Here is a 72,089-nt window from a genome sequence, read left to right on the forward strand (position 1 = left end):
TCTGTGCAGAATTTCCAGACCCAAAAGATGATCCTATGCTTTTTGAAACTATCAAATGTTGTATGGTACATGGACCATGTGGTGCTCGAAATCCGCAAGCACCATGTATGGAAAATGGTAGATGCACTAAGAGATACCCTCGAGCTTTCACAGAAACAACAACTATGGATCAAGATGGATACCCTATCTATCGTCGTCGCAATAATGGTCAAGTACATACTGTGAGATGGCAAGAAGTTGATAACAGGGATGTCGTACCATACAATGCATATCTTTCAAAACTTTTCAACTGTCATATAAATGTGGAAGTTTGTGCCGGAATGAGATGTGTCAAGTACATACATAAGTACATTTATAAGGGTTATAATCGTACAACGATGGTGTTAGGAATGATAAATGAGATTCAACAATATCTCGATGCAAGGTATATTGGACCTCCAGAAGCTGCTTGGCGAATATTTGGTCATCCTTTGCATGCAGAGATGCCAACAGTTGTACGATTGGCACTTCATTTACCTGGAATGCATCGTGTTGTTTTTAACCCAGAAGAGTCATTACAAACGATTCAATCTAGAGCTGGTCAACAAATGTCAACTCTTACTGGCTTCTTTGCATATTGTGCTGCCAGTGAAGATGAATGTCCATTCACTTATCAAGAATTTCCACAACATTTTGTTTGGCTCAAGTCAGAAAAGAGATGGAAATCAAGGGAAAGGGGATATGCAATTGGTAGAATGTACTTTGCAAGCCCTAATTGTGGCGAAAGATTTTATCTACGTTTGTTACTAACCGTTGTCAAAGGACCAAAGTCGTTTCAGTCTTTACGCACGGTCGATAATGTTGTGCATGATACATTTAAATTAGCATGTGTTGCAAGGGGGCTTTTAGAAGATGATGAAGAATGGATACAATGCTTGAAAGAGGCTGCAGTCATAAAAACTGGATATCAATTGAGGAGATTGTTTAGTATTATTCTCACCCAGTGTTCTCCACTAAATCCATGTGCATTATGGAATCAATTTTCAACGCATATATGTGATGATCTTGCACATAAGATTTGTACATTGTTTGTCATTTCTAAACCAACTGAGGCTCAAATTGAAGATTATGGTCTCCATCTTTTGAATCAAATGCTTCATGAATCAGGCAAAAGTTTAATTGACTTCCCACCCATGCCACAACCTACCGCAAATTGGAGTGCAGTAGTTGGTAATCGATTGATAATTGAACATCAACAACTGCAGAGTAAGGCACAACATGAAGATCCACAAATTATTATTGATTGTCTCAATAATGGACAGCGGAATGCTTATAATACAATCACTTCTTCAGTTTTCCAAAATAAAGGAACTGTTTTCTTTCTGAATGGGGGTGCAGGAACAGGGAAAACATTTCTATACAATACGATTGCATTAAAATGTCGTAGCCTTGGGCATATCGTTGTTACTGTGGCTTCGTCTGGAATTGCATCACTGTTACTGGTAGGAGGTCGCACTGCACATTCAACATTTTCCATTCCGTTAGATGTATTGGAAAATTCACTTTGTGGGTTTAGCAAACAATCATTACAAGCTGAGTTATTTAAAGAAACAAAACTCATAATTTGGGATGAAGTTCCTATGCAACATAGACATTGTGTTGAGGCGGTTGATCGTACATTGAGGGATATTTGTGATAGTGAAAAGCCATTTGGGGGTATTACTGTTGTTCTTGGAGGAGACTTTCGACAAATCTTACCAGTTATACCCAAAGGAGTTCGTGAGCAAATTGTGAATGCATCATTAAGACACTCTGTTCTATGGAAGCATATATATATCTTGACTTTGGATTTGAATATGCGCTTGAATCATGAAGGCCATGAAAATGCTAATTTTGCAAATTTCTTGATGGAGGTAACACTACTTTAACCTGTATTATATAGATTATTTTAAATTAATAAATTGTGTTTACACTTACTTTTTTATTGATTTTATTTTTTTTTAGATTGGGACCAATCCTCAAGAAATCGTTAACCTTCCATCAACAATACACAAATGTCAAGATTTGAATGAATTACTCTCTACAGTTTATCCACAATTGAATATGATAGAGACGTCAACCCCAACATTTTTAACTGAACGCACAATTCTGTCTGCGCGTAACGATGATGTTAGTGACATTAATACTACTGCGTTGAATATCTTTCCAGGGAAATTATATACTTATCTTGCAGCAGATAAAATGTCCGAAGATAATGAAATTGATCCTACCATTACAAATAGATATCCTAATGAATATTTAAATTCATTGGATCCTCCTGGGTTGCCAACTTTTAAGTTAGAGTTGAAAGTGGGCTGTCCTATAATATTGTTGAGAAACATTGCACCGAAAGATGGACTATGTAATGGTACAAGATTGATGGTTACTAGGTGCGGCACTCGCATAATTGAAGCTCAAATTTTAACTGGAGAAAAGTTTGGCAATTTGGCATTTATACCAAGGATATCTTTGATACCATCTTCTTTAGAAATGCCTTTCCAAATGACAAGACGTCAATTTTCAGTCCGATTGGCATATGCCTTGACCATTAATAAATCTCAAGGACAATCTGTGAAATTTGTTGGGGTTGATTTGCGTATACCAGTGTTTAGCCATGGGCAATTATATGTGGCATTGTCTAGATGTACATCCTTTGATCGTATAAGTATTCTCCTCCCTAAAGATAATTTGGATTCTACTACAAATATTGTTTATCCTGAAGTATTGCTGTAGTATTCTATGCAGATTAAATGACGTTTTTTTAGAAGGTAACCACGTAGATTTATTTCTGTTGATTATATAACTTTTTAAAAAATTTCAATTTAATAATAATTTGAAATTTGGACTTTTGTAGGATTGGACCGAAAAATCCATGGAGCTTAAAAGGAGAAATACGACTACCTTGCTTCGATGGGGATGTAATAAGGTAATTTCAATCTGAAAGTATTTTTACATGTATATTTCCAACAAATGTACTAATTTATATTTTTTTTTGTTTCCACAAATTACCAGATTGTTGTGCATATTCCTCATTGGGGATACATAAAAGTTGATACAAAGACTTTTTGGAAAGTAATGTGGAGGAAGTTTGGGCAAATGCATATTTGAAGACATGTTATTGACACATCTTTTGTAAAGCATACATATTTTTGGTGTATGACAATATAATTTTTGGTGTATGACATGTTAGTGACACATCTTTTGTAAAGCATACATCTTTTGTAAAGCTTTAACCCACTTTTTGTAAAGTTTTAACCTACCTTTTTGGTGTATGACAGTATAACTTTATTTCTGTTTTTTATTCAGTGTTTACACTTTTTTTTACTGCCTTTTATATTTTGATATGCAATATAACTTTAAATCTTATATGTGAGTTTCTTAATTTGCATTAAGATTAGGGAGAGTTGTTATTTTATTTGAGTTTTGTAGAGCGTGTAATACAAGCAAAATTGTTATAAGTTCTTTAAGAAGAAAAATATTTCAATATATTTTTTCAGTATCTTTAACAAAAAATGACACAAACTTTATAAATCTCAACATAATACGTATAAATTATAACTACATTTTAATCTTAAAATTATTTACACCGTGCCTTTAGGCACGGGCATACGCTAGTATATAAATATAAAAGTTAATAATTCTTTTCCTTAAATATAAAAGCTCAATCCGACCAACCTATCAACGGACGTCAACCACCTGCAATGAAAGGAGAAAAAAAATAATAATGTGTGTACATTTACTTATTTGAATGGTAAAATTGGGCCTGTGGGGGCCACCATGGGTCTCTTTTTGATAATCTGAATTGTTCAATATATAGAACTTATCTAATACTATATATCTGTAAAAAATCATGTCTATCAAATATAACTAACTACATGATCAAATTAGTTTTGTATAAAAATTGGATGGTAGTATAGTTAACAATTGAAAAAGAAAACTAACACGATCAGATAGCTATTGATATCCAATCAACGTGATTTTTTACAAATATATAGTACTCGACGATTTCTACACATCAAACGGTTCCGATTAGAAAAACAGAACCTGTAGTGGCCCCTACGGGCCGAACAACACCGTCAAATTAAAGCCTAAAAAGTAGGCAATCTTTTCTCATGCACGGCGAATTGTAATGTTCCCATCCGTACGGCACACTACATATCTCCACTTACACAATTTTTTAATATATATTTTTTCATAAAAAGTCAAAAAATTAATCCAAATATCTATATTTTTTTCTCAATTTTTTAGTCTAAAAAGACAAAAAATACACTTATTTAGGACACCCAAACAATCCCTACTAGGTAGCTATTTTTTATCTTTTTTATTTTTTTGGTTTATATATATATTTGTAAAATATCAAAAAAATGTACTTATTTAGATTATTCTAAATCACTCCTAAATACGATCTGACCAAGTGATTATCAATATTCGAGTAAGATATTTTTTTATAGAAATGATAAATTCGATAAGTTATACACATTTAACAATTTAAATTATTGAAATGGGTCTAAATTAGAGCCCCCTATGGCCCAACAAATCTGTCCAATCCGATGACGAATTGGAGTTGAGTCATTCCCTAAAAAAATTAAACATTTCATAATTAAATTTAATCACATTTTATATTTATTAAATAAATCTACTGATATTATTATAAATTAAAAAAAATTATATATAAATTGAAAGTTTCTTAAATAAATTCAATCATACATCACTACAAATGTGAAATTCAATAAAATCAACAAAAATAAAATTTAGATCCCAACAAAAAATATATTTTTTTTAATATATATAATTAATTTATTTATTTATTTAATAACGGGTCGGGTTAGTTTAAAATAGGGGTGGGCACGGGTCGGTTGCGGCCACGGAACCTCCAATCCGCCATCCGTCCGCCAGATTGGCGGATTGAAGAAAATCAATCCGCATCCGTCCGCCAATCCGGCGGATGTGGATTGAGCGGATTGGCGGTTTGGCGGATGGATGCGAATCGGTTTGGCGGTTTAAAATTTTATAAATTTTCAACATAATTCAACTTGTGCACTTCTTCAAACGAAAAAAGAAAAAAAAGAAAAAGAAAGTATTACAGTCAATGACTTAAAAAAATATTACAATCACTGTATACCTTATCCAAAGAAAAAAAGTTTGAAACTTTAGAATATCATGATCACTGCATGCCTCATCCACATATTACAATCACACTATGATTCATCCCCATAAAGTATTACAATCTGTGATTCTTAAAATATAATAACAATTCAAATCACCAAAACCATGAACAGAGCAGTAGTAGAGATTGAATGTCTCTGTATTGTTACATCTACATATGTTTTTGAAAACAAAAACCAACCAGCATATATCATATTTTCTATTTATTATTTTTAGAGTTACATTTAAAAACTAAAAAATATATATGAATAATATGTTTATTTTTTTCAATTCAAAAAATATATTCAAGTTGAAAACTTTTTTTCAACAGAATATTTAAACTCTTTTTCAATTGAAAACACAAATATAATATTTAAACAAATTAAAAATACAAAGTCTTATAAATTACTAGGGGTGCTCGCGATTTGGCGGTTTGGCGGTTCGGTTGCGGCCAAAAAATCTCAAATCCGCCATCCGTCCGCCAAATTGGCGGATTTGAGAAAATCAATCTGCAACCGTTCGCTCGTCATCACGCATCCGTCCAAAATGCGGCGGATCGGTTTGGTTCGGTCGGTTTTGGCGGATCGGCATATCCGCTGCTCACTCCTAGTTTAAAATATAATTCCAAGCACAGCCCATTAATAAGTCAGGTTAAAAATGTTAACTCAACCCAGTCCTATAGGCTAACCTTCTCAAATCCTAAAAAAATAAAATTGGGCTGGGTAAACCAACTAGCTGATGTCCACCCCTATGGTGGACAAAATAATTTGGCATAAGTGTTCATTTAGGAAGTGGGTTGACTTTTTAGTTTTTTAATTTTTTTGGCTATTTTAGCTTAGGACTAAAAAGTCTCGTTTGAGAATGGTTTTTGACTTGTTTGTAAGAGAAATAATGTAATGATTATGGATTGGATGTGATGTTTTGTCTTATTAGATTAAAAAGCCTACTTTATTTTTTATGGCTATTTTAGTCAAAAAAAACTCAAAACTAAACTTCCCAAACGAGCTTAGAGGCTACTTTGGCTATTTTAGCCACTACAAGACAAAATAGGTTAAAAATTCAATAAGATAAAAGGTCACATCCAAACCATAATTATTTCATTTTTTCTCTTACAAAAGTCAAAAAAGTCAAAAAGTTCATCCCAAACGAGATTTTTTTAGCCTCAGGCTAAGATAGTCAAAAAGCAACACACATTTCAAACTAAGGCTAAAAGGTTTGGATGAATTTAGAGTTATTTTTTTGGAGAAATTACATACAAGTGGAAGATAGAAAAAAAAAATACAAACACTTGAGGGTATAAATGTGTCTGTAGTATGATGCAAATGAAAAGCTGTAAAGAAATATTTATTTATAATTTGGAGTACTACAAAGATTGATTAAATAGTTTAATTTATTAAGATTCAATCTACAATTAACATTTAATGACAAAAGTAAAGATATAAATCAAAATTAAATATCATTATATTAAATAATTGACAAGTCATAGCTTGATTTTAAGATCATACTAAGTATAAAATTAAAAATGAAAAATAAATCTAGTAAAAGGATTTTATCTTTGTAATAGAAGAAAATATTGTTTCGACTAAGATACAGTATGACTTAGGTATATACTAGATGCCTCTAGACACACCAAAAATTAAGAAGAAAAATTTGGGTATGTGTTTTGCGTACCACGTATGCAAAAGTACCATACGTAGTACCATACACCGATAATTATCTGATACGAGTATAGTATGTTTGTCGAAGTACCCATGCTTCATAGCCTACACATCACTTGCAGAAATTTATGCTTTGCCTAATTCTTGTCAACTCTAAATTTCAATAGTATTTATATGAAACCAAGTTCTTAGGTTATTAATTAACCGATACTTTTTTACTAAGATAAATAAAAAGACTTCAGAAGATATTTGGAGCAAATCATGGATAGCATATTCTTTCGCCTCATGTTGGAAGTATGTTCGCTCATGGACATATTGTCAAGCATATGGTGTGCAAGTTATATACTAACAAACAAACAACAGGTTAATACATAAGCATAAAAAATCAATACAAATATCTGCAAATAAAGAAAGTTGAAAACCATGAGTAGTGACCACATCATGTGCAAAAAAGAAAAAAAGGAAAAAAAAAAAAAAAAGAAGAAGAAGAAGAAGAACAAGGATTATGACAATAACATACCTGATTATATCGTTTGAGAGTCAATCTCTTGGACACCGTAAATTCCAAATTGTAGGCATATATATGATTTCATAGAATCAATTCACCACCACAAGAATAGTTTGGACAATCTGGTTCACTGTTAGAGGAACACTCACATTACAGCACTGAGATATTAGTGTTGCCCAAGCAATTCTTCTACGAACCAAACAAAAAAACATTGTAGAAGCAAGATGTGGAAGCTTGTGATTGGGTAATCGGCAGAGGCAAAGCAAAGTGTTTCTCCTGAAACATCTAGGGAGGCCACTTTAGAAGAGACAATAGTGACAAACCAGCACAAACACATTGTCATGACTCGAACCCATCCCTACATGTTTGGATCATAACCGGCTAGTAATCATAAGACTACCTGTAGACACCCCATTTTTGACCGACCTTGAGACTCAGACGTCACCAGTTGAGCACTTGGTGATATTGCATAATGTGCTCGTTCAGAAGTTTCAGAGTCTTGGCTGCGAGCCCCGCCTCCGGATTTCCGAACCCTCTTCTGTGCCTTGTCTCGGTTTACGAACCAGACTCGTTTTTCTCTGTTTCTTTTCCTGAGGGAAGGGAGAGGTCCCGTAGACTATCTCTCAATGCCCGTGGGCTACATTTGGTGGCCGTAGGCCATTTTTCCCATTTCGGAGCCCGGTTTCCGGTTTTCGGAGCCGTCAGGCCGTGTGCCTCGGTTCGGGACCGCCTAACCATCTCCGTTTGCTCTGATTTTTGGCATACATCTTATTTTCTCCCTTTTGAGGGACACTGGGGTCTGCAAAACCCACTTCGTGGCCGAACGCCACTTTCGGTGTTTAACGGGCAGTTTCCGGGGCCCCGAACTGCGTGTTTTGGCCCCCGAACATTCGTTTTGCATCGGTTTTCGTTCATTTTTGGCAGGTACCTCTGTTTTATCACCAGGAAGGTCACTGAAGGGTGGGAGGCTAGTAATTGTTGCAGCAACCAGTTATCTCTCCTCCGGAGCCTCCCGGCGCCCGTTTTTCTGACTTTCGGGCCAATGTTGAACACCCTGGGGTTAGTGTTGCCAACTTTCAACCACATATTTGTGATTTACACACCTGGGAGGACCCTAAAAACCCATGGCCGGCCAGTAATTGTAAAATTACTTTTTTACCCCTCTCTTCTGGGCCAATGTTGAACACCCTGGGGTTAGTGTTGCCAACTTTCAACCACATATTTGTGATCTACACACTTGGGAGGATCCTAAAAGTTTATGGCCAGCCATTAATTTTTCTTTCCATTTTTGCCCCTCCTCTTCAAATGCAATGTTGAACACCCTGGAGTCACTGTTGCCAACCCCAAACCACATATATGTGATCTACACACATGGGAGGACACCAAAAGTTGGTGGGAGGCCAGTAATTTTGCCGAAAAGCCAACTTCTTTTTGGTCAAAAGTGGTTCAGCATGAATCCGGGAAGGAGAAAAAGCTGCGCGGCTTCACCGAAACGGGCGTAACTCTTTGCACAAGAGGAATTAAGTTATGAGGCCACCACCATTGGAAAGCTTACTTCCGGGGCTTCATTTTGCACTCAAGAATCTCCCAAGTCCAAGTCCGGGGGGGAGAGATGTGGTTGGTTGAAGTCCGCTTGGACTGAATCTGCGCGGCTTCACGGAAAGGGGCATAACTTTTTCTACAGGAGGAATTTTAATGCAAGGTTTGCGCCACTGGAAAGCTAACTTCTGGGGCTTCATCCTAAGGGGTGGCCGGCCACTTTTTCTGGCCGGCCAGCCGTTTTTTTCTTTGATCTAACCGGCCGGCTATGTTAAGTGGCCGGCCGGCCACCTGGAGCAAAAGTGATTGGCCGGCCTGCTTCTTCAGGTTGAGTGCATTCCAGCTGTGCCTTGGTTTTCTCCCAAAAATATCTACATCCGGGGGGACCCTTTTGGGGGAATTTTGCTCTCCTTTATGCCCCACCTTTACACCCTCCTTTTGGTCCATATAACCAGCTGCCAACATGCATTAGTGAGGTTAGAAAAATTCTCCTTCAAGCCTCCATACACAACTCCATCTCCATCCTTCTCAATTCCTTGAAAAACCCTAAGTCCCTAACCATCATTCCTTCTACACCACCAAGCTCTACCACCACCACCTCATTTCCAGAAACAAGGAAGGTTTTTCAAAGGTCAAAGAAGCTGCAAATTCATCCAAGAAGCAACAAAAGTTTGAGTCTTCAAGGGTAAGTAATGCTTTTACCCTTTTGACCCTTTTTCTTGATCTATTTGTAAGCCTCACTTGCTTTTTGTTTCAAGCTCCGGCCCTAACTGAAAAGGGCCCTCTTTTGAGCTCATCTTCACTTTTCATTAAGGGCTCAACCCTGTTTGAGCCCTCCATGACACACTTGCTTCATTGATCCTCTTGTATGTCATAATTTTGCATGCTATTTTTGACCCATGATAAATTTATTTTCGAGCATGTTGTAAACTGATATTAGGCTTATTTTGAGCCCCTCTTCAACATTGAAGAAGGGCTCAACACCATTTGGGGTTTCCATGTTGTACCTACCTTTATACTCCTCTTTTCTTCCCCATTCTTGCATGTTTAGTTAGCCTACCATGCTTTTGTTTTTGGCCATTTTACAGTTCTGAAAAAGTTCTTATTTTGGTCCATAATTCATGTTTCATTTAGTTCCTTTCATGGTTTGGGGCTTCCATAGGTCACTTCATGTTATATCCCTCTTTTATTCCCCATTCTTGCATGTTTAGTTAGCCTACCATGCTTTTGTTTTTGGCCATTTTACAGTTCTGAAAAAGTTCTTATTTTGGTCCATACTTCATGTTTCATTTAGGTCCTTTCATGGTTTGGGGCTTCCATAGGTCACTTCATGTTATATCCCTCTTTTATTCCCCATTCTTGCATGTTTAGTTAGCCTACCATGCTTTTGTTTTTGGCCATTTTACAGTTCTAGAAAAGTGCTTATTTTTGTCCATTCTACATGTTTTATTAAGGGTCTTTGGCTGTTTGGTGATTATTTTGTATACCTCATGTTATAGCCACTTTTGAGCCTTATTTTGCATCACATTTCTATCATGTTTGTATACTGATTTTGAGGCTGTCATATACTGTAAATATTCATATTTTTGGTCCCTATTCAGTGTTGTAGAAGGAAATTTTTCAGTTTGGGTTTTGCTTATATCACTTGCTTCATTACCCCTCTCTTGGCCTCTATTCTTGCATGCCATTTTTGCCATACCTATGCTTGCGGTTTGGCCATGTTTATAACTGTGAAAGTGCCTTTTTTGGGACTGTCTAGCTTCTGTCTTTGCATTGCATGTCCATATTGTGCATGTTTGGCATAGCTATAGGCCATTTCGGGTGCCTATTGTTGCATTTCGGGACAATTCCATGCATTTGGTATCATTTTGCCTCATTTCGGGGCTGTTTTCCCCCATATTTTACTGCTGAAATTCCATTAGAATGATTGCTATCATTTCCATGCCATTTCATCGCATTCCGTCATTGCCTCGGTTTGCGTGCCCGTGTGCACGCATTTCGAGGCACTTCATTTTTTATCCGCCGGCATCCTATGTGAGTGTGGCTGAGGCTCACTCATGTTGGTATAAGTCCATTTGTCATTTCCATGCCATTTCATCGCATTCCGTCATTGCCTCGGTTTGCGTGCCAATGTGCACGCATTTCGAGGCACTTCATTTTTATCCGCCGGCATCCTATGTGAGTGTGGCTGAGGCTCACTCATGTTGGTATAAGTCCATTTGTCATTTCCAAGCCATTTCATCGCATTCCGTCATTGCCTCGGTTTGCGTGCCCGTGTGCACGCATTTCGAGGCACTTCATTTTTATCCGCCGGCATCCTATGTGAGTGTGGCTGAGGCTCACTCATGTTGGTATAAGTCCATTTGTCATTTCCATCCCATTTCATCGCATTCCGTCATTGCCTCGGTTTGCGTGCCCGTGTGCACGCATTTTAAGGCATTTCATTTTTATCCGCCGGCATCCTATGTGAGTGTGGCTGAGGCTCACTCATGTTGGTATAAGCCCATATCATGTTTCCATGTCATTACATCACATTTTGTCATCGCCTCGGTTTGCGTGCCCGTGTGCACGCATTTCGAGGCACCTCTTTTTTATCCGCCGGCATCCCATGTGAGTGTGGCTGAGACTCACTCATGTTGGTATAAGTCCATATCATGTTTCCGTATCATTTCATCACATATCATCGCCTCGGTTTGCGTGCCCGCGTACACGCATTTCGAGACACATATCATCGTCTCGGTTTGCGTGCCCGCGTGCACGCATTTCGAGACACATATCATTGCCTCGGTTTGCGTGCCCGCGTGCACACATTTCGAGACATGTCATTTTCTCGATTTGTGTGCCCGCGTGCACGCATTTCGAGACATGTCATTTTCTCGATTTGCGTGCCCGTGTGCACGTATTTCGAGGCATCTCTTTTTTTCACAGCATAGTGCATACTAGGCTGTATCTTAGATTGCATTCCATCATTGCCTCGGTTTGCGTGCCCGTGTGCACGCATTTCGAGGCATGTCTTTCCATAGCATTGTGTATGTTAGGATTGTATCTTAGTTGCATATCATGCATATTGCATCGTGTTCGGAATAGGAGTTAGCCCGGGCACGGGAAACGAGGTACATTTCGTACTCCGAGTGACGGAATGTGTCTCAATTCCCCAGTCACCGACACTCCGGATTATCCATGATGGAGTTAGGTTTTAGCTGTAGTTTCATGTGCATTCATCCTATATTGAGTTGTGCATTTCGACTCCTCGGCCATCATGCCTCGGTATGCGTGATTGGTGGCACGAGGATCGAGACATGCATATATCTGTGAAAATACATTGTCATGCCCCTTTCCTGCTCTCTGTTGCGGCAAAACGAAGAATCAGCAACCTTTTGGGACTTGGCACGCATTTCAAGAACAGGTGTAAACAGAGGCTAATTGGGGCATTCCGGTGGATTTCCGCGCAAGACAATCCGAACATGCATCATCCATCAGAAGCAAAGCAGTCCCTGGCTTGCATGCCAGTTTTACAGCTTTCCTAGATTAATTTGTAAATTAATTAGGAATTTGTACATATTCGGACTGTAATATTTGGACTGTAATATTCTTTTATTTGGGATTGTATATTTATTCGGACCCTCTGCGCGAGGGCCACAACTGTAATAAGTGTGCGTGTGTGTGTTGTATGTCTTCCAACCCCACGTCTTTCTCCCTTTTATTTATCCGCTTTTGATGGTTAGATTAGGGCATGTTTAAATTAGCATACAGTATGACAGCATGTTTGCATCATCCATCTGTATTGCATGCACCGGGCTCGGCGCATCATACTAACTGCATTGTATTTTTCAATTCTAAAATTGAATACATGATAGTTGTAGCATCTCATATGCCATGTTTAGAATAGCCGAGCCTGCTATAGTTGCATTTTGCATGTGTTGCATTAGGCATTTCTGTATACTTAGGATCATGCATGATTTCTAATGTAGTTTCTATTTTGGCTTGGAGTACTCGGTGAGTTTTATGCTTTAGCATCCTTACATGTGTGTGAGTGAATGCCATGATAGCATGCTTACTATGAGGCAATATGCTTATGTGATATAACTGCCTGAATGCCTGTGGGTGAAGGTCGGTTTGTTTAAATTGGAACAAATCATTGACTGTGAGTTTTAAGCCCACTAGATAGTGGCAAAATCATATTTTTCTAAGCCCACCTGAGGGTGGCAAATCCACGTCTTAGCCTACTTGCGAGTAGCATCATCAAACCATTTTCAAATAAACAAGCATGAAATGTTTTGTTCCAATTCGGGCGACCCGGTCTATACTTATATGTTGTGTGCATCACATAGTAACCTAGGCTAATAACCGGAATAAGAACACACAAAGTTTTCAAAAATAGATATCATGGTTAGTAGAGGCCGATCTTTGATCGGGCGAGCGGGGGTGCTCACGAAGTAACCTTCCCCAATCGTACCCAAGTTCTCGAGCCGAGGAAACTTTGGTGATGACGGACACGTGGCCTTTGGCACCGAGTCAGGGTTTCCTAAATTTCCCAAAATAAAATATTTAGGTGGCGACTCTGTATCTGGCAAAGCATTCCATGTTTGGCACTTCTTTCAAAAATCTGTTTTTTCTCAAAACGATTTGCCGGATTTGGACTCTTTGGTTCAGACTTAGAACCGTGACAACAAATCGAGTCCGAACTGTAGCGAGGTCCCCCGCGGGCTTGTTACACTACCTTATGGCCTCAAACAGAATTTCAAAGTATAATTAAAGACACAGGGCCTAAAGCGCAAGCAGAATAATATAATGATAATAAATTTTTCCAATAAGTTGTTTATAGATGACATAAATAGAAATCTTGTATGTCAATAACCCACTCCCAAAACATATACATACATACATGATTGTATATACATATACATACATACATGATTGTATATACAAATACTCATATATGGAGTACAAATAATTAATTCACAAAAACTCAAAACTTATATGCATATCAGGGTCATATAAGACCAAACAAATAAAAGCCTCAACATTAAGGCACTCATCGGTTGACTTCACAAAAGCATGGGTGATTTTCCTAACAAACCTTAGGGTTGGACATCCTGTTGCTCACCTACATATATATAGGGAAATGGGTGAGCTAAACCCTAGTAAATAACATCACAGCAAAGGGTTTAATGAATGAGTTTCAATGCTTATCATCATCATTCTTATATCCTATTCATTACATAGCAGAACGACCTCAGGTCCAATACATGACAGAACGATCCCTGATCCAATACATAGCAAAACAACCTTGGGTCTATCATATGATAGATATGGCAGATGTACAAAACAAAACAAAATAGAGTTTAACAGAATAACCTTGGGTCCAATTCATTACAGCTGTCTTAGATCAATATAATGACCATTTGGTCAAACACATTTCAGATATTCAATGGGCTGACTTTTTGGTCTGGCACATAACAAATATTTCAAACCAATAGGATATACAGAACAACCTTGGGTCCACCTTACACATTTATACTTCATCAACTACATAGCATATCGTTCAAACAAATGGAAAACTCATTCAGATTCAAGAAATCACAAGTTTAGAAAAGCTTACCATAATAGAACATTTAGAAAATACATTATACGAAAATATCTTTACTAAGATATTACTTACAACGATTAGATTGGATGTTACTCCTCCGCGGATCAACCTACACATAACACATGAATATATACACATTGAAACACATAGCTAAATCGAATCATTCTTTTCTATTCAATTCCTTTAAGTCCATTTCTAGCTTATTAAGTCTTACATGAGGCTTAATTTATGCCTAAGAATGCTCAGAGAGACATGAGAACAGAAATATAGACAGATGTAACAACCTCGACCTCTAATTAACGTTAATCCATGATTTAATACGCCTAATACGTAATTAAGATGAAATCCTAAGTTAATTATTTGTGAACTGCATTATTTGTGTCTCTATCTGTCTATTATAGGAATATCTGTTTGAAATTTTGTTATATTTTGCGAATTGAAGGCCTTATCGGCATTCGATCATGAAATTGACTTGGTATATGGGTTATTTGGAATTTTTAGAACATTATGGTTGGTTCAATTGAAATTTAATTCGAAATGATTAAATTAGAGTAAATAATATCAATTGATTAGCCATTAATTAAGTCTTCATAATTGAGCCTATAAAAGGCACGAGCGGGCTCTAGAGTGCATTTTTACACTTTCATTTCATCTCCTTGAGAGCAAAAAACGTAGGCGAGTGAGAGGGGAGCCTAGAGAGAGTGTTTGAACTCAATAATTGGAAGATGACTTATGAAGAGTTGAAGGTTTGGATTTGGAAACTCAAGCAATTGAACCTCTAGAGCAACATTAAGTATCTGAGGTAAACAATCAAGCCTCTAGTCTTGTAATTTACTTGGTTAGTACATGCATTCAAGAAATTGGGCCATAGGTTGCATGAATTGCACTAAGGAAGTAGGAAAGAAGAACATCTCATGCATGAATACATAATTTTCATAATTTTGTAAGTTGATTTTCAAGTATTTCCACATACGTATCCATATCTTGGTTTTGTTTAAAGAATTCAACAAGTTTTTTATCTAAACATCTCATTTGCTCATGATTTGGAAGCTTGGAGCTTAAATCACTCCATTCATGTCATATTCGTGTTCTGTTTTTACAATTCAAGCTTGAGTTTGTATAATTGACATACTTATGGGCCTTGATTTCATGAAATGATCTTTAATTCTTTATGTTTTCCAACTTTAGACTTGTTTTCTCATATTTTAGGGCCTAAGAGTTGTGTTTTGAAGGGTTGAATTCGAGTTTTGAGCTAGGGAGTGCAATCTGAAAATTTCAAATTCTGTTTCTCCGCTCGAGCGATGGATTCTCTGCTCGAGCGACCACTTTGTGATCTTGCATTTCTGCTCGAGCGACTAGAAGTTCGCTCGAGCGTGAAATGCAAGCTCCTAGAAGTTTCATGTTTTTGCAGACTGCTCGAGCGACAAGAGTTTCGCTCGAGTGAGGACTCGAGTCTCACGTTTGAGTGAGCATCGAGCGAAAAAATCGAGCAACTAGTACTTTTGCAAAGTTTACAGATCGCTCGAGCGAAGAAGTTGCGCTCGAGCGACCACTCACGTTTTTCATGTCCACTCGAGCGAAAGAAGTTGCTCTCAAACGAGACCCCTGTTTCTAGCATTTTTGACCAAGTGTTTTCAAATGCATTTTTGCATCTCCATTGCATCCTAAATACTCCTAGGCCAAGATTAAAACACAGTAATGAGGATAAAAAGTAGAAACACACCAAGATAAGAAAGAACCAAGTTAATATTTTCGGGTGTGTAATTCAATACGTATTCGTTCTGTATCTGTATAGGTCACGCGCCACAAGATATTTGAATTACCTACTCTGTTCGTTTACTTGGAACCATCTATTATTTGTGAGTAATAACTTAGTAAAGTTATGTTCAACTTTACTGATTTTCTATAAATAGAATAAGATCTGTTCTATAAAATGTTATGTTTGTACTATGAATGATTATCCAATTTTGACAAGTATTTGTGACAACAATTCTGTGGTATAAGTATGTTATCTGTTCCCGGTTCGGAGGCTCCTTCATGGAACTGACAAGTTATCTGTTTCCAGTCCGGAGGTTCCTTTGTGGAACTGAAGAGTTATCTACACCTAGCTGGAGTTTCCTTTATGGAAATGACAAGTTATTTGTTCTTAGTCCAGAGGTTCCTTTATGGAACTAACAAGTTATTCATACCCGGCCGGAGGTTCCTCTATGGAACTGACAAGTATGATCTTTGATACTCTGTATGTGATCTGTCAGCGCTAACAGATGTATCACATATGATTAAACATGAACTCTGATTTATGTATATGATCTAAATATGAATATGAATATAAATTTGTTTCTGATTTGAAATCTGAATATACATAAGAATCTGTTTCTAATATGAACTCTGATTTCTGACTCTGTGATGGACGTCATTTATTGAAACCCTTTACTTTGTTATTATTCATTGGGCTTTTGCTCACTCTATTATTTATGTATGTAGGTGATTAGATGCGTGACCAGGCTTAGAGGCATCTGCTTGGAACCTGTTTTTGTCAGCCAACCTATGTGCCTCCCGTAGAGATTCCAAATATGTTAAGTGGTTATGGCTATGTGCATAAAGGTCAGGTTTTGCTTTCTTGTTTTGGTTTAATAAGTGTTTTTGTTTATTCTGTATTTAGGGCTAAGTCCCTTGTTGTCTAGCCTATGTATATGTGTAAATGTATGTATATAAAGTTTAAAATTTCATGTCTCATATAGGTTTGCACAGCTCAATGGACGTTGTATATTTGTTATTTGCTTCCGCTAGCCCTTAATATTATGTTAATTTGTCTTAGAAGCCTTCAGTAATCCCAAGATTACTGGTCGGTTACGATGCTAAACCTATAAGGGTGGGTTTAGGTCATGACAACAGAATGCAACTTTTCAAAATATGCTGAAACGGGGCTATTCGCTTGAGCTAACCTTTGGTCGCTCGAGCAAACTGCAAAGTTTGCAAAAGTTTTGAATGGTCTCAATGTAGGCTCGAGCTAACACTTAATTACTTAAGTTGTGCGCAATGGAATACTGGGTTCGCTCAAGCGGACTCTTGGTCACTTGAGCGAAGACTTTATTGCTCGAGCGATGAGGTTGAATTCTGGGTTCCAACACTTGAAGAAAAATGCTCCAAACTCAATTTCAAAGGCAAAATTTCAAAAAGCTTGAAAACTCTCCAATAAGCATAAATACATGATCATTAGCAAACCCTTAGATTAAAACTTCATGAATTCTTCAAAATTGAAACTCAAATCTTCATGCATGTATGAATTAGTTTCGAATTCTTTTCCATAACTCCCAAAACATGAAATTTAGCTTAAAAAATTTGTGAATCAAAGATGCATGTGAAATTTAACTCTCGAATTCAATATAAATAGAAAATTCAAGTTCAAAATGATGAAACACTACATAACTATGCATGCATGTATATCTAACTCCAATTTTGTCATCTTTAAGCTAATTTCTGGTGTTTAATCTCAAATTCTCCCCGAATTCATTAACTAGATGAAGTGATTACATGAACTAAGGATCAAAGCTTACCTAGAATCTTGAATTTATTGATTACTTGCAAAATCTTGGTCTTCTTCTTCCAATTCTCTAACTCTCTTTCTTTCTCTCTCTCTCTCTCTCTCTCAAAAGGTTGAACTCTCTTCTCACTCTAAACTCTCTAACAAAATTTTGTAATCAAGAATGAATTAATTTCCTCTTTTAACATATATATATATATTAGGTTAGCTTAGTTACTAACTTGAGACTAATTAAACAAAACTTAATTTTACTAAACTGAATCAAATTTTAATCAAACTTTCCAAAAGGCTCTAAATATTATATCAAATCAATTAAGCTCGTCAATTTCGGTTTCTGAACTCATCTAGGCTTTCAATTTCAATTTCATAACAGAATTCCTAATAGATAATTCACAAATCAGACAGATACTTACAAATTAAACATAAAACACATATTTAAAATTCAAATCTCACACAAATTAAATAAATGTAATTATGTTACATGATGGGGTTATCACAGTCTTCTCCCCTTAAAAAGTTTGGTCCTCTAAACTTGCGTTACCTTGTATCAAAAATAGTTCGGAATACATTTGCTGCATTTCTTCTTCTTTCTCCCATGTTGTGACACCCGAATGTTTTTAAATTTAATATTGCAATAAATAGAACTCAAAATATATATATATAATAAATAAAAATAAAAATAAATTAAAAAAAATAAAATAAAATAAGTCAATAAATAATAATAATTAATAAAATGAATAAATAAATAAATAAATGCATAGTTTAGGAAATTGGGAATTAATCAATTAAATTGTTAAGGAAATAAAATGTGAGGCATCGCATGTTAAACATTTTAGTGAGTGGTAAGTGATGTTTTATAGTTGGGTGGTGAGGCTTTTAGACACAAACCTAACTTATAATCATACGAAATTTTTAGGGATCATTGTGAATTACCAAAAAGGGTGACAACCCTTAGAATTATAAGAAGCCAACCCTAATCTCCTAGAGCCAATGAATTAGATGACCTTTGGACAGTTGGCAAGGTAAGAGTCAAGGGACAGGCCAGGTGGCACCTTCTGAGACCACATAATCAACTTGGACCCCAAGAATTGATGCATATAAATAGGGCGTTATAGTAGAAGGAAGGATGACAATTAATGAAAAGAGTAGAAGAATGAATAGTAAGGGAGGTTCGGTAGCATCAGAAAAATAGGGATAAATTTATATTAGAGGTGAGTTTTATTATACCTTGAGTTACTATAATATGTTTTCTACATGACTTAAGTTACCATAATATATTTTTTTCTTTGAGTTCAATTTATTGTAATATTAAATTTAAAAACATTCGAGTGTCATATTTCCCCTCTCTTTAAAAGAAGTTTGTCCCCAAACTTGACGTACCTTGGTTTTCGAAGAGGTGTGGGTATTTAGCTCGCATTTGGATTTCAGTTCCCCACGTTGCTTCTTCGACGCGATGGTTTCTTCATAAGACTTTTACAAGAGATATATTCTTATTTCGAAGGACCTGATTACGGTGATCAAGAATTTGTACAGGTTGCTCTTCATAAGAGAGGTCTTCTTGAACTTCCAAGTTCTTATGATCGACAACATGCTTTGGATCTCGAAGATATCGACAAAGCATTGAAACGTGAAACATATATATGGACATTGGACAGTTCGGATGGAAGCGTAAGGCGATATGCCACAAAACCAATCCTTTCGAGTATCTCGAATGAGCCGATGTAACGTAGGTTTAACTTTCCTCGCCTTCCAAATCGGATAACCCCTCTTGTTGGTGAGATCTTTAGGAACACATGATCGCCTATTTGAAACTCTCTTGTTTTCGTGTATCTGCATAGCTTTTCTGGCAGTTTTGGGCAGTGCGAATTCACCATTGGATGAGCTGAATCTTATCACTTGTGATTTGTACGACTTCGGGGCCTAATAATTTCCTGTCTCCGACTTTCGCCCAACACAGAGGTGATCGACATCTCCTTTCATATAGTGCCTCATACGGTGCCATTCCAATACTTGCATGATAACTGTTATTACACACGAACTCCACCAACAATAGATGATCATCCCAGTTACCTTTGAGGCCCAGCACACACAAAAGCAACATATCTTCCAAAGTCTGGATCGTCCTTTCAGATTGCCGATCAGTTTATGGGTGATAAGCCGTGCTAAACTTCAGAGTGGTTCCCAAAGCTTCTTGCAATTTGTTCCAGAAGTGAGACACGAAGCGAGGGTCTCTATCGGATACGATTAAAACTGGGGTGCCGTGTAAACGAATGATTTCCTTAATGTATAGAGTGGCAAACTTAGAAAAATGGTACATGTTTCTGATTGGTAGAAAATGCGCCGACTTCGTTAATCTATTTACGATAACCCATATTGCATCATTCTCCAAGACTGATTGCGATAGCCCGACCACAAATTCCATAGTAATGTGTTCCCACTTCCATTCGGGAATAGGGAGTGGTTGCAACATTCCTGCAGGTCTTTAATATTCTGCTTTAACTTGTTGACAATGCAGGCATTTGGAGACATGGCTTGCTATGTCTTTTTTCATTCCTGTCCACCAGAAATGTTCCTTCAGATCGTGATACATCTTCGTATTATCAGGGTGGACCGCAAACCTTGAGCTATGAGCTTCTACCAATATCCTTTTTTTGAGTTCTGGAAGGTCGGGTACACAAATTCGATTCCTAAATTTTAGCATCCCATTGCTTATCATGAAGTCAGGATCGGGCGTGCTTTCTTGTGCCTCGTGCTTTTTCTTCAAAAGTTTATCTTCACATTGGCGGATTCTAATTTCTTCAATCAACTCGGGTTCTACAATTATGTTAGCAAGCAGTCCATTAATCTTGCAGGGAACAAGGGTACATGTCAAACTTCTGGCCGTCTTTCGACATAATGCATCTGCTATTACGTTAGCTTTACCAGGATGGTGATGGATCTCTATATCGTAATCCTTTGTAAATTCTAGCCATCATCGTTGCCTCATGTTTAGCTCATTTTGTGTAAATAGATATTTGAGACTCTTGTGATCTGTGTAAATTTCGCAGACCACTCCGTAGAGATAATGACGCCAGATTTTGAGGGCAAAGATTACCGCGGCTAACTCTAGATCGTGGGTCGGGTAGTTCTTCTCGTGGGGTTTTAGTTGACATGAGACATACGCAATGACTTTCCCATTTTGCATAAGAACGCAACCCAAACCATTGTATGAGACATCGTTATAAGTTACGAACCCTTCTGTTTCCGCGAGGAGTACTAGTATAGGAGCCGTCACGAGTCTGTTCTTCAATTCTTGGAAACAACGTTCCTGCTTGCCGGTCCATTCAAAAAGTGTCTTCTTTTGAGTTAGTTGGGTCAAGGGTGAGGCTATTTTTGAGAAATCTTGCACGAAACGTCGGTAATAGCTGGCTAGGCCCAAAAAGCTTTGAATCTCGAACACGTTAGTAGGTCGTGGCCAATCCACAATTGCTACAACCTTTTGGGGGTCGATTAATATGCCATCTTTGTTAATGACGTGACCGAGGAAGTGTACACTAGTGATCCAGAATTCGCATTTCTTCAACTTGGCATAAAGCTTGTGATCACGTAATATTTGTAGAACTCTTCGCAAGTGGTGCTCATGATCTTCTGGCAATTTGGAGTATATAAGAATGTCATCAATAAAGACAATGATGAACTCGTCAAGATAGGGTTTGAACACTCGATTCATGAGGTCCATGAAGGCTGTTGGAGCATTTGTGATGCCGTATGGCATGGCGAAAAACTCGTAGTGCCCGTAACAAGTTCTGAAGGCAATCTTTTCGATACTTTCTGTTTTGATTTTTAGTTGATGGTAACCAGAACGCAAGTCAATTTTTTAGAATACTTGGGCGCCTTGCAGTTGATCAAACAAGTCGTCAATTCGTGGTAGAGGGTATCGATTCTTGATGGTGACTTTATTCAGCTTCCGGTAATCGATGCATAGCCTCATGGTACCATCTTTTTTCTTTACGAATAGTACCAGAGCTCCCCATGGTGAGGTACTTGGTCGGATGAAGCCTTTGTCCAGTAGTTCTTGGAGTTGGGTTTTTAATTCTTTCAATTCTGTCATGGACATGCGGTAAGGGGCCTTTAAGATTGGTTGTGTACTAGGTTGGGTTTCAATGGTGAATTCAATTTCTCAGTCAACTGGGGTACCAGGCAGGTCTTCAGGAAATACATCCGGGAATTCTCGAACCACATGGATTACATCAAGTGTGAAGGTCTCTTGTTGAGTATCGATCACATAACAGATACAACTACAACAACCCTTTCTTAGTAGCCGTTGGGCTGTCATGAAGGATATAATACACGGAGGGGGAGAGGCTCCAGTTCTTTCGAAGACAAGCTCGAGTTGGTGTGGTGACCGGAGGAAGACTTTTTTGGCTTTACAATCAATAGAGGCATGGTTGGCAACTAACCAATCCATTCCTAAGATCACATCAAAGGTACTAAAGCAGAAGAGAATTAAGTTTACATGTAAGGTTTCACCTTTTAAGGATATAGTACAAGATTTGTACACATTAGTACTAAGGACGGAATTACCAGAAGGAAAACACACAGACAATAAATATCCTAAGGGTTCGGGTGTTAATGCCAACTTGGTATCAAAATGTGGTGTAACAAAAGAATGAGTTGAACCAGAGTCAAATAGGACATGGGCTAAGTGACCACAAACAGAAAGTGTACCTGGCACGACGTTCTCTGTAACTTCTGGGTTTCCAGGCACCAAGGCAAACGCTCATCCTTGGCGTTTTTGGTCCTTTCTCACTCCTCCAGGTACTATGGGTTTTCGGACTAGTTCCGAGGAGTCGGCTGTAGGACTGGCGAGCTTTAGACAATCTCTCAGCAAGTGGCCAACTTGGCCACATCTAAAGCATGCTCCCATATCTCGACGGCATTGTCCCCAATGAGTCCTTCCATAGGTAGAGCAAGCTGGAATGGTGCCACCTTTGGGATTTGTAGAACCTTGATTGCTTGAACTGGTTGAATTGGTTGTGCCCGTATTTACCCTCTTGGGAGGCGCGACACCGGGTCTTCTGTTATCTCTTTTCCAAAATCGCTTTCTCTGACTTGGTTTCCCGGAGCGCAAGGCTTTAATCCCTTTTTCTGCAATGTAAGCTCGATTTACCACCGTTGTATAGGTTGGTGGTTTCAAAACCTCCAGCATGTCCTTGATTTCAGAATCTAATCCTGCTTCAAATTTTCTGGTTTTTCGAGCTTCGGTAGGGATGACATATGTCGCGAATCGGGCCAGTTGTGTGAATTTGCTCTCGTATTCGACCACTGTCATAGTTCTTTGCCTTAGATGTATGAATTCTGACGCCTTTTGTTCCCATAGTGAATCTAGAAAGTATTTTTCATAGAATACCTCCAAAAATCTTGCCCAAGTCATAATATCTTCCTTTTCCAGGGTAAGAAGCCATAATTCTTGTGCATCGTCTTTAAAGGTGAATGTGGCAAAAGTCACCTTCTGTCTTTCTGTGCAAGGTAGGGCGCGAAAGATTTTCTCCATGTCCCTAACCCAAGCCTCTGCCACTAGTGGGTTTGGACCGTCGATAAACGTGGTGGGTTTCAGATCATGTTTTTAATCATAGTCGGTTCTTCTTGTCTCTCTAGCGTTCCATTGGTTATGCTGGTTTGCAAGGCCTGCAAAAAGTTAGTGACTGCTCTCTCCATGATTTACTCCATTGGGATGGTACCGCTGGCTGATGATCCGGTTTCATTTCCTTCATTGGCTATTACTACAAGGTAAAATGATATAAGCGTGACATCACATTGATACAACTTTGATACAACATTATATACAACATATTAGTTTTACTATCACATTAATATTATCACATTAATACCATATAAAAACTTCATATATACATCATTGTTACTATACATAAGGCGTTAGTCCAGTTGTCAAAAATTAATGTCTAATCCTACTAATACAAAAAATATAAGGATTAGATTAATCATGGTCAGGTCACAAAAAGGATCTCCTGGTCGAACATCTAGAAGGGACCGTTAGGCCACCACCATAAGAACTGGCCCCGGAAAAATGGCCCATGAACTAACCCCGCAAACTCACTCTGCATAAGGGACTCAAACTCCCACCCACTGTACTCTATTCCAAAGCAACTCCATACCACTTGGACTATGTAAACAGGAACACCGTGATCATAACCCCAAAACTCCCACTCGGTGATTCGTACCGGTACCTCCAAGTATGATGCATTGTTAGTGAAGTCCACAGTTGGGGTATAGACAATGTGCTGTGGAGGAGGTGTCGTGGTGCGGATATGGCTGCTAGGATATCCATGTCCCCTCCTCTCCGCAACGCCTAGGGGTAGAGATGCGACCAGAAAATGCGATTGCTCTAGGTCCGGGGCAAGACCAACGACGTGGGTCGGCCCTATGTACCTCTCACAAGTGCTGCCTCGGCTAAGTCTCCAGAATAAGAAAATCTCATTGGGATCAGCCTGTAAATACACAGGACGTCCTATGAGTCGATCAAGTGCCGGATGGGCTTGCCTGACAAGACTCTCCGAATCACCCAGCCCTCTAATAAGTTTGGGACAAGATGTGCTGCTAGGGGCTCAAACCAAAATAACTTCATAAGGTTGGTCATTTCCTACAATACAAGAAAACTTAGCCTAGACATTATAACATGGTTTACTTGTTTTAGACATAGCACATAATATCAAATAATAAAAGGTTAATATTTTTTTTTTTTTTTTTTTTTACAATTCAAATAATGTGAATTTCAATGAATGTGAAAATTATACAAAAAAATTCAAAACTTATACATTTTTTTTATTTATTTTTATGGTTAGGTTAATGTTTCAATAAATAGAACTCAAAAAAATATATATATATATAATAAATAAAAAATAAAAAAATAATAAGTCAATAAATAAATCAATAAATAATAATAATTAATAAAATAAATAAATGCATAGTTTAGGAAATTGGGAATTAATAAATTAAATTGTTAAGGAAATAAAATGTGAGGCACCACACGTTAAATATTTTAGTAAGTGGTAATTGATGTTTTATAGTTGGGTGGTGAGGTTTTTAGACACAAACCTAACCTATAATCAGACGAAATTTTTAGGGATCATTGTGAATTACCAAAAAGGGTGACAACCCTTAGAATTATAAGAAGCCAACCCTAATCTCTAAAGCCAATGAATTAGATGACCTTTGGACAGTTGGTGAGGTAAGAGTCAAGGGACAGGTCAGGTGGCGCCTTTTGAGACCACATAATCAACTTGGGCCCCAAGAATTGATGCATATAAATAGGGCGTTATAGTAGAAGCAAGGATGGCAATCAATGAAAAGAGTAGAAGAAGGAATAGCACCGTAGGTTCGGTAGCACGGGAAAAATAGGGATAAATTTATATTAGATGGGAGTTTTATTATACCTTGAGTTACTATAATATGTATTCTACATGTCTTGAGTTATCATAATATATTTTATGAATGTTTTGAATTACTACATTTATTTTATATAATTTATGTTTTATGGTTAGGTTAATGTTTCAATTACAAGGATTATTTTCTGAACTCTAGTTGCGTAAATTAAAACCCATGGATATGTTTGTTTAAATTTTAGAAATTATTTGACAATAATCTTGTAAATAATTATTTTCTATAAGTACCATCACAGGATTCCCATGCCTTGGGGACTTAAATAACCGTTGGCTCCTGTTTGACCACTTTGTGGTCCCCTGTTTGTCATGGATCCATTGACCCCTGTTTTGATTGTCACTCTAGTTACCCCTGTTTTGTTCTATTCTGTATCGTGATTATAGTTATTTATTTCAATTTCTGCCACTTAATTAATTTATGTATTCAACTCAAATTATGTTAATGTTTTAGCTTAAATACTATCCATGGCTATTTTGGTGCCCCTATACTCACAGTATAATATTTCTCACTCTGTTATATGTTTATAGCTGCTACCCCTTTCAGGTGACGAAATTTAGCAGAATCAAGATGGGGAATGAATCGCTGTGTTGTTTTTTTTTATTATTTATTTTTAAGATTTTTATCTGTTTTTTTTTATTGGACTCTTGTAATACAATAAAGCTCAATTGACTATGTTTGTTTCATTTTATTAAATATTTGGTACCCAATTATTTTATTTTAATTTATTTAATTTAACCGTTTGCGTTACGACTACAAAATTATTTGAATTATTTTATGTTTATCTTGTTATGACGCCGAGCCTTTGAGTACCGGTTTGGGTTGTGACACATCTGGGTTTTTTGCCATAATGTTTCTTCCATTCTACCTTAACTATGGAAATTGCTCTATTTCTCAATTGCTTCAGTTGTCGATTGATAATTTGAATCGGTCTTTTCTCATATTCTATATTGTCGTCAAGAGTTATTCAGTGACAATCAATAACATGAAATGAATCCTAAGATAACCCCTTAACATTAACACATGAAACACATTGTCCATTTGTTCCATTCTTGCCAGTAGAGCGATCCGATATCCAACTGGACTAAGCTTTTCCAAAATCTAAAACGCTCCAATATACCAATGTAATAACTTGCCTTTCTTCCCAAATCTTGTTTGACCTTTCATTGGAGCCACCCTAATGAACACATGAACACCAACTTTATACTCTAAAGCCTTTCTTCTTTGATTCGTGTAACTCTTTTTTCGACTTTGTATGGCTTTGAGCCTTTGCTGAATGATCTTAATCTTTTCAGTGGTTGTTCGCACAATTTCAGATCCAAGCAAAACTGTCTCCAACTTCTGCCTAAAAAATCGAAGATCTACATTTCCTACCATATAGCCTATTATTATCCAAGAAAAGAAGTTCTGAATCTAAATACTAAAGAGAAAGACAACTTACCACCAAAAAGAAATGGAAGGCCTGGTTGAAGACGACAAGATCAGATAACTCGGCCAAACACACTAGTTAAACGGAAATAGTATTGCAAACAAAAGTAGCGGCTACTTCAGCATCCCCCATTGCCATATCGGCATTGGTTAACTATCGATCTTTTAAAACCGAAGTCAGGATAATTGGAGAAGAGGTCATCACCACAACAACGGAGGCAATGACAGCAACAGTAGTGGCAAAGTTTGATCGGCCCTTCCTTCGGAGCTCTCCAAACTAGTCGGTATGGCGCTTGCCAACCCTTTGTTGGGAAGGAAGAAAGATTGAAACTAAGTCTCAAGCGGCAACAATGATGGTAGCAGTAGTAGTGGTAACAGCATCGATAGGGGTGTCATATGCCACCATGATTGGCATATTTGAAGCCTGATCAACTACCAGAAGGAGCAGGGCTAGAAGATTCGATCTCATTTTACTGTTGACTCTCTAGTACCAAGTCGTAGAGGTTCTTCGGAGACATGTCTTCGAGGTCCTGATCAGAGATGACAGCTTCAAAATTGGTAGAGGAATGGCATGGAGAGTTGGGTTGTTCTTCTTCTGCTGGTTGCTATTTCTCTTTTTCACTTAGATGGGGAGGGATGTAGAAGCGAAGAAGGCCGTTAGCGTTGAGAGGGATGTCGTCCGTGGCAACTACAGAGTGGTTGTAAGGAATGTAGAAAAGCAAAACGTGGGCATCACGACCTTGACCTCTCTGTTCGGTGGGACCTCAGTATGTCCAACTTGTTGAAGAAGGGGAAGGTTGAATTGGTCTTCCCGCTCACTTAACTTGGCAAAGACACTAGGATCTGCAAAATAAAAAGCAAGAAGTTATGAAACATATAAACAAGAAACTTGGAAAGAAAAGAATCAAATACAGAAGCAAAAAGATCCTAAACTTGGTCAGCCAAGTTGTTTAGGGATAGACCAATTTTTGTCATCGCCAAGAAGGAACTCCTAGTTGCCCTCTACAATAACGATGACGTCGTTGACCCTTTTACTAAAATCAGGAAGCATTTGAACTAGTTGGTGTTTCGCCGATCTGGATTTAAAATAAAATTTTGCCATTGCCTTGGTGGTGGGAACTAGGGTATAGCAATAACAGATCATGAATAACCCTAGATTCACCCCAGGAGTTCTTTCAAAGCTACAACGCCCCATTATTGTTCTGAAAAAACTAGAGGCAAGTTGGGAAGGGGGGAACGCCATAAAAATGCATGACCTCCTTAAGAAAGGGGTGTAAGGGAAAACACACACCCCCCCTCAACTATGTCTAAGAGGGGCCAAGACATTTCCACCTTAGACCCCTTGACTATGTCATCATTGTCTTCAAGAAGACGAACGACAACATCATCAAGAATGCTATACAGAGCCCTAAATTCCTGAATGCCCTTTTCATAATCTAACAAGTTCCTAAGGTGATTCATGGTGAACATGTGGGCAAAAAGCAAAATCGTAGAAGATGGATGAAAATCGAAAAAGAAAATAAGAAAGAACATAAATGAGCAAGAGAGAGAAAAACTTACAAATGAAGTAAAACTACTGGTAGAGTCTTTAAATGAGAGTGATAAGTGAAGAGGCACGTCAAAAATTTGGGAGAAGTGGAAACAAAGTGATGGAAGAGTAAGAAGTGCATAAAATTAGATGTGTTAGTAAAGAAATGGTGCACGAAGGACAACGTGACGGTTGATGTCATTATTATGCCCACTAAGCGAGAAAAAAAAGCATGTCCGCAAGAAATACCTTTAGGTTGGCAGAGGGATGTCGATTAAGTTCAATTGCTTCGACTTTCGATTGAAGACTTAGATCGACAACTGAAGAGGGGCAATTACGGAGGGTAAGAATACATGGTTAGGTCCAACCAATAATATATAGCTAAGCCCGATATAAGCCCAAAACTAATTAGGCCCACGGAAGAATATAACTCAGATAAGATAATAGGTCAGACCCATATTGCTTCAGAAGCAAATATATTCTTCTAGAAGAATATCGTTTGGAATAGCAAGGACCGACATATCCATATTTATCCAACGAACAAGGGACACAGTAAGTGGGCTATGGCCTAGACTGACACTGACAAGGGAAAGTACCATCCGATTAGTTTCCATCCAACGATCAGTGTTCAATAGAACTTGGTCACTATGGCCTGACACCATCTTAGTCGTCCAATGGACAAAGATCCAACCCAACGGTCTATGATAACGACAACTTGCCCACAAGCACAAGTGACCTATGATGAAAGAAAGACCATCCGATCAGAAAGGGAATGGACAATCATGATAAGAACCAATCAACTATAAAAGGAGAGCTAGGTAAAGCAAAAGGGACAGACCAAAGTAACCCAAAAATCCACTTAAATATAGTCATTTCCTATTTTCATATGCCGATCAATGTACTCACTTGATTGTCGAAAGGTCCTCCTGACATATCTAGATTGGGGGTGATCACCAACTTTGGCTTCTCTTGCAGATGAGAGGATTGGGCACATCATCTTACTATTTTCCTGTGAAGATAATTTCACAATCCACAATAACATTAGACTTTGTTATGATATAAACAGTATATATATATATTGCTTATTTTTTAAAGAAGAAATAATAATAATTTAATGTAACACCCAACTTTTTAATAATTTAATAAACTGAGATGTTTGTGTCGTAATTAGATTTTGTTTTGTTAAGATAAATAGAATATTTTTTAAAATATTTTATTTATTTTTTAAAGAAAAATAATAATAATTTAATGTAACATCCAGCCTTTTAATATTTTAATGAACAGACATGTTCTTATATCATACATGGTAGTATATTAGTATCCTACTTACTAATATTATATGAGCGTATCTATAAATTCACTTGGTATTAATTTTTAGCCTATATTTTAAGATCATTTAACTTTTTAAGTAATACTTCAAACAGATTTAAATAATTTTGAGTTAATACATTTAATTGAAAGTGTTCAATTAAATTATAACTCACCACCAGTATCCTACTTATTTAGAATATATTGCTTATTTAGGTTATTGGTATGTTTGGTAGAGCTATGGGAAAGTGCTTATAGCTTATACCTAAACAGCTTATAGCTTATAACTATGAACATAAGCTGATTTCTGACTTATAAATTAAGCATCTCCTGCCCCACTCAAAGAATAAGCTGATTTCTGACTTCCAAAAAGCTATAAAGTATAAACTATAAGCTAAACCAAACACATCAAAATAACTTAAATTAAGCTGAAAGCTGAAATAAATAGCTTTTAAGCTGCACCAAACAGGCACAATAGCATATACCAATTTTAGTATCATACCTGTTTTAGTTTTATTATATTACAATATAAATTAATCACAATTTTTGTTGACAAAGTATGAGTCTTGTATTATTTTAGTCTTAATGTTTGAATTATGTCAATTTAATTTCTAATATATAAAAATATTTCAATTTAATCTCTCAATATACCTCTATTAATAGAGCCAATTCAAACATTAAAGGCCATATCCACAACATCTATATTCCATATCGGAACTTCATAGCTGATCTCTCCCATCGTGGGACTTAATCAGAAACACAAAGGTTGAAGATTGAAGAGCATATAAATAAACTTATGATTCTATAATTGAAGTTATTGGGACGAATATTATGCATTTTACATCAGTGTTAGTAGCTAACAATACACATTGATACATGCATGATTAGAAAGAAAGAAAAAAAAAATACAAAATTATATTAAAAATACAGAATGGATATATATTTTTCTAGGTTTTTTCCACAAAATCTAACTATTTCCTACAACAGGAATTTTGTTGCAAGTATCCTCTAATCCACTAATCTGCAGCGGTGGCAACGAGAACTCACTCACGGTAGAGCTTTTACTCCGAATTTCTTTCAAAACCCGCAATGCAGAGATGGTACTCTTCATGTATAAGCTCTCCATATACTCAATCTCTGCAAGTTCCTTGGGGACTCTGGGGAGATCATCATTCGTCGCATGGGCAGAAGTTGACGGTTCATCCCCATCAGCTGCCTCGGTTGAAGTTGGGGGCTCATTTACAGGGAAGAGGCGATCCAGCAGTGTCTCACACTCCTTTACCAGTTTATATAGCAAATCAGTGGTGAAAAAGGGCTGTTGCAGGACCTTTTGAATGAAAGGCGAGCGAAGAAGGGCACCGGTTCTTTTGTCATACTTCTTGAGTATCTTCACCAATCCTGTTAAGATTAGAAAGGTAAAAAAGTTAATCAATTTGAACCAGTGAAGAACGCAGCTTACATAAGGGAACTCTCAAAATCCAATGGTGGAGCAGTCTGTAAAACAGAGTTGCCTAAACCAAATTCCAAGCCAAATGCAAATTAAGCTGAAAACAGAATGGACCTTGCCAAAACCTATATTAGTCCGATTCCCAATAATTTTGTGTTTGGATCTTAGATTGGTCACTATCTATTGCTTTAATGTTGTGTTTTGATCTTAAATTTGTACAGATAACATTACAGAGAAAAGAGTCAATACAATATCACCTAAATGTTTCTCACAAGCCATGCACATATTCAAGTTCCAATCAAAACCTACATGCTTTTGACTTCTTCAAACCAGTTTCACAGTATACTCATGAGGCACCATCCATCATTTGAAGATCAATTCTAGCACAATCCAAATTGCAAGCAGTCTGTATAACAGAGTTGCCTAAACCAAAATTCCAAGCCAAATGCAAATTAAGCTGAAATTTAGACAGAATGGACCATGCTAAAAGCTATATTAGTCCTATCCCCGTTAATTGTGTTTGGATCTTAAGATTGGTCCCTATCCATTGCTTTAATGTTGTGTTTAGATCTTAAATTTGTACAGATAACATTAGAGAGAAGAGTCAATACAATATCAGCTAAATGTTTCTCACAAACCATGCACAAATTCAAGTTTCAATCAAAACCTACATGCTTGACTTCTTCAAACCAGTTTCACAGTAAATTCATGAGGCACCATTCATCATTTGAAGATCAATTCTTACCTCCACAAGGGCTCATGTAAAAACATGGAAAGAGACGGTAACTACTTATAGTTAAAGGTTTGTTGCTCGTAAATAGATTAGCACACTCTTTAACAAGCTCATTGTAGTACATTCTCCTACTAGTCAAGGAATTACAAACCTTTAACGATTGTTAGCTAACGGGCTTAGAATATTCGTTAATAAAAATCAAAGTTTCATAAAATGGAAAAAATGAAAGTTACCTGTATAGTTAAGGGCACTGTAATTCTCCAACAAGACCATCTCTCCATGGAAGTCCACAATCTCCTTCCTTATCTTTATCATCTCTTCACTCCAATCTTTGGCCTTTGCAACTCTATCTTGCAAGTCCTATACCCCAACCACACCCCAAAAAAAAAAAAAAAAAAACAAGTGTCACCTCATAAGAACAACTTTCAAATCTAAACCCAAAAATCCCACATCATGCAGAGGCACAGAAGACGATTAAATCACAACAATTAATCATAGTTAACCAAAATCAAAGACATTTCCTTTTAAGTTTCATCCACGTCATGAAAAAATGTTAAAATCACAACTACAAGCATGCATAATTGCATGTACAACCCGCACATTGAAAAGAGGGCACAGAACGGTGGTTCCCCAATCTTATGTCCCTCCTTTTTAATGGCTCCACATCGCCACAATTAAGTGAAAAAAAAACTCAAAAAATTTCTTAATCATTTAAAAAATGAATAGTCGTCATTAAATTCAAATTATGACAACGAGACGGGTTTACTAGAACATAGGATTGTAATTTGTAACAGACAATAGGGACAAAAGATTCCAAGCCTAGAATCGTCTAAACTAAAATCTAATGTCCTATTTGACACTTTTCTCAACCGGCACGATGTGCATTCCTGAAAATATGCACATGGCACTTTTAGAATGAGTAATGATACACAAATAGTTTTTTTCAATTGATGTAGTAGTTGAAGTCGCGCGCTAAAACAAACTTCTTAAGTAATGTGTATTGTGCAAGTGCAACAGGATTGTTTGTTCAATCATACCAGAATTCAAAGTCATGGAATTATGCTAGAATTTATAATTATAAAATTATGTGAGAAGATCAAGTTACAAGAATAATCTTAACCGTGCAATACTAAGGAGAGTTTTAAGCTAATTTGATTAATAAAGCATTACACCTATAAATTTCTTTTATTTATTTAATCTTTTTTGATCGGCTAAACCTATAAATTCCTTAGCAATCAACTTTTATTTAGAATTGTACAAACCATTATAAATACTTTAAATTGAATTCATCCAAATCAAATAATGATAAAAAAAAATAATTTGAATTTAAATATAGTTTTTATTTATTTCAACACGCTATTTACATGTATTCCAACGTTAACTATCGCTCATTAAACTCATTAAACTGTGTCTATCAAAACAATTATTTGGTGCTACTGAAGCACCACATAATCACCATAGCCGTATTCCTCAATTACACAACAAAAAATTGTAAATCCCACTTTCTATGCCAACGAAAATACACCGGGGACGCACAAGGCCGTGACCAATAAGGGCTTGTTTGGAATATGCTATATAAAATTATTTGGTGCTACTGAAGCATCACGTAATCACCATAGCCTTATTCCTCAATTACACAACAAAAAATTGTAAATCTCACTTTCTATACCAACGAAAATACACCTGGAACGCACAAGGCCGTGACAAATAAGGGCTTGTTTGGAATGTACTATATAAAATTATTTGGTGCTACTGAAGCATCACGTAATCACCATAGCCTTATTCTCCAATTCCACAACAAAAAATTGTAAATCTCACTTTCTATACCAACAAAAATACACCTGGACGCACAAGGCCGTGACCAATAAGGGCTTGTTTAGAATATACTATATAAAATTATTTGGTGCTACTGAAGCATCACGTAATCACCATAGCCTTATTCCTCAATTACACAAAAAAAAATTGTAAATCCCACTTTCTATACCAACGAAAATACACCTGGGACGCACAAGGCCGTGACCAATAAGGGCTTGTTTGGAATATACTATATAAAATTATTTGGTGCTACTAAAGCATCACGTAATCACCATAGCCTTATTCCTCAATTACACAAAAAAAAAATTGTAAATCCCACTTCCTATACCAACGAAAATACACCTGGGACGCACAAGGCCGTGACCAATAAGGGCTTGTTTGGAATATGCTATATAAAATTATTTGGTGCTACTGAAGCAACCATGTAATCACCATACCCTTATTCCTCAATTACACAACAAAAAAAAATTGTAAATCTCACTTTCTATATCAACGAAAATACACCTGGGACGCACAAGGCCGTGACCAATAAGGGCTTGTTCAAAATATGCTATATAAAATTATTTGGTACTACTGAAGCATCACGTAATCACCATAGTCTTATTCCTCAATTACACACACACACACACACACAAAAAAAAAAAAAAAAAAAAAAAAAAATTGTAAATCCCACTTTCTATACCAAAGAAAATACACCTGGGACGCACAAGGCCATGACCAATAAGGGCTTGCTCGGAATATGTTATATAAAATTATTTGGTACTACTGAAGCATCACGTAATCACCATAGCCTTATTCCTCAATTACACAAAAAAAATAATAATAAAAAAAATAAAAAATAAATTTTTTTTTGTAAATCTCACTTATTATACCGACGAAAATACACCTAGGACGCACGAGGCCATGACTAATAAGGACTTGTTTGGAATATGCTATATAAACGCATCATTTATCTTTTCTAAATCATATCAATTATTTATTTTTTTAGATATTCTTTTAAAAAAATTAAAAAATATATATTTATTTAAACCATTCAAACAATCAACGTCTCGTCTATCAAATACTTGTGGGCCCCACAAGCCACCACTAATTAGATTGTCATTAATAGTTCGAGTCTATCAAACACTTGTAAGCCACACAAGTCTCCCTTATCTCCGTTATTTAAATCGATTGGCGAAAATTTTAATATCAGTTTATAGCACTAGTCTATCATCTTACTGACAACAGCTGACAAAGGAATGCCAAAAATCGAAAAATTACAAATTCATTAAAAAATTTGCAATTTTAATAATTAATATTTATAAATTTTTCCCCTAATTTATAATTATTTTTTACAAAATTACACATATTTCCTCTTTATTAAACACTATAACGACGTCGTTCCCTGAGTTTGTCTTAAAAGATAAAATAAAATAAATTTAGAATTACTTAATAAAAAAAAGAAAGAAAATAACCTTTAATCTGATAATATACTCTTCCTCTTTCTCGACGAAGAAGCTGTTGAATTTCTCGAGCTCCGCCTCCAGCAACTCCATGAAATCATTCTCCTCCTTCGTCATCTCGGTGGCCGGCCCTCCGCCGCCGCAGTCCGTACAATCTCCGGCGGAGGACAACCTAGGGCGCTTGGCAGGCCTATTGTCTCCCCCTTTGGGCTCGATGAGCTTGAGCCGCTTCTTCAGCTCCTTGTAGGACAAAAACTTGTCTCTCCACTCCGGCAAAGTCTCCTCGATCTGGTTGCTCAGACTCTTCCCGAATTTCATCGTTTCAAATTTGGAAAGGAAAAGGAAAAGAAGATTGAGAGAGAAAGTGAAAGGAATTTTGGTGAGTGAGAAAATGGAGAGGGTAGAAGAGGGAAGGTGGGAGGTGAAGTGATATAAACTGTCTGTGGGCGAAGAATATCCAACCGCGAATATTCTTTCTTCTCAAATGGTAAGAGTATATCTCTTGGTTATATTCCACTTGAGACAGACAGAGAGAGACTTTTTTAGTTTTTTTATTTATTTATTTTTTATTTTATACATTATTATTTGATTATTGTTCAGTTTCGAGCAGCCACGTGGCAGTGGAGTGAAGCTGGTCTTGGTGAGGCCAGAGCAAGTGGGCTGTGTGGAGCCACCAAAAAATCATAGGATTATTACATTTGAAAAAAAAAAAAAAAAACAAATTACAAAAGTTTATATGGTTGCTTTTGACTTTAATCTTTAAAGTTTGTTTGTTTGTTTTTTTTTTCTTATTTTGTTTTTTCATATTTTAAGTTTTTTTTAATTTATATTTAGAATTAATTTTTATTTTAAATTAGTTAGAAAATATAATGACATTTGTCACAATTATAAAAAATATATTATATATTGAAATTTGAGCTTGTGTTATATGTGTGAGTCACATATAATATATTTGTATGACGCGTGACTGTCAATATGTTATTTTTGTCGAATTTTTAATAAAAATTAGTTTTAGAAATAAATTGTGAAAATTTTGAAACAAGAAAAGTTAAAGTGAGAAAAAATAAATTTTAAGAAATAAAGTTGAAAAGTGACCAAATATGAAAAGGATAAAATATAATTTATTCTATTAATATTAATAATTTTTTTATTAATTTGTAATAACTTTTTCAACACGTGATATTTTCTTAAAAATTATTGGTGCTTTTTAATATCTTTCAGTGTAGCCATTAGGTTGATTTTATTTATTTATTTATTTATTTTTAAAAATGGTTGAAATTTGTCTTAAAATGGTTATAAAGTAAATATCATGAATAATTAGTGTAATTACCCAAACGAATTGGTCTATAAATTTTTTTTTTTTTACTAATTTTTAAAATATTTTTTGGTTTCGGAATATTCTTTGAAGAATATCGTGCTAATGTTCACTAGTAAAGATTTTCATAACATTGTTAGAACAAAAATGTTAGGAAACAAGGCAATCATGACCTACTTTATGGTGCTATTTATAAAATATATTGAAAAAAATTAGAAACTATGGTATTCTTACTACTATATCTTTCCCATTTCATACATTTTTAAAGCTATTTAAAAAAAAAAACTGTATGAAACTCAATGAAAATTTTTGCGTTAACTCAAAATTTAGATGTCAAGTTCAAATTTAGAATTTAGAATTTTTAATGTTGAATAACTTGTATTTGTTTTATATATTCTGCAACTATCTGTTATATGCACATTCTGCTCACTTTCCTTATATGCATATGCTTGGATCTATTTTTACATTAGATACTTATCTTATTAACCAATACAATCACTCTCTCATTATTTGAGTAGTATTATTTTTATATACTAACACGTCAACTTTTCACTCAGAATATCTTACTTATCAACAGTAAAATCGTCTTTTAAGTATTCTATCTTGCAGATCAAACAAAAACATGTTCCATCAAACTTGACTTTCTACTTACTATTTTAATTGAACCCCAAATCCCTTGTTACGATTAGCTTGTTAATGAGACTTCCAATTGTTAGAAATGTAAGTGGTTGGACTCATTAAATTAATATTGCACAATTGCAACACAAGAAAAGATAAACAAGACATAATAAATAAATATGGTAATTCTATTATTATTGTAAAATACTGGGCAATGATTTTACAACTCCTATCTCTTGAATACGGAATTTACAATTGAAAAAAAATTAAAAACTTCAAAGTATAAAGTTTTAATAAATAAATAGAAATATAGAATTTATTTTTTTTTTTTGGTCGTACGTTGTATTTAAATTGTGACTAGGTAAAATAAAAAAATTGAAAAATAGGCTTTTATTTAAAATTTTGTAAAAAATTTAACTAATTTGATAGAAATACTCTAATACATATGAAACTTCACTTTTATCATTAATCTTCCATGTTAATACCTTATAAATTGTATTATTTACTCAGTTTAATATTAAAATGCAGTAAGGCATTAACATTTATTGAAAACATTCCCACCAATTGAGGCTCAAATTAGCTGCCAAGAAAGCCGAATGATGGGTCGAGCCGAGCCAAATGATTTTGATTGAGTGTTGGTTCATTTATTACAAGAAAGGTATAATTCTGGGGCATGTGGAATATGCGTGACAAGGAGCCGATAAAGTTGAAAAAGAATCAAGTAATATGCTGAGGCGAGGGGGCATTTTCAATGCCAATCTCGTACGGTTAAATGAATTCTATGTTTGAATAAAAAAAAAAATTTAAAAATTTAAAAAATAAAATGAATTCTATACCTTTCTTTCTATCTATCAATTTGATAAAATGATAACCCTCTTTCTCTGCGTAAATTCTCACCTTGCACTTTCTCCTTATTTCTTTATTTGCAACAGTAAAAATATATTTTGAATTGAACTAATGATCCAGATTTGATTATTTAAAAATTAAAAAAAATAATAAAACAAATTCAAATTTGTTTTTTCCCGCCTGAATTTAGACTATTGGATCAACTCAAAATGCATCTCTATCATTACAAGTAGAGAGACAAAGAGAGAGTTCAAGGAGATAATCTCAACTCTCATTCTAGTTGTTCTCTTTTTTTCTACTCGTTAATTTGGTTCTCTCATCTGCTTTTTTCTCTCTTGATTTCTTGTATTTTTTTTATTGTTCATCATTGTGTGAGTGATTTTCCGATTACATTGCCCAACTCAGTATTCAGTTAGAGAGTACTGGCAGAATAGATGACACCTGGCTGACCTGCAACAGAAAGAGAAGATTCCGACGGTGGTTCGTCCACCCGGGGGCACTCCGACGATCAAGTCAGTATATCTCTTAAAGATAATCAATAGTGCTAGACTCACTATTCAGAATATAGATTGCGTACCTTAGACCCATCGGAGGTGCCTTTCTTTTATAGTTAACCCAATCCTTGTCCCACTAGAAGCCTAGCTCTGATGGACTTAGGATTACTGCTAATCTTCGACACTTCAATAGATAGAGATAAACTCCCTAAGAACTTTATCTTTATCCAGGTTGAGTTTCCTCCTTATTTTAGGACTCTTGTCCCTTATCCGCTTATCTCGGATTCCGATATCTTCGAAGATAACCTCGGCCTTGCCGAGATCACCTTGGCATCATATCCTGGACACGTGGCACCTCGGCTGACACGTCGGCGTCACCTTGGCCACGTGTTGGGACTCAGAAAATATATCCCCACAGCTGCCCCCTAGGTTCTATTACTTCGGCATCCTGAGGTGATAGAACCTATATTGGTACTTCCTGCCAGTACATCGGCGTAAGCCGAAATCATCATCATAGGCTGATATGTCTTCTTAAAGATTAAGAATCCCAAGGGCTTCTTCATGCGTATGAGCTGTTATACATAACAACTCAACCGTTTAAGCCACGTGCCTTCCCTCACTGGATCGTACTTGTTACGAGCTTGTAAGTCGTCTCACGCCTGCGTGTGCCGTCTGACAAACCCATTTTTCTAGGCTCATCAATTCTGTGTTGCCACCGTTTTAGGTTTTTAACAAAACTTTTCCCCCTTTCGTCTTTTCACTTTACATCGTCTCTATTCAAACTCTTTCTCTCTCTTGCCTTCTCTAATCTTCCACTGTTCCAAGCTCTAAAGCTCTATGTCACCGCTGTTTCACCTCTTCCGGCGAGGCTCTTTTTCCGCTACCGCCGTTTGTCTGACTTCGGCGATCTCAACATCAACTTTTTCCCTCTGGTAAGTCATCGTTCCTTCTGGTTTTTAGTTTTTGTTACGCTCCAAGAAATTTTACTTTATCATTAGTCGCCATTGGTGTTTTACTCAAACATTTGATTTATGAATCATGCATTTGAATGTGTTTATTTCACGATTTTGCCCTTTGCTCATGTCTTGAATACTCGCACTGCTCACAATTTTTCTGCAATTTTGCAGCTGTTCTTGACCTTGTACCCTTTCACACACTCTGTCACAGTGTTCTTGGTAGTTCACCCTTGTTCTTGATTCTGAAACACGTTCTTGATTTCTATTTTCTGTGTCTTTTCCAGATTTCTGCCTCCAATCTTGCTCCATTTTATTTAGGTTTGGGATTTGTTTGTAGAACCCTTGATTTTTAGGAAAAATTGGAACTATTTCCTCAAATTCTTACCCAGTACACAATTTTGATTTTTGCCGAGATCCCAATAACCCTTTTAAAACACCTTTTTGAAATCCAACCCCTTGAGTTAAGCCGATATCATGGGTATATGGAAGCATAGGGTAGACACCCCGACAAAATTAGAATACTTCAGGTGAGAGTTTTCCATTCCTGCCGACGTCCATCTGAGGTTGGCTGGGGATGACGACTCTATCATGCCCAATGTAAACCTCATGCCTTTCCCAGTAGTAGCGTTTATTGAGTGTGGACTTAGGTTTCTACTTGACCCTTTCTTCTGTGAAATCCTCCACTTCTATAGGTTGAACCCAATGCAACTTGCAATCAATTCGTACTGAGTTATTAATGGTACCATAGCCTTAGCCAAACAAGAGAATGCTAGGATTACTCTTGCCGACTTCCAGTTCTGTTATACCATGTGTCGCCTGAAATCAGAAAAATGCCACATCTATTACCTCAAGCCGAGGTCTACGGAATACAAAATTGTTGCCGACCTCCCTGACTCCAACAAGGGAGAAAGGGATAATTACTTCATCGTTTCAGGTAATTGAGAGTTTCAGCCAAATGATGACTTCCATCTTTATCCCCTACGTCGAACAGTTTTCAGGGAAGGAGCTGGTAAGGGCCACCCTTCACAAATTTTCTTGCTTTCTTACATAAAGTTTTCAACATTCTGCTCTAATGTTTATGTTTTTTTCTTTTTTGCAGTTCTCCCTCAGCCACCAAAGGGCTTCCGTCTGTCTTTCTTTCCCAGTAAAGACTTGAAGAAACTACTGAATTTGCCAGTCCACAAGCGAAAGGCCCCTCTGCTCCTCAACTTCATCCCCACTTATAAGTCGGCTCTTCCCGACGTCCCAAAGAAGAAGAAGAAGAAAAACCTTTCTCCACCTTCTGCCACAACTCCACAAGTCGCGTCCACACCTCGGACAGACCAAGGATCAACCTCTGATCCTGCTGAGCAGCCGTCAACCTCGGCTCCATACCTGATCCCACCATCTCAACGACATCGTCGGCGACAAATTGTGTTTTCTTTTGAGATGGGCCGCCAGAAAACTGTTGCAAAAGACCTCTTAGCCAGCATCCCTTCTGACGTTGACGCTCAGCCAACGCAAACCCAACCTCCACCAAAGCAAAAAAGAATTAAAAAGGCTCAACCAAAGGCCAAGGTGACTCGGGTTAACACTGAGGACACTTTGCCAATCTCCAAACTGGCTGAAAGTGACAAGTCCCAGCCTACCATGGAGAAGAGGCGTGCCGAGGCCCAACCATCCAATTCTCTAAAATCAAAGAGGCTGAGGTCATCATCTGTAACCACCTTGGGGTCCAAAAAACATGATGCCCCCTGGGCTCCCAAAATCACTCTAGAAGATAAGCTAGTTATGGCCAACGATAGTGCCGATGACATTAACATCGGCGTAGCCCTCAGTACCACTCTGCTTCTCCCCGGTGATCTCAACCGAAACGCCGAGTTGAGCGAGTATGAAAACTACGCCCTGATGCTTCAACGCTTCGTTCAAGTAAGTGTCTTTATCTAGCAACTTTTTCTTTCTTTCTTTTCATTCCATACTTGTAATTTTTTCTAACAACTTCTGTTCTATCTTACTTTCAGGCCATCCAGCATGCCCATTCTTTCTTAGTATAATCTTTTGAGAATCGGGAGAAGCTGGCCGAGAAGAAGAGAGAGGTCTCCACTCTTCAAAAGACTAATAAAAACTTGCAGTCAAAGATGAAAACCCTGGAAGATCAGGCTGAGGATGCTATCAAAGCTCAACATGACACCGAAGAGAAAGCAGGTGCTGTTGAGGCGATAAACAAAGTTCTTCAAGCCCAGCTGAAAGAGGCCGAGGACAAGATGGCCGAGGCCCAAAGGGAGCTTCAAGACGCCCTAGCCACCAAAGAGGCCGAGGTTAAGGCTGCCGACGAGAAGAGCTACAACGAAAGGGTGGTCGATGTCACGGCGGATTATGAAAAGCAAGTGAAGCATGCATGCAATAAGGGTTTCACCCTTGGTTGGATGTCTCTTCTAAAAAAGCTTGATGTCCCCGAGGACTTGCCCCTTAGGAACGTCGACGACATTCCTCTTCCATTCCCTCCAACTCCAACTCAAACTCAATCCGATGATGACTCTGAATCTGAGGAGGAGGTTTTGGTGAGAAGGTCAAAAGATGTTGCTGGGGCTAAGTCTCCTCCTCAAAATGAGCAAGTCCTGGACTTGACTCAAGATGAGGAGGATGAGGAAGTCCCCAAGGATGCCACTCCAGAGAAGGCATCATCGAACGTGCCTCCTGCCGACAAGAGCATAGATAAAACCCTTCAAGAAATTGATGCTGAACTTGTGGCCGAGAAGGTTGCCGAGATGTCATCTCAGCAGTCTTCCGAGGTCCAAACCCAGGCTGCTGCTGAAGACTCTTGATTTCATGTTTTTCTCTTTCTTTTGTGCTTTGTACTTTTCTTTTAAAGTAATGTAAACTCTTTAAGTTGCCGATGTGCCTTTTCATGAATACAACTTCTTTCCTGAATGTTTGCATTGTTTGTCTTCCCTTTATTGCTTCTTGTATGTCTTTCATACTTAGATTTAATTTGCATATCTGTAATATATACTTCTATCTTTATGCAACCTTCTCGGGGTGACATACCTCGGTTATGACGATTTACTTCGGCAAGTATCCAAGTACCTTTCTTGGCATAACCTCGGTTTCAACTTGTAAATTTTTCTCAAATTTCAACAAGTGTGTAACATCATCTCGGTTTAACTTTAACTTGTAAACTTTTCTCAAGTTTCAATAAGTTTAAACATCATTTCGGTTTTAACTTGAAAACTTTTCTCAAGTTTCAATAAGTTTAAACATCATTTCGGTTTTAACTTGAAAACTTTTCTCAAGTTTCAACAAGTGTAAAACATCATTTCGGTTTTAACTTATAAACTTTTCTCAAGTTTCAACAAGTGTAAAACATCATTTCGATTTAACTTCAACTTGTAAACTTTTCTCAAGTTTCAACAAGTGTTAAACATCATTTCGGTTTAACTTCAACTTGTAAAATTTTCTCAAGTTTCAACAAGTATAAAACATCATTTCGGTTTTAACTTGTAAACTTTTCTCAAGTTTCAACAAGTGTAAAACATCATTTCTTTTCTCTGCCCCCTAATGTGAACCTAAGTTCCACTTGGGGTCTCATTATGCATGTACTCCAGAAATAGCTTTATGTAGCTTTATTAGTCACAAATGTAGAAAAATTCTACTAAGATTTTATTCATTACGTCGGCAAACAACAAGAAATATTTAATGATAGAAAAACTTCAGATTACAAGTATTCCAGGGTCTTGGTAACTCTTTGCCCTCACTATCTTCTAGCCGATATGCCCCATTGCCTAGTACCGAAGTGATTCTATAGGGTCCTTCCCAGTTTGGGCCAAGCTTGCCCTCCCTGGGATCCTTCTTGTTGCCGACAACTTTTCTCAAGACTAAGTCGCCGACTTGGAACTCCCTTGGGTTGACTATTTTATTATAAGCTCTGGCGAGCTGAATTACAGCCTTCTCCCTTCTTTCTTCTAGTAGGTCCAGATCTCGAGCTAAGAGTACATCATTAGTCCCGTTCTCTACTCCCTGGGTTCTGATCCCAGGTATGCCGACTTCAAGCGGAATGACAACTTCTATGCCATAGGTCATGGCAAAGGGGGATTTCCCCATTGATCTTCTCGGCGTAGTCTGATATGCCCAGAGCACACTTGGTAGTTCATCTATCCATTTTCCTTTTGCTGTCTGCAGCCTCTTCTTTATCCCATCTAGGATAACTTTGTTGGATGCTTCTGCTTGACCATTGCTTTGAGGAAAGCTTGGGGTTGAAAAGTAGTTTTTGATCTTGAACTTTGCACAGAAGTTCTTGATTAGCTTGCTGTCAAATTGTGTTCCATTGTCAGCAACTATTGCTCTCGGAATCCCAAATCTGGTGATGATGTTCTTCCATAAGAAGTTTTTCACATCTACATCTCGGATCTTGGCTAAGGGCTCAGCTTCTATCCACTTGGTGAAGTAATCTGTTGCTACCAGCAGGTATTTTCTTTGTCCAGTTGCTTGGGGCAGTTGCCCAACGAGATCCATGCCCCATTGGGCAAACGGCCAAGGACTGGATACTGGGTTAAGGTCTGCTACTGGTTGGTATATCAGTGATGCAAACCTTTGGCATTTTTCACACTTCTTGACATAGGCTTCTGCGTCCCTTTGCATGTAGGGCCACCAATGCCCCTGAATAATGGCCCTATGGGCTAGTGATCTGCCCCCGGTGTGACTTCCATATATTCCTTCATGTATTTCATATAAAAAATTTTCAACTTGTGACGGGTGTACACACCTTAAAAGGGGTTCAGTGAAAGATCTTCGGTAGAGATGTCCTTCTGCTGTTAGACTGAATCTTGCCGACTTCAATCTGATCTTGTGTGCCTCCTTGTAGTCACCTGACAGCTTTCCTTCTTTTAGGACTGCAACAATTGCATCCATCCAGCTTGGTCCCATGTCCACACACATTGCTTCACGCTCTGTGATCAGTGGTTCGATGCTCGGGCCCGACAAGTATTCGACCATTATCGTCCTTGCTTTTCTAGGTTGTATTGCACTGGCCAGATTGGCTAGTGCATCAGCGTGACTATTATAATCTCGGTTAACCTGATGTAGTCGAAAATTCTGAAATAAAGCTACTAACCTGTTGACTTTCTTTGCGTAGGCTGACATCCTTTCATCTCGGGCTGCAAATTTGCCCGTTGTCTAGTTGACTATAAGCTGGGAGTCACAAAAGACTATTACTTCATCTGCTTCTGCTGCTATCGCCAGCTTTAGTCCTGCAATCAATGCTTCATATTCTACTTCATTGTTTGAGGCCTTGAACCCCAATCAAATGGACTGTTCCAATACTTCTCCATCTGGAGATACCAGTACTACTCCTGCCCCCGCTCCTTGCCGGTTTGAGCTCCTATTGAGAAACAGTCGAAAGGAGTCGCCAATGTAAATACTGCAGGGTCTGAGTTTTTTCTTTTTCCTTTGTTCCATTGCAGTTGGCTGGGCTTCTTCTTGCTTGCTTAGACATCGTTCATCTTGGCTCAATGGAGCCCGATGCGCGATGGATTCTAGCATGAACTCGGCCACGAAGTCGGCCAAAACTTGGCCTTTGATTGTTGTTCTGGGTCTGTACTTCAAGTCATACTGTCCCAAGGCCACTGCCCATTTGGCTATTCTTCCTGTCAGGTCTCCTTGTTGTAGCAAAGACTTCAAGAGGTGTTCTGTTAGCACCACAATTTTATGGGCCTGGAAGTAATGGTTCAGTTTCTTTGAAGCCATTACTAAAGCCAGTGCCATTTTTTCTAAGGGTAGATACCTTATTTCTGCATCGGCCAGGGTTTTGCTTACATAGTAAACAGCCCTTTGCTCCCATTTTTCTTCTCGGATTACCACTGCGCTCACTGTGTGTTCTGAGACTACTAAGTACAAAAACAATTCCTCCTCAGGTTCTGGATTTGAAAGAACTGGAGCTATGGTCAAGTACTTCTTTAGGTCGGCTAGGGCGGCCTCACATTCTTCTGTCCATAAGAAATCTGTGGCTTTCTTTACCAAGTTGAAGAAAGGCTTGCACTTGTCTGAGCTTTTGTTTATGAACCTATTCAGGGTTGCGACCGTTCCAGTCAACATTTGTACCTGTTTTGCCGACGTCGGGCTCTTCAACTCCAAGATGGCCTTAATCTGATCTGGGCTGGCCTCAATGCCCATTCTAGTCACTAGGTATCCTAAAAACTTACCAGATCCCACTCCAAATGCACATTTCGCTGCATTGAGTCGGAGCCGATATGTTTTAAGGATGTCAAAGACTGCTTTTAGGTCGGCCAGATGACCTTTTGATTCTCTGGTCTTCACGACCATGTCATCGATGTAAACTTCCACCATTCTGCCAATCAGGTGTTTGAACATCTTGGTTACCAGTATTTGGTAAGTTGCTCCTGTGTTTTTCAACCCAAAAGGCATCACTCTGTAGCAGTACAGACCTTTTGGGGTGATAAATACAGTCTTCTCTTCATCTGGAGGATACATGGCTATCTGATAGTATCCCCTATAGGCATCCAGGAAGCTCATCATTCCATGCCCCAAAGTGGCGTCTACTAACTGGTCAATCTTGGGTAGAGGAAAACTGTCTTTGGGATAGGCCTTATTCAGGCTGGTAAAGTCTACGCAGACCCTCCATTTACCGTTCTTTTTCTTCACCACCACTGTGTTTGATAGCCATGTCGATAATTTACCTCTCGAATGACCCTGGCCTCCAGAAGTCTGTCTACTTCCTCTTCCACTGCTTCAACGTGTATCAACGTCAGTCTTCTTATTCGTTGGATCACTGGTTTTGCCGACCTATCAACATTCAATTTATGGCAAGTGACCTCGGGGTCAATGTCAGGCATCTCATAAGGTGTCCAAGCAAACACCTTAATATTTGCTCTCAAAAAAGCTTCCAACTCTTTTTCTTCTTCTTCGGCTAAGCCCGAGCCGAGAAGAAAGAAGCGTTCTTCATCCCCCTCCTGGACGAGGATTTTCTTCAGTGCTTCTTCACTCTTCTCGGCTGACTCCTTGCCGACATCCTCTAAGACCTCCACGTCTTCGTCTTCGATCTCTGCCTTCTCTGGTTCTCTTATGCTGCAGGTGGATTTAATTGCTGTCATGAAGCAATTCTTTGCCTGCAGCTGATCTCCTCTGACCTCCTCAATCCTATGCTCTGTTGGGAACCGCAATAGTTGATTCAAAGTTGAGGGAACAACCCTCATTGTATGCAACCATGGTCTTCTCAAAATGATGTTGTAAGGGGAGGGAGTGTGAATTACGGTGAATTCTGTTGTTATCTTCCTAGTGTCTGCCTGCACCTCCAAGCTGGTTGTTCTTAGCGGTCATGTCGGCGTTCCATTGAACCCCACCATTGGAATATTAGATTGCTCCATATCATCTGGGTGAAGGCCAAGCTCCATGTAACATCAGACGTACATGGTGTCACAAGAGCTGCCTTGGTCAATCAGGATGCGCCTTACTTGGCATTCCCCAACCTGAAGGGATACTACCAAGGCATCATTATGCGGGTGTTGTACCATCTCAAGGTCAGCTTCAGAGAAGGACACCACTGGTCCTTGGCACTCCTCTGCCCGATGTCTCTTCTTCCCGACTTGGTAGACATACTGCAAGTGCTTCACCTTCTGGGTCTCCCCTCTGATCTCGTTTTCGTTGACCTTCGAGTGAATTACATTAATTACTCGAGGTCCTCCTGCTTGTGGTTACTGTGCTGGGGGTGGTGGAGCCACTGTCGCTTGAGGCAATCTTGCCTGTTCTTTCCTTGTTTTGGCCTCATCGACAAGGTCTCTCAGATGGACTTGTCTCACCAGGTCTTCTAAGTGCGTTTTCAGGGCTCTGCAGCCCTGAGTCATATGCCCGTTTTCATTGTGGTAAGCACAATGCCTGCCAAGGTTTCTTCCCATGAATTCTCTTGGTGCTTTTGCTGGTGTTCTGAAATAGGGTTGATTTCGAATTTGATCCAGGACTTTGTGAATTGGGATACGGAACACAGTTATCACTGCATGTGCAGCCCTCGGCTTTGTCTCTTGCTTGCTCAATCCATTGTTATCTCGGCCTCGCTTTGGCGAGCCGTTTCCCTTCTCCTGTTTTGTCTCCCTAATCCCCGACATGTCTTCCTCGGCTCTGGCGTACTTCTCGATTCTCGCCATGAGCTCTTCCATACTTTTTGGCAATATCTTTGCCAAAGATTTTCGTAATGGACAGTTGTCTTTTAGGCCGTTCTTAAAAGATACAACCGCCACCTCTTGATTACATTCTGGTATTCGGTTGAACACTTCATAGTATCTTTTTGCATAGGCCCTAAGGCCTTCATCCTTACTGATCTTCAGAGCCATTAATGCGTCCACCCTTAATGGCTGCAGCTTGTTTGTCACGAACCTGGCCACAAACATCTCGGCTAGGCCTTCCCAAGTCTTCACGCTTCCCTTCGGTAATTTGTGGAACCAATCTGATGCAATTTCCCCAAAAGATGAGGGGAACACTTTGCAAAGCAACGGCTCGTTCCCACTATATAATGCCATCGAGTCAAGTATAATCCAACGTGGAAGCTGGGGTCCGACTTACCATCGTAAATTTGGAACCTCGGCATACTGAATCTCTTTGGTGCCTCAAATTTGTCTAGCTCCACCGAGAATGGTGTTCTCTACTTTTCAGGAGAAGTTACCTCGGCATCGGCATTCTGTTACTTCCTCTTGAGGTAATCTCTCAAGTCTTCTTTGCTCCGTCCAGGAGCTCGGTTGTCTCCTGACTTCAGTCTTTTCGGCATACTACTCTCAGCTTCATGGTGGGTCATTTTCAATTTTTCTCCGTGAGTTGTGTCGAAGCAGAGTGCCTGCCCTTGAATACGCCGATGTTCTTTAGGGTCTGCCTCCTTGGCGCGATGTGTCCTCCGCGATTCTTCTCTCTTTGACTCTCCTCCCCTGACCTCCCTGGAAGGCCGGCGAGAGTGTTTTTTGCTTCTAGTGTGCTGAGGGGCTATTAGGATTGTCTTCTGCCCTCCCTTCTGGGCATTGGCCGCTGGAATCGACGTGTCTTGCAACGGGTATGGTGGCTACATGACGTTGTTTTGCATTATGAAATTGATGACCGATTGCAGGTCTGCCAATTTGTTCGCCATCTCTTTTACCTCTTCGCCCCTCCACAGGCATCTATTTTTCCATACCTGGAGGTCATCCTCATTGTAGTACCCGCTTCGATCTGGCTTCTTTGGTACGTCGCCATCCTGGCTGACGTCTTTCTTGCTGTGATTCTGGTCACGAGTTTCTGTGTTGCGGTTGTCTCCTTCGACGTCAAGGTCAATAGGTCTGCCATTCCCAGCAGGAGTGTAGTCCCAAATCTTTTCCTTCTGTCCGTCACTGGCCATCTATTCTCATTTCTTTCCCACAGACGGCGCCAAATTGTGTGAGTGATTTTCCGATCACACTGCCTAACTCAGTATTCGGCTGGAGAGTACTGGCAAAATAGATGACACCTAGCTGACTTGCAACAGAAAGAGAAGATTCCGGCGGTGGTTCGTCCACCCGGGGGCACTCCGACGATCAAGTCAGTATATCTCTCAAAGATAATCAATAGTGTTAGACTCACTATTCAGAATATAGATTGCGTACTTTAGACCCATCGGGGGTGCCTCTCTTTTATAGTTAACACAATCCTTGTTCCACTAGAAGCCTAGCTCTAATGGATTTAGGATTACTGCTAATCTGGGACTCTTCAATAGATAGAGATAAACTCCCTAAGAGCTTTATCCTTATCCAGGTTGAGTTCCCTCCTCATTTTAGGACTCTTGTCCCTTATCCGCTTATCTCGGATTCCGATATCTTCGGAGATAACCTCGGCCTTGCCGAGATCACCTCGGCGTCATGTCTTGGACACATGGCAGCTCGGCTGACACGTCGGCGTCACCTTGGCCACGTGTTGGGACTCAGAAAATATATCCCCACAATCATCATGCTAATTATTATTGCTTCTCCAATCTCTATTATTGACTTGCCACCGAAAAAACTTTCAAATCTAAACTTAAATTTGATTTATGTCCGAGATTTAGAGTTATTAAACTTGCTTTTATACTATGCAATCACCTCAAATTCAAAATATTTTATTTTGTAACGTAGAGCCAAGAATTATATTTGTCCTCTATTTTTTAAAAATAAATTGATTCAAATAAATAATTACCGATATCTAATCATCTTATTTTTTTGCAATAATATTCTATTCAATGAGTCAAAAAAATAAATGGTTCCCATTTTGATAATCTGAATCGTTCAATATGTAGAACTCGTTGAGTACTATATATCTGTAAAAAAATCACGTTGATCGGACATCGATAGCTATCTCATCGGATTAGATTTTTGTCAACCGTTTATTTTTTCATCATACATTTTTTTAATACAAAACTGATTTGATAACATAGCTATTAATATCCAATCAACGTGATTTTTTATAGGTATATAATACCCGACGAGTTATGCATATTGAATGGTTCAGATTATCAAAATGAGACCCATAGTAAGCCTCCACAAATCCAATAATACCCTCCAATCTGATCACATATTGGAGAGAAACCAGCCCCATTTAATTAATCCATCGATAAGGTGACTGACTTCATACGTTACATAGGGAGAAGACTAAATTGGATTGTTTTGTCCTCATACAATGGAAGATTCGGATCCATTTGTGGTATATACTTTAGGGAATTAAACTTCAACTTTGAAATGTGAGGACTTCAGGGGAAGATTGTACCCATCTTCCTTCTTTCTTCTTTTGTCCCCTTGTCTTGCAACTTCTCATAAAACTCCCCACATTTGGTAGATTTAGGGACAACTTTGCCCCTCTATCTTGGAACATTTCATGAAACTCTCCAATAGTAACATGCTTGGAAGGCTACACATGTAAATTCCAATCAAATATGTTTTTTCTCTTTTGTTTGTAGTTTTGCTGCATAAAATCTCTAGTCACATTTGCAAGGGTAAGAAGAATAAAATAAAACTAAGTGATTCCCTAATTCAAGTGTGTAATTAAAATGGTTTTGAAGTGGTTCATGGTTTTGTCAGCCCAAAATGAGTTTAGGTTTGTGTTTTTCTATCTTTAATTTTTCACGGCAATATATGTTGTTGAGGAAAAATTAATATTATTGAAAACATAGTGTTGGGAATTATATTAGTCTTTAGTTGAAATGTTTGCAGTGTGATAGTAGTAAAAGAAAACGCTTTCCATTTTGTTGTGAATTATATATTAATATTGTCAGATGTGTCTGAATAATTTAAAAGATTTTGGCGTCCGTGGCTCACCTTTTAGTACTTTGTTGAGCCAGCTGATCAGCTTTTAAACTGTAGCAATAAAATGCCTTTCTGAACAATATAAGAAATGTTATTTATTTAAACCAAACAATATCTTAATAATTAACCATAATATAATTGCCTAATCAGAAACATGAGATCTTTTTTTTTCAGAGAGTGCACTATTAAGAAGAAAAGAATTCAAGAGTTTTCCTTCAACAATTTTGCACCATTCATTTCTCGAAAAAATATAATATATATATATTGTTAATTATTTACAATTCTAATAGAAACTCATACAATTGTTACATACAAATGAGTGACCGGGAAAAGGTGTTTGAGCGTAGATTTATGAATGCTAATTATTATCACTTTTTTTTTTTTTTTTTTTTTGAAGAGGTATTGATAATTGATATCCTATCCCAATGAAATACACCCCGGACGCTATTAGTCTGTAAGGATTAAGAAGAATTGGTGATGCATTCTATTTGTCGTAAATTGTTTTTTTGTTCAATATGACATCCAATAAATTTATTCATCGATATTTTTTTATTTTACAGATTAAAAAAAAAATGACCTCCAATTTACCAAACTATTGTTGAAATCGAATTAGACCCATGAACTTCCAAACATACACAAACACAAACACAAAATGTATTTTTTTTTTCTTTTTTTCTTTGAACAAACACATATACATCTATATATATATAGAGAGAGAGAAATTACAAATCAGACAGATAGTGAATGAAGAGGATCACAATCCGTGAATAACTATTTACATTGTCATGATGGTACACATTTCTTATTTGCATGATACAAGTCCTTATTGTATTTAGCGTAAATTTTTCCTGTGTGCTAAAATTACATCAAAAAAGATTAAATTTATAGTGTAATTATTTTTTTTCACTATTTCACTATTTTATAATTTCTCTACATATGTATTTATATATATATATTTACGTGGAGGGAGTACATTGGCATCTTACCAAAAGATCCTTAAGAAAATCCTTTTCAATATGTAAGCTTGTAATATATTTATAGGTTGAGGCAAAGAAAAGTCTGGCATATTCCAAATAGGTTCTTTTGTGCCACCACACAATAATGAATTTAGCCACACCTTCTAAAGAGGTATGGTCCATCTCCTTATTCTATATTATCACTCCATATCCATCTTGCCATGCTAATAATACTTTATTTATTTATTTGTTTGGGTCATTGTCTCTTAGTTATTATGGTCACCCACCCCCTCCCATCTTCCAATCAATTAATTTTCTACTCTCCTAGAAGCGCAAAAAATTTCACAGATTCAATTACAAAGGTTATGGATCTACATGTCCTACCTCTTTATCTCATATTTATGTTTGATTTTGTGAATATTTTTTATGTTAGATATTTTTTATTACTTTTTACAGTTTATCTCTCTCTTATGTCTCTCTCATGGTATAAGGTATAAATTTTTATAATAAAATATTAAAATTTCTTTTGACTTAGCCATAAACAAGTCTAAAATACTATAGCGATCCAATATGCATGTAAAAACCGACCAATATGATTTTAATTAGTTTTGGTGTGAGGCTTGCAAATTTCTAGACCATCAAAAAAAATCACATTAGTTGATTTATGTGTATATGTAAGATTCAACATCATTTTATTAATTTGTATGATAATTATATTGTCACAATATCTTTAATTAAGCAACATAGGACACACTTATGCTGTGTTTGGTTGGGGGATTTCGGGAGGGATTTGGAAAGGAAACTATGTGAAATGTAGGTATATTTTTTTCACATTTCACCTAATTTTTCCATTTCTCTTTCCAAATCCATCTTCAAATCCCTGAACCAAACACAACATTAAAGATTTCTTGATCCTTCAGCAACATCAATGTCGAACAGACCATATACTCTAGAGAAATAATGCCAAAGACCAAGTGAATGAGTTCATACCCATCACTTTGGCAGATAAAAAGTAAAGAATATAAAAATAAAATTAGCTAAAGATATATCAATACCATAAAAATTGAACAATAATTAGATAGACATCTCACATCAAAGCGATGAGGCTTGTCGAGTTGATTTTTTAAGAATTTTTATTAAAACTTGTTCTCATGTTTTATTTTTTTATGGTTTTGCTAACAATAACACTATTATAGATAGCAAATTATTTTAATTTTATGTTGATGGAAGAGGACTTTTGTAAGAAACATAAGCTCTTCCCATGAGCAAGAGAGAAAGAGTTCATCTTTGAATAATGAGTGCCACTAGATTTGATCAATTTTGAAGTAAAAAGTTGATTGTATGTTACAAATATCTAATTGAATGATAAAGGCATGTCTTGATTTGTGTGCAATATCGAACTTAAAAATAAGTGAGTATTCATGGATAACATCATGAGCTTGGGCTCATGATGAATTTTTCCTTTTGATGGATTTGGTGAGATCGAATGCAATTTTTGAAATTTTAATAGTACAAGTGTGTGCAATTCGGTTCGGTGTTTGCACATAAAAACCGATCATATTAACTTGTAATTTCACAGAATCAAAACAAATCATTCAAAATAGAAATTGAACCAAACCAAACCGAGATAATTGGTTTGGTGCGGCTTCAAGCGGTTTGGGCCTTCGATTTGGGTCTATTTTAATGGAAAGAAAATGAATTTTGGGCCCAAGTCTTTAATAAAATCAGTAGCCCACAATATCTTCTAACAAAAATGCTTGAATGTTTCACAAAATAGTAAGCATCAAGTCTTTAAATACCAACCCATTAAAAAAAAAAAAAAAAAAAAGAAGCCTACTACTATTTTAACAAAAATCTGGTCTGTAAAAATAATAGCCCCACAAATAAATTAACATAAATCTGGTTTAGTCTTCAAAGAAAAAAAAAGAAAAAAAAAATTCAACAAAGCCATGACCCCAACTTTCAATGCTGCAAACCTACAAAGGCAATGAAGAGTGGTCATGTAATAATATAAAGAACAAATTGCCTGGAAGTCCTATTTAAAAGAAGAGAAATCTATTTAGTCCCACAACTTTTTGGATATTCTTAAAAGTTCACTATGTATTTTTCTTCTTCATTCTTTTTTATGCATTCGCTCTTCTCTGTCTCTTCTTCTTCCTTTTCGATGATTGGCAATTACGCCTTACTTCTTCTCTTTCTCTTTCTCTTCCTCTTTCTAACATATAGTCACCGACGACTGACGACAACTATTGATTGGGGTTCATCGGCAATCACCGACCACCGATTCCTTACTTTACCCTCACTAAAGGCAAAGGAGACAAAATTTCCGGCGAAGAAGATGAGTAGATCTACCCAAATCTTATGTAGATCTACATAAGATTTGGGCATATCTACATGAGATCCGACTAGATCTAAACAAAAAATTGTTGGCGGAATACAACTTCTCTATATATTTGTTTCTCTCTTTTGATCTCTCATTTTTTTTACTTTTTCTCTGCTATGGAAATTTTTTTCTAATTCTGAACAAATTGTTTTCGAGTTTTAATTACAGGCGGTGAAAACTATAAAATTTTACAATTTCAATTTTTTTGATGTTAAAATGAATCATGCTTTAAAATTGCAAAATTTTGCAGTTTCATAACATTCTCTAGAACTATAAAAATTTTCAATTTCATAACATGTTTTCCAATTTGATTAATAAGGATAAATACTTAATAGAATTATACTTTGAAACTGCAACATTTTACAATTTCAAAACTTTCTTTTTAGTTTGATCAATATTGGAGATTATTTTCTTAAACACTACAAAAATTGAAAAATAATATACATTTTTTCCCATTTTTGTTGTTTGTTATTGTTATGTATTTTCTTTTTTCAAGACATCAATATTTAACACATTTTGTTATATTTTTTCACTACAATTTCTTCATTTATTTCTTCTTCTTCTTTTCCCGACAATATTCTGGACATTCCGATGAATATCTGACGATTTTCTTGACGTTCAGCGAACATTCTAAACATTCCGGTGACTGCTAGTGATGTTCAGAACACTCCGGTGATACTTCGGCAAATTTCCGGTGATATTCCGATGAACTTTTCGGTGATATTTCGATGAACTTCCCGGTGATGTTAAACATTCTAGGGAGCCTATGGTGACTGTCTGACGAAAGTCCAGCAGTGGTGGAATGTAACAGCGTTTTCAAATTTATATATATATATATATATAAAGAGATTTTTTTGTAACAATTAAAAATATTTAGGACTAATTGGTGTAAGTATTTTGTTTTGGTACTAAATGGGTTTTGAATTTTGTGTATGGGACTTATTGGTAAGTGACCCTAATATAAACAAAAGCAAAAATACAAGCAATCTTATATGTAGTATTCGGGCCTGACTTGTTTCTAGTCCAAGATCAGATTAGATCGTGCTTTTGGGCCACGGTCCTGTTTTGATAATCCGAACTGTTCAATGTGTAGAGTTTGTCAAATATTTTATCCTTCTAAAAAGTCACGTTGAACGGATATTGATAGCTACTTGATCCGATCAAATTTCTGTCAACAATAAATATAATTTTCAAAATAAATTGTTGACAAAAATCTGATCCGATCAAGTAGCTATCAATACGTGATTGTTATAGGGATAAAGTATTCAACGAGCTCTATACATTGAACGTTTCGGATTATCGAAATAAAACCCGCAGTGGGCCTCACAAAGTCAACAGCACAGTTCAGTCCACAAAGTGGACTGGAGGCAAGCCAGGCTCGCGGTGTTCAATCCTAAAAAACATAGACAAGATATCTTTCCTTTATTTTTTAGTGCAATATATATCACCATTTATATAAATTCTACCAAATATGATATAATTCACTACAAATTTAGATATCAATTAACTTATCAACAAAGATATATGTAAAAATATACCAAGAGTATAAGACAATGAGACTTCAAACTCCCCTTTTGTCACGACCCGAACCCGCCCCCGTGGGTTAAGGACGTAACCGGCCAGTAATCATGAGATTACCTACGGCCTCAAACTGTTGTAAACGTATTTTAACAGAGTTAATGGGGGCCAAACGGAAGCAAAATTAAAAACTTTGTCCATAGAGCCATGCTTATATGCACATCAAACAAACCATACTCAGATACGTTAATAACTCACATCAAAAGTACGGTTTCACAAAATTCATTACAGACAGGATCGTCCAAAACGAGTCAACCTATAACAGACTATGTACAGACATGCACTAGGTCCTTGCCAACAAGACAAAACATAGGTACATAGTGAAAGGGCAAGGATGGTCTCATGCGCGAGGCACAAGGCTGACTCTCCCAAAACTCCTGTTGTTTCTAGCAGACTTCACTGGGGCTGGGTTTGGACTTCCCTTGGCTCACCTACAAATACATGAATGAGCGTGAGCGATAGCCCAGTGAATAATATCAAATATAACAGTTACATAACAATATGTAGAACAACATGCTCCAAACGGCCTTGGGCCCAATTCATACTTCTGTTTAACAACAAAATATATATATATAACTATACGAAATGCAAGTCAAGTAACTGTAGTTCCAAACATTCTGGCCTTTGGCCCATCCGGGTTTCCATTCATGGCAAAACGGCCTTCGGCCCATTCATTCATGTCAAAACGGCCTTTGGCCCATTCATTCATGTCAAACGGCCTTTGGCCCATTCATTCATGTCAAAACGGCCTTTGGCCCATTCATTCATGTCAAACGGCCTTTGGCCCACTCATTCATGTCAAAACGGCCTTTGGCCCACTCATTCATGTCAAAACAGCCTTTGGCCCACTCATTCATGTCAAAACGGCCTTTGGCCCACTCATTCATTTATTCTTGTCAGACTTTTGTCCACAATCCCAATTAACAACTCATAATATTTATAGGGGAATAACAATTGGACATTGACAAGTTTTCAAATATTGATATTACTCACAGTGATCGGCTTGTGGATGCGCCCTGGAGCTTGACCCTACACATTTCATGAATACAAAAGGGTCACTATCAGTTCAATCCGTTCTTTAATTCACATATTCCTCTTTAGGCTTTGTTCTTATCTCATTAACTCATTTACAATGCTTAACATATGCCTAAGAGTGCTTACAAGTGAAAGGGAACGGAAAACGAATCACAGAATGCATGAACAAAATTCCGGGAAACAGGGTCCCCGCTCGAGCGTAAACTTCTCCGCTCGAGCGGACCCTTAAGGCCTGCAGAAGTACTGGTTGCACGAAAGATGCGCTCGAGCGTGGAATAGAGCGCTCGAGCTGAAGGCCTGTCTACGAAAATCCACGCTCGAGCGTGGAGTGTCCCGCTCGAGCGGAGATCCAACTCTGCAAAAATGCTGGGAGCACGATTTTCCCGCTCGAGCGGCCATTACCCCGCTCGAGCGGACCTCAAAAATCTGGGTTTCCCAGATCGTGTTCTTGAGCTCCAAATCGGTTTTCCATCTACATTTCTTGCATGCAATGGTTCAAATTACACATTTACACATGCTAACATGCTACTAATGCAAGATTACAACATTAGGAAAGCTCAATTACATGAATTATCTACATGCATGTCCCAAAATATCTCAAACCCATCATCAACATGCTCAAATTCAAACATTCAAGACTTATACTCCCATGATTTGTACATGCATGTGGGAGATGCTCATCATTCTCAACTTAGATGGTACAAATGGTGATTACAACATGAGCTTTAACCAAAACTCTACATGAATCATGTGTTTCAAGCTCAAACATGCAAATTCAAAGTAATTTCTTACATGCATGAGTTCTAAGACTTCAAACTCAACAAAAATCAAATCATTACATGTTCTTGATCACAAACAACCCTTGAACTTACAAATTACAAGTAAGAGTCCATGAATTCACTTACCTAAGAGCTTCAACACTCAAGCTCTAGCCAAATCTTGAGCTAGATCTTCAAATTCCCAAGTCTTGAGCCCAAATTACACAAATCTCTCCCTTTTTCTCTCCATGGCCGGCCTCTCTCTCACTCTCAATTGTCTAACTCAGATTTTGAGTTTTAAGAGAGCTAAAGGAGAGTGCAATACAAATATACAACAAGCCCCACTAACAAATATTTTAATATAAAATAATGGGGTACTTAATTTATCAATTTAATCAGTTTAAATTGACCAGAATCAAATTTCAATTAAATTCCACCGTAGGCCCTAAAAATTATGCCAACCACAATGGCGTAATCAATTTCGGGTTCCGTGGCCGATAAGGCCCTCAATTAAATTTCCAAAGCAGACTACTCAAACAGATATTCCTACGATGAACAGATAAAATTTCAAACCACATATTTTCACATAGTGGAACACAAAATCATATCAAAATACATAATCACATCATGTTAAGGACCAATTAACATACTACGGAACAGGGGTGTCACACCTTTGGTCTGGGCCTTATGCCTTTGTTCTCAAATGAACTAAATGTACAAAATTGTTAATGGGCCAAGAAATCAATGAGAAATGCCGCTTCAAGGCCTATACACAACTAGCTTCATCTCTTTCCTTCTTAAAAACGAAAATTATTTGAGGAAATTAGTGGAAAGTCGCTAAGCACATCCACTTGTTTTCCATTAAGTCTTATGGTTTATTTTTGTTCCCCCTCCCCCCCTCTCTCCCTCTCTCCAAACCCATGTGTATTTTGATCTTATTTACCAAACTCAAGTTATTTTGAACATATTTATTGTAACACCTATACTTATTGGACTAGTGGGTTTGCTCTTGACACTGTATTTATTGTACTTGGGGTCTCTTTGGTTCATTTTGGAATATTGATTGAGGTGGTATCATGATGGTAAAGTATGTTTGGATCAAAAACATTGATACAGAAAATTATCCCTTTAGTAGTCTTCACTCTTTTGCTCTTTTATCTTTCCACACTTTGAATTTGGATGTGAGGTTAGAACCATTGGAAAGCTTGTTTTCGTGGCTTGATTTGGACACAAGAATGACCTAAAACGGAGTCTTGACGAGAGAGTTATGCCTATTTGAAATTTAAGTATTTGCGCTGGAAGCAAGTCTGCTTGAGCGAACTTTTGACCGTTTGAATGGTCTTTGCGAATTTCAGAGATTTTGGGTGCTTCTTTTCACCACTTGAGCTACGATTTGACCGCTCGAGCGGTCTGGTTGATATTAGGCACTTTAAAATGAGTTTTTGGCTCAAAAGCTTTATTCTTTCTTCCTCTCTTCTCTCTCTCTCCTCCATATCCAAAACCCTAGCTCTCAAAACCCTGATTTCATCCATTTTTCACCAACAATCCACCATGGATCTTGCAATAAAGATGAAAAACAAGTGAAGATCAACATTTTTAACTGATTGGATTTTGGATTTTTGAAAGAATCCTATTGATCTAGCATCTCTACTCTCATCTTGGAGGTAGGATCACTTTTAACTTTGTATCTTTTTAATTTGAGGATGTTTATTGGTATTATTGTGACATTGGTTTTATGATTGATGTTTGAGGTTACAAAAATTGGGTTTTGATTTCAAAAATGAAATTTCTCTTATTTTCTCAAAATTTATATTAATGTTTGTGGATTACAAAGACTTTAGTTAAAAAATAGCATTTTATATATTTAGAAGGGCAAAAGCCTCAAATTTAATGAAAACCCTAATTTTTTAAATTGAACCATGATATGCTCAAATGGAATTAACCTTCAATTCTTTAAATTTATAAGTAAATTATGAGAATGAGATGTATTCTGACTTGAGACTCATGAAATTGAAAGCTTTTGAGATTTTTCCTTGGAAATATAAAGATTATGTATCCATGATAGTTCAATTATTTGAATGGTGATATTATCTTTGTTCTTATGGGTGTATAAATTCTTAGAATTTGTGAAAATCTTGGAAAGGTTGTTTGAGGGAGTGGTAAATAACATGGGAGTCCAGGTAGAGAGTCGGGTTTGGTTTGAGTTGTGTTGTATTTGGCACCCGCGCGAGGAGTCAAGGTGCCCAATTGCCTTATCTGAGCTTATAGCCGGACAAATGTAGGAAAATGTTTTTGGGTGTCCACTGGTCCTGCTGTATTATAGTCTGTAAAAGTGAAAAAACGGATGATTTTGGGTGTCCACATCCTGCCGTATAATAGTCGGTAAATGTAGGGGTGGTTTTAAATGAAAGTGACTTGTGTATGTAATTTGGGACTCTCTTTAGGGACTTTATTGTGTGTTTTCCCCCTGGTGTTGAAATGTGATTTTCATGGAAATTATAATATCTAAGTTTTGTTACTTAAACTCCAAACATGAGTTGAACAAGAAAGTGTTTTGGTTGTGATAATGCCATATGGATTTTCAAATAATTAGATACTTTGTTAAAATTATTTCTACTGGGCATCTAGTTCATTCCTATCTAACAATGATGATGTGCAATCACCCCTATGAGAAGGAGGTGGACTTCTTTGTTTTGTTGGAGCACGACGGCTCATGGATGTATTACGTGGAAGCTTCGAGCGTCTATGTTTGGAACCGCGCGTCCATTTTGTTGTAACAAGGCCTTGCCTTGATGTTTGTATGCCATTAAGGCATTATTATTTTTATTCTTTAGTTTCTTGAACTATGTAAATGTTATTATTACTAAGACAAGAATATGAAAATTTTAATATTTGATATGTAATTCAATGGAAAAGAGGACTTTTGAGATTAATGTTATTGTTTGGTTTGGAAAGATTTCAGATTAATCAGGTTATGCGAAATGTTTTAATTTAATTAATTTGGAGGCATTACATTTATCAAATCTATGTTATTTTTTAAGTCATGTTTTGTTGTCACAAGTTTAGGGAATATCATGTATTAAACACACGATTTCAAGTAGAAATGTTGAAATGATTTCGTAAAAGTTGGTAAGTGAATTCATGATTTCGAAAAACTTGGGAATTGAATACACGACTTTGCAGAAGTTGTGAGTTTATTGCACGATTTCTTATGAATCTGATTTCTGAATGTTTTTTTTCATTGTTTTCTTAAAATGAGGTTTTTTTTTTTTTTTTTTTTTAAGTATTGAATTCTTTAAATCATTTATATGGTTCAAAAAAACAGATAATTTAGGATCATATACAAAAGGCAATGAAAATAATTACTAGAAAATAAAAAATGGGTAAATTACACTTACCTCCCCTGAGGTTTGCCTTAATTACAGATACCTCTTCTGTGGTTTCAAAAATTACACATACCTTCCTTACTTTTAAAAATAATAGTTAGATTCTCCCTTTCCATTAAAAAAGCCTTAACGACGTTGACTTGACCGTGGAATTGACCATAATACCTTTCAACCACATTGTGGAAAGACACAATTAACTCTTAATGTAAAAAACCCTTCTCATTAATTCTTTCCTAGGGCCACGACCAGAAAAGTGAAGGGAAGAGAAGAGTGAGCAATGAAAGAATGGAAGAGAAGTGTAACAGCCTAAAATTTGTACAATAAACCATCCAAGCGATAAGTAAATAACAGTGTAAATTAGAGTAAAGCATCCTTCTATTACATGAGATTCGATTGTACAAAAGGGTGACACATGCGATATACATTCATAAATAGGACACCCTGAATCTACAACATGTGTTACCAGACCACAATAATGTAATAAGAGTTAAACAAGTAATCAAATGCTCTATAGGCTTATATCTTTCCAAGTTATGGCTTAGGTACATTAAAAATGAGCTGTAAGCTCATTACAAATAAAGCCCTAGGCTTGTACAAAAAAACTAATGTAAAATAAATAAAATTAAACCTTCAGCTCCACAGTCCTCCCAACCTAAGTCCTTGGTGGAGGCATATCACCAGTACTTGAAAATAATTTTCCTACGTAGGGTGAGCCAAAGCTCAGTAGAAAGAATCTAACACAATATATAAATCTTAACAAAGATATAATTATAATATGCATATCTGATGTCCATGATAAAATCATTTATAACTTTTTCACTAAACCATGTCATACCGAGTTTTATATCCCAATTCATAAGCCATTCACCATTTCATTCAGACAACCAAACTGAAAGTACAACTCAGTGGGTATCTAACCAACACAACCATTATACAAACACTTCTATTTTGCCATTTTATGAATATTTCGTCCACAGGAATCGGCGCCCATGTATTTGCACGATTTTCGAGACTTTCATCCTGGACACATAGGCCAACTTAATTCAATGGAGTCCATTATCTTTCTTTTCCCAAACATAGAGTACATCCCATTTCTTCTCCCAAACATCATACATTTACAATCTATCAAAGACATAGTCATATTCAATGCCAAAGGATAAGAGATTAGTTTCAATTCACCTAATCTTCATGCAATTTCTACAACAATCATAGTCATCCTCCACCGATAGCTCAAAACAGATATTTCTAAACAGATATACAATCTCCATGGCAGATAAATTATCCAAATTTCCATAGGTGAGAGGTAATACATATCTAACTCCACTATTTATATAAACATTTATCCAATTTCATATTCCCAATACCAATTTCATTTATTTATAAAAAATAACATTTTGAGACGTTTTAGGGAAAAACTCCATTTTCTTCCAAAATCCATCCCGTGTATTAAAGTCAACAAATTTATCATAACACAACCTCAAATTTACTCCCATAACCACTTTTTTATACATACATTTGAAAACCCCTCTTTTGATTTTGAACCAAAACCCTAGGTTTGTTCAAAATCATCCAAAATTCTAATATTTTTTACACATCAACAAATAACTAAGTTAAAACTCATAGAAGAGTGTACAAAGTCCCTACCTCAAGGAAGAAACCTCAAAGACACCGAAACCAAGCTTTGTTTGGACCAAAGTAAAGCTCTTAAGACGCTCTACCTCTTTCCCAAAGACATTAGTGTAATAATCCCGACCTCCGATTAATGCTAAACCATGATTAATTATGTCTGATGGTAATTTAGGAAGGATTTAGGATTAATTTGCATGTTTATTGCATTTTTTTTTTTTTTTTTTGTGTTTCTATCTGTTTGCGATAAAATGACCTGTTCATGCCTTTAACTTTAAACTGCGAATTGAAAGCTTTATCGGTGACCGATTCAGAAATTGAGTAGTGTTTTATACTAGTAAAAATATATGTGATTTTATGATAGGTTTAATTAAAATTTGGTTGGTATGATTAAATTAGATTAATTAATGCTAGATTAAACATCGATTAAGTGAATACAAGTTAATTACATCATTGCCCTTGAGTGGGCCACTTTCTCATACATTGTTTAGGATTAATTCATACGCCATTTTCAGCCTTTTCCTTGCCAAAATCGTGAGAGAGAGGGAGTGAGGGAGGAGATTGAATTAATCTAGAGATTTTGCTTGGAAATTGGAGGAATTATAGAAGAATTGCGTAATTGAACCTCCATACTTGGAATTGAAGACCCAAGGTAGGAAAATCATCATCTTGATTGTGCATTTAAGTTATAACTTGCATGTCCATGGTAAAATTGAAGATTAAAGCCAAGAATTGGTTTAAATGTTGATTTGAGTAGTAATTCATGCATACATGTGCACATTATTGAGTTTTGAAGATGCTTTCATGAATTCCCCTCATGCATGTCCATATTTGGGTTATAGTCCATGAATCTACCATGTTTTGAGCTCAAATTTTACATTTGGTCATGTTTTAGAGCATTGGATTTAAAATGAACACTTGCATGTTAAGCTCTTGTTTTGTTCTTGAAGTTCTACTTGTAATTGTGTTTAATTGACTCACCTTTGGGCTTTGATTTTACAAATTGATCTTTGAAACATCTTATACTATGAGTTTACAAGTGTTTTCCAGAAAATGGGCCCAAAAGGTCGAGTTTGGAGGTGTTGAATGCTTGGTTTGAGCTTGGGAGGCAAATCTGGAAATTCCAGAATTTGGCTTCCTCGCTTGAGCGAAGGATTCCACGCTCGAGCGACCATCGTTTGTTCAGAGCTTTGCTCGAGCGAAGGAATGGTGGCTCGAGCGTAAATTGCAAGCTCTTAAGTTTTTGGTGCACACAGACACACGCTCGAGCGACGAGACCTACGCTCGAGCGAAGAGCTGTGTCTCACGCTTGAGCGAGCATCGAGCGTAAAATTTCAATAACCAATACTTTTGCATTTTTACAGACCGCTCGAGCGAAGGAGTCTACGCTCGAGCAACCCCTCTGTTTTGACAAGCTCGCTCGAGTGAAGAAAGTCTCGCTCGAGCGAGACCCCTATTTTCAGCAAGTTTTGAAAAATGTTTTCCAAGGCATCTTTGCATCCTCATTCCATCCTAGGCATTCCTAGGCCATGTTTAAGACTCTATAGTGAGGATTTAAGATTAGAAACACAACAAGAACCAACGACGTAAGTTTTGTGCAATTAGAATGTGTGTTTCATGTGTGTGTCCGTTATGTGTTATGTAGGTCACGTGTCGCGTGTCGTGTGATCAATCTGCTCTGTCTGTCTGTTTCAAGGCCAACTGTGAGTAATAACTTAGTAAAGTTATGTTCAACTGTATCTATTTTCTGTGTGATAAAACAAGATCTGTTTTCCGAAATGATATGTTCTATACAATGAATGATTGTTTAATTTCTGATATGTATTCGTGACATCCTTAGCATCATTTGATATATGTTAGCTGTTACCCGGTATCGGAGGTCCCTTTATGGAACTTATTTCTGTCTGTACTCTGTTACCTGTACCGGAGGCCCTATCACGGGGGCTCAGCTTCTGTTCTGTTCTGTTGCCCGGATCCGGAGGTTCCTTTATGGAACTGGTTATTCATAACCTCACGTGTATATGTTCTGTTTTGTTCTGTTCTGTTAATGCTAATGGATGTATCACGTAAACTTAATCATGACTTATGATTTCTGTCTGTATATGATTTGGATAAACTATGATTTTGATATGAAACTGAATTATGATTTCTGAATCTGTACGAACTCATTCATTGAAACCCTTTACTCTATTATTATTCACTGGGCTTTCGCTCACAGTTTATATTATGTATGTAGGTGAGCTGGCACATGACCAGGGCCAGAGTTGACGGCCTTCTGTTTTGTTTTTGTCAGCCAACTGTTGTGCCTCCCGAGGAGGTTCCGAACGAAGCCTAAAGCCATGGCTGTTTTTGTATTCATGCTAGTCTTGTGTATGTTTTGTAAAGTCAGGTCTTGGGAAGTACAATCTGTAAGTACCTTGTAAATATTGTGTATCTGGACTGGCATTTTATGTATATATAAATAAGTTTTGAAATGTTCTGTCCCATGTACGTTATCACAGCTTATTGGACCTTGTCTATTTTGTATTATTGCTTCCGTAGCCCCTTATTATTTGCTAATATGTTCAGAGGCCTTTGATAATCCACGGATTACTGCCCGGTTACGGTGCTAAACCTACAGGGACGGGTTTGGGTCGTGACAGAGTGGTATCAGAGCACGTGTTCTACCGCACACACAGGTCCGTATGAGCTTAGGATGTCCTAGTAAGAGTTAAGGGCATTTCATCTGCATGTGTGAGTATGTGGTAATGCAACTGAAGATGAAAAACTAAATGTACATTTGAATCAAATGAATTGAAGGAAACGAGTAAGATTATGCCTGTGTTTATTATCATTTGATGTCCGCATAGTAAGATGAGAATGCAAGGGGAAGTGGTGAAAGTGAATCTTCAGAGGCTCGCATGGGTCGAATGGAACAGATGTTAGCAGCATTGACTGAAACCTTGACACAATAACAGAGACAACAACCTTTGCCCCCTTCGCCTCCACCGGCACAAGCCGAGGCAGATAATAATGACATCATCAATCTGACACAGAAATTCATGAAAATGAAACCGCCAACGTTCTATGGTGGAATTGAACCTTTGAAAGCTGAGACGTGGTTGCTTGAAATGGAGAAACTGTATGAGGTGTTTCCTTGTTCTGAAACCCAGAAAGTCCTCCTAGCCACCTACACTCTGAAAGATGAAGCCCGCAGGTGGTGGTTACTAATCCGAAGTGGCAATGGAAATATGACATGGGCACAGTTTAATGCTATCTTCTACGACAAGTATTTTTCCCAACATTTCAGGGATCGGAAAGTGTCTGAATTTCAGGAACTCAAACAGGGAAGAATGTCTATGGCAGAATATGAAGCTAAATTCACCGAATTGGCACGGTTTGCTCCATATATGGTGGATACCGATTACAAGAAAGCACAAAAGTTTGAAGGGGGATTGGATCTAGACGGGTTTGATCGAGTAGGCGTCCTAAAATTGCCTACTTATGTGGAAGTTCTAGATAGAGCCTTAATGGCAGAGGCCACCCTAGCTGCCATGAAACAAAGTAAAGCCCCAGCAACTACAACAACTGAGTGGAGAGGAAAAAGATCCGGGTTTGGTTTTAAAAGAGGCCGGTCCTTTGTCAGTAAGAAGCAAAACTCAGGGACTTCGAACAGCTCAAGTCAGAATAGTGGGTCTATTCTGGTCTATTCTGATTGTGGTAAAAGGCACAAGGGTGTGTGCTACCGAGTGTCTGGTGCTTGTTTCCGATGTGGCTAGCCAGGTCATGTAGTGAAAGATTGCCCGCTCAAGTCTAAGACTACTAGCCGTCCTGCAGCAAGTTCAGCGGGATCCGCTTCTGTGGCCAAAACCAGTGCCAAAGCCAATGCTGGAAAAGAACCTTTGAGACAAGGTCGAGTGTTTGACTTAGTGCCCGGTGACATACCGAACACCTATACTGTGGTGTTAGGTACACTCCCTATATGCTCTCAAAATGCATGTGTACTAATAGATTCTGGTTGTACACATTCCTTTGTATCGCATGCTTTTTCTCGAAAATTGACTAGACCATTAGAACTTATGACCTATGTGTTGTCTGTGTCTACGCCGTCTGGGGATTCTATGATGTGTGCTCATGTTTATCCAGCATGTGATGTTATTATTGGCGATATGATATTATATGTGGACTTATTACCCTTGGACATTAATCATTTTGATTGTATTTTGGGGATGGACTGGTTAACTAAGTATTGTGCTACCATTGATTGTGCAAATAAAACTGTTGTGTTTAGACCACCGGGTATACCTGAATTTACTTTTATTGGGAATGGGGTAATTCATCCCCCATATTTGATTTCGGCTATGAAAGCTGTAAAACTCCTTAGGAAGGGATGTAGGGGTTACCTGTGTTGTATACTGACTGCACCATCTGACAGTACTACTGTAGAAACAATCCCTGTTGCTTGTGAATTTCCCGATGTGTTTCCGTCTGACTTACTTGAGAACTTAGTTGATAGAGAAATTGAATTCACTGTTGAGGTGTTTCCGAGGACACAACCTATTTCCAAGACTCCCTATAGAATGTCTACCTTTGAATTGAAAGAATTGAAAACCCAACTTCAGGAACTGTTAGATAAGAAATTTATCCGTCCGACAGTTTTGTTTGTCAAAAAGAAGGATGGATCTTTAAGATTGTGTATAGACTACCGAGAACAGAACAAAGTGACTATCAAGAATAAATACCCTCTGCCCCGAATAGATGACTTGTTTGATCAACTTCAGGGTGCCCAAGTGTTTTCCAAAATTAACCTCAAGTCCGGGTATCATCAATTAAAGGTTAGAGCTGAGGACATAGAGAAAACTGCATTCCAAACTAGATATGGACATTATGAATTTTTAGTAATGCCGTTTGGGATGACCAATGCACCTGCAGCTTTCATGGATCTTATGAATAGGGTGTTTAAATCATATTTGGATGACTTCATTATTGTATTTATTGATGACATTTTGATTTATTCTAAAGGCAGGGAAGAACATGAGAATCATCTGAGAACTACCTTGCAGATTTTGAGAGAGAAGAGACTGTATGCTAAATTGTCCAAGTGTGAATTCTGGCTTGACAGTGTGGCATTTTTGGGACATGTAATCAACAAGGATGGAGTTTCTGTTGACCCTTAGAAAATTGAAGCTGTCATGGATTGGCCTAGACCGACAAATGTGACAGAAGTCCCAAGTTTTCTGCGACTTGCAGGTTACTACCGGAGGTTTGTGAAAGACTTTTCCAAGCTTGCCATGCCATTGACTCAGTTAACTCAGAAAAATGTGCCATTTCACTGAAATGAACAAAGAGAGGCAGCTTTCCAAGAGTAAAAAACCAAGTTAGTGACTGCACCAATCTTAACCTTGCCTAATGGTACTGATGGGTTTTAAGTGTACAGTAATGCTTCTTATAAAGGCTTGAGGTGTGTACTAATGCAAAACGGAAGGGTGATTGCCTATGCTTCTAGACAACTCCGCCCTCATGAAAAGAATTACCCAACACACGATCTTGAATTAGTAGCCGTGGTGTTTGCTTTGAAAATATGGTGTCACTATTTGTATGGGGTAACTTGTGAGGTATATACAAACCATAAAAGTTTGAAATATTTCTTCACCCAAAAGGAATTGAACATGAGACAGAGAAGATGGTTAGAACTAATCAAGGATTATAATTTGCAAATCTTGTATCATCTAGGAAAGGCTAATACCGTAGCAGATGCCTTGAGCCGAAAATCCAGTGCGAATTTGTCATGTTTGCTATCTAACCGAAAAAAATTGTTGACTGACCTAGAACAAGATGGGCTATTAACTGCTATCGCTGCTCAACCTATAATTCTTGACGAGATCAAACAGAAACAGTGCGAGGATGAATGCTTGAAAAAGATCAGAGAGGAATTTGATTCAAAGCCGAGGCCAGGATTTGTGTTTGAGAATGATGTGCTGAAATTTCAGAACCGTCTTTGTGTGCCCGATTGCTATGATTTGAGGAAACGTGTTATGACCGAAGCTCACAGTAGTAAATTCGCTATGCATCCAGGAAACACGAAGATGTATCATAACTTGAAACATAATTTTTGGTGGCTTGGAATGAAACAGAGTATTGCAGACTTTGTGGCTAGATGTCTATAGTGCCAACAAGTTAAAGCTGAACACCAACGACCCGCTGGTTTGTTACAACCACTCCCAATACCGGAATGGAAATGGGAGCACATTACCATGGACTTCATTGTGGGATTGCCTTATTCTTCTCAAGGTATGGACTCTATCTGGGTTATAGTTGACCGTTTAACTAAGTCTGCCCATTTTCTGCCTGTCAAAACTATTTATAACGCTGTTAAATTGGCCAATATCTATATGACTGAAATTGTGAGATTGCATGGAGTGCCAATATCTATTGTGTCTGATAGGGACTCAAAGTTTGTATCGAGATTCTGGCAGAGTTTGCAACAGGCTTTGGGGACTGAATTGAGACTGATTAGTGCCTATCACCCACAGACAGATGGCCAAACTGAACGAACGAACTAAACTCTGGAGGATATGCTCAGAATGTGTGTGTTAGACTTCCAAGGGAATTAGGAGACCTACTTGCCATTAGTTGAATTTGTGTACAACAACAGTTACCATTCAAGCATTGGAATGGCTCCTTACGAAGCTTTGTGTGGAAGAAAATGTCGTTCTCCGATATGTTGGGCTGAAGTAGGTGATAGACCTTTGTTGGGACCGGAACTTGTGCAAGAAACAACCGAGAAAGTGAAACTGATACAACAGCGTCTGAAAACTGCACAGAGTCGGTAGAAGAGCTATGCCGATGTGCGAAGAAGAGAGAGGGAATATGAAGTTGGGGACCACGTGTTCATAAAGGTGACCCCGATGAAGGGTCAAACTCGGTTTGGTGTTAAGGGAAAATTGGCGCCAAGATATGTTGGACCTTATGATGTCCTCGAAAAGATCAATTCGGTATTGTATCGGGTAGCCTTACCTCCAGTAATGGAACACATGCATAACGTCTTTCATCTATCGATGCTACGAGAATATTTGAGGGATCCACTCCACGTCATTGAACCGACACATGTGCTTTTGAAAGATGACTACACTTATGAGGAAAGACCTATCCAGATTGTGAATCGCCGGATCAAAAAGTTGAGAAATAAACAAATACTGTTGGTAAAAGTTGATTGGCAAAACCACGGAGGAACCTATGCAACTTGGGAAACCAAGGAAGACATGATGAAGAGATATCCGGATTTGTTCCCATTAGACCCAATGTTGTTCCCGAATGAAGGTAATTTGAGTTTGGAGGACCAAACTTTTTTAAGGAGAGAAGACTGTAATAACCTCGACCTCCGATTAATGCTAAACCATGATTAATTATGTCTAATGGTAATTTAGGAAGGATTTAGGATTAATTTGCATGTGTATTGCATTATTTTTTTTTTGTGTTTCTATCTGTTTGTGATAAAATGACCTGTTCATGCCTTTGACTTTAAACTGCGAATTGAAAGCCTTATCGGCGACCGATTCAGAAATTGAGTAGTGTTTTATACTAGTAAAAATATATGTGATTTTATGGTAGGTTTAATTAAAATTTGGTTGGTATGATTAAATTAGATTAATTAATGCTAGATTAAACATCGATTAAGTGAATGCAAGTTAATTACATCATTGCCCTTGAGTGGGCCACTTTCTCGTACATTGTTTAGGATTGATTCATACGCCATTTTCAGCCTTTTCCTTGCCAAAACTGTGAGAGAGAGGGAGTGAGGGAGGAGATTGAATTCATCTAGAGATTTTGCTTGGAAATTGGAGGAATTATAGAAGAATTGCGTAATTGAGCCTCCATACTTGGAATTGAAGACCCAAGGTAAGAAAATCATCATCTTGATTGTGCATTTAAGTTATAACTTGCATGGTCCATGGTAAAATTGAAGATTAAAGCCAAGAATTGGTTCAAATGTTGATTTGAGTAGTAATTCATGCATGCATGTGCACATTATTGAGTTTTGAAGATGCTTTCATGAATTCCCCTCATGCATGTCAATATTTGGGTTATAGTCCATGAATCTACCATGTTTTGAGCTCAAATCTTACATTTGGTCATGTTTTAGAGCATTGGATTTAAAATGAACACTTGCATGTTAAGCTCTTGTTTTGTTCATGAAGTTCTACTTGTAATTGTGTTCAATTGACTCACCTTTGGGCTTGTAGACACCCCATTTTTGACCGACCTTAAGATTCAGATGTCACCGATTGAGCGCTTGGTGATGTTGCATAATGTGCTCGTTCAGAAGTTCCAGAGTCGCGGCTGTGAGCCCTGCCTCCGGACTTCCGAACCCTCTTCTGTGCCTTGTCTCAGTTTGCGAACCAGACTCGGTTTTCTCTGTTTCTTTTCCTGAGGGGAGGGAGAGGTCCCGTAGACCATCTCTCAATGTCCGTAGGCTACATTTGGTGGCCGTAGGCCATTTTGCCCATTTCGGAGTCCGGTTCCCGGTTTTCGGAGCCGTCAGGCCGTGTGCCTCGGTTCGGGACCGCTTGACCATCTCCTTTTGCTCCGGTTTTTGGCATACTTCCTATTTGCTCCCTGTTGAGGGACACTGGGGTCTGAGAAACCCACTTCGTGGCCGAATGCCACTTTCGGTGCTTAACAGCCCATTTTCGGGATCCCGAACTGCGTGTTTTGGCTCCCGAACATTCGTTTTGCAACGGTTTTCGTTTATTTTTGGCAGGTACCTCTGTTTTATCACAGGGAAGGTCACTGAAGGGTGGGAGGCCAGCAATTGTTGCAGCAACCAGTTATTTCTCTTCTGGAGCCTCCCGGCGCCCGTTTTTTCGCACTTCCGGGCTAATGTTGAATACCTTGAAGCTAGTGTTGCCAACTTTCAACCACATATCTGTGATCTACACACCTGGGAGGCCCCTAAAAGTTGGTGGCCGGCCATTAAGGTTACCTGACCCTTTTGACCCCTTTCTTCCGAGCTAATGTTGAACCCCTTGGACCCTTTTTCTTGAACTTTGAACCACATATCTGTGATGTACACACATGAGAGGCCCCTAAAAGTTCATGGCCGGCCAGTAAGTCAAATTGACCCTTTTGAACCCCTCTTTCCGAGCTAATGTTGAACCCCTTAGACCCACTTTCTTGGAATTTTAACCACATGGTTGTGTTGTACACACATAGGGGTACCTCTCCAGTAGCTGGCCGGCCAGAAAATCACATTGACCCTTTTGACCCCTAGCCGGCCGGCTAGGTGGTGTGGCCGGCCGGCCACCTCCAGCAAAAGTGAGAGGCCGGCCGTGTTCCTCGCACTGTGCACTTTACAGCTGTGGGGCAATATCCCCCAGATATTTTCTGTGTCCAGGGGATATTTTGTGGGGGAGTTTTGCCCTCCTTTTCCCCCACCTTTACACCCCTTCTTTGGCCTATATAGCAAGCAAACCTTGTTCTTTGTTGGGGTTAGAAAAACTCTCCTTCAAGCTTCCATAGCCAACTCCATCTTCTTCCTTTTCAATTCTTGAAAAAACCCTAAGCCCCTAACCATCATTCCTTCTACACCACCAAGCTCTACCACCACCATCTCATTTCCAGCAACAAGGAAGGATTCTTGAAGGCTAAAGAAGCTGCAAACCCATCCAAGAAGCAACAAAAGTTCGATTCTTCAAGGGTAAGTAATACTTTTACCCTTTTGAACCTTTTTCTTGATCTATTTCTAAGCCCCACTTATTTTT

General features: G+C 37.6%; 2 protein-coding genes and 2 long non-coding RNA genes across 5 annotated transcripts; 2 read left to right on the forward strand and 2 right to left on the reverse strand.

The window, feature by feature from the left end:
• The first annotated feature begins 2,547 nt into the window (after positions 1–2,547).
• LOC145806000 (uncharacterized) lies at positions 2,548–3,112 on the forward strand. Its single transcript, XR_014348401.1, has 3 exons — positions 2,548–2,786; positions 2,873–2,944; positions 3,031–3,112. It is a non-coding gene; the product is annotated as an uncharacterized LOC145806000 (long non-coding RNA).
• A 4,231-nt stretch (positions 3,113–7,343) lies between these two features.
• Positions 7,344–28,743, reverse strand: LOC145806423 (uncharacterized). 2 transcript variants are annotated; one of them, XR_014349537.1, is made up of 4 exons: positions 28,428–28,743; positions 26,881–27,710; positions 13,589–14,567; positions 7,344–7,729 (listed from the first exon to the last, which is right to left on the reverse strand). It is a non-coding gene; the product is annotated as an uncharacterized LOC145806423 (long non-coding RNA). The 2 variants fall into 2 exon arrangements; XR_014349538.1 differs by having other exon boundaries at positions 13,589–13,975; positions 28,428–28,738.
• Positions 28,744–30,488: 1,745 nt separating this feature from the next.
• On the reverse strand, positions 30,489–35,663 carry SPX2 (SPX domain-containing protein 2 (SPX2)). Its single transcript, XM_028215678.2, has 3 exons — positions 35,153–35,663; positions 32,117–32,243; positions 30,489–31,101 (listed from the first exon to the last, which is right to left on the reverse strand). Exons 1-3 carry the CDS (start codon positions 35,456–35,458, stop codon positions 30,671–30,673), a joined length of 864 nt encoding a protein of 287 aa, XP_028071479.1. The 5' UTR covers positions 35,459–35,663; the 3' UTR covers positions 30,489–30,670.
• A 29,796-nt stretch (positions 35,664–65,459) lies between these two features.
• On the forward strand, positions 65,460–68,495 carry LOC145805695 (uncharacterized). The gene is made up of 2 exons (XM_082900875.1): positions 65,460–66,048; positions 68,158–68,495. The coding sequence occupies exons 1-2, from the start codon at positions 65,460–65,462 to the stop codon at positions 68,493–68,495; spliced, it is 927 nt and encodes a 308-aa protein (XP_082757001.1).
• Positions 68,496–72,089: the final 3,594 nt, after the last annotated feature.

The sequence above is a fragment of the Camellia sinensis genome, chromosome 13 (assembly GCF_055761805.1).
Source record: "Camellia sinensis isolate YWXY chromosome 13, ASM5576180v1, whole genome shotgun sequence".
Taxonomy (NCBI): Eukaryota; Viridiplantae; Streptophyta; class Magnoliopsida; order Ericales; family Theaceae; genus Camellia; species Camellia sinensis.

Excerpts from the sequence above, each read along its gene's own strand:
- LOC145805695 (XM_082900875.1), top strand. The coding sequence starts at position 65,460 with ATGGAGAAACTGTATGAGGTGTTTCCTTGTTCTGAAACCCAGAAAGTC. Across the intron at positions 66,049-68,157 it reads TCTGGTCTATTCTGATTGTG|AACAAGATGGGCTATTAACT; the intron begins GTAAAAGGCACA and ends TGACTGACCTAG.
- SPX2 (XM_028215678.2), bottom strand. The coding sequence starts at position 35,458 with ATGAAATTCGGGAAGAGTCTGAGCAACCAGATCGAGGAGACTTTGCCG. Across the intron at positions 32,244-35,152 it reads AGTATATTATCAGATTAAAG|GACTTGCAAGATAGAGTTGC; the intron begins GTTATTTTCTTT and ends GTTGGGGTATAG. Across the intron at positions 31,102-32,116 it reads CAGTGCCCTTAACTATACAG|GATTGGTGAAGATACTCAAG; the intron begins GTAACTTTCATT and ends TAATCTTAACAG.